The sequence below is a fragment of the Coenobita brevimanus genome, unplaced genomic scaffold, assembly GCF_032717465.1.
Source record: "Coenobita brevimanus isolate Jiangsu-jjx unplaced genomic scaffold, ASM3271746v2 jjx.HiC_scaffold_344, whole genome shotgun sequence".
NCBI lineage: Eukaryota > Metazoa > Arthropoda > Malacostraca > Decapoda > Coenobitidae > Coenobita > Coenobita brevimanus.
The window spans coordinates 101-72,189 of NW_027644466.1; the positions used below are offsets into that span (position 1 = coordinate 101).

General features: G+C 43.2%; 1 protein-coding gene across 1 annotated transcript; it reads right to left on the reverse strand.

Annotated features, from left to right (window-relative positions):
- Positions 1–7,854: 7,854 nt before the first annotated feature.
- LOC145390186 (uncharacterized) lies at positions 7,855–29,062 on the reverse strand (the record flags this gene model as incomplete). The annotated part of the gene is made up of 8 exons (XM_080265205.1): positions 29,047–29,062; positions 27,732–27,912; positions 25,238–25,391; positions 18,087–18,272; positions 13,095–13,331; positions 10,615–10,736; positions 8,687–8,826; positions 7,855–7,960 (listed from the first exon to the last, which is right to left on the reverse strand). Coding segments are annotated over exons 1-8 (1,137 nt in total), but the record flags the coding sequence as incomplete, so codon positions are not given.
- Between the last annotated feature and the right edge of the window lie 43,027 nt (positions 29,063–72,089).

Below are 72,089 nucleotides of genomic sequence, written 5' to 3' on the forward strand. Positions count from 1 at the left end.
AGGACTGGGATAGTTTTGGCAGGGTGGGGTAGGACTTGGATGTTTTTGAAGGGTGGGGTAGGGATGGGTCAGTCTTGGCAGGGTGGGGAAGGGACGGGTCGGTCTTGGCAGGATGGGGTAGGATTGGGTCGGATATGGCAGGGTAGGGTAAGATCGGGTCGGTTTTGGCAGGGTGGGAAAGGATTGGTCGGGTTTGGCAGGGTGGAGTAGGACTGGGTTGGTTTTGGCAGGGTGGGGTAGGATTGTGTCGGTCTTGACAGGGTGGGGTAAGGTTGGGTTGGTTTTGGCAGTATGGGGTAGGGATGGGTCGAGTTGCGTTTGGGAGGGTAGGATAGGGCTGGGTGGTGGTGGGCTGGGTGGTGGTGGGCTGGGTAGGGTAGGGCTGGGTAGGGTAGTGTAGGGCTGGGTAGGGTAGGGTAGGGTAGGCTGAATCAGGGTAGTGTAGGGTACAGAAGAGAGGTGGGTATAACTGCCGTTTAGTTCCGTCATATCCAACGCCTATTTCACTCAGTTATACTACACTGTCTCATCAAATTTGGGGCGATCTTCTCTACGATTTTTGTTCTTCTCCCCTTAGTTCAGTCCTTTAGTTCGTTCATGACCCTTGGCTTTCCTTGTCATTTTTTTTTCATGTGGTGGAGCGCAGGTGCACGAGGCTAGACCACCATTAGTCCAGAATATTTAAGGGTAGGCCACCAAGCTACACCCTGGTAACGTCTACACGTCAAAACATATGTCCACCTCTGGGACTTGAACCGCGGAGTGCTGGACACAGAGCTCTCGGTTTGCGGATGTCACTGTTACTCTTTGCTAGCTTCTGACGATATCCTACAGCTTCAGAAAACCCTCTTAGGATGACGGGACAGAATCATTTAATCTTTCAAGCCGAGAACAACTTATTTACATTGTCCTAGCTGACCGCATGATTTTTATTCAGCTTAGGAGATCCCCTGATAGAGATGGGGTTGATGATGGCAGTATTTAACCCTTCCAGTTCGAAATTTCTCTCTACTGTAGAGGTGAAGAAAATCATCCGAAGGTAGAGAGAAGACAACAGGAAAAGTAATGTAGTGGTGAAAGGGCTGTACAGGGGAGGGTAGGTTAAAGTAGGGTAGAGTTGGGTCGGCAATGGCAGGGTAGGGTAGGGTAGGGTAGGGTAGGCTAGTGTAGGGTTGAGAAGAGTAGGGTAGGGTAAATTGAACTGAATAAGTATATACAATAAAATCTGGCGATACAACAACCAGGGTCATATGCCGCCGGACGACAACGAGAATAAAAGCACTCGAAAAGATGAAATACACACACACACACACACACACACAAACAAACAAAATACAATTCATAATTAAAACAAGAAAAACACTAAAACACTAAGAACACTAAAACCACTGTATACTAAATTTTACACGGTAGTGCAGCTGCCTACACCAAGCAAAGGTTTCCCCCTCCACCACAACAAGCATCCTCTCCAAGTACCAACAGAAGACTACAATCCCTCTCCTGTCCGGTGCTCAGAGAGGTAACGATGGCGCAATTCCCCAACAGTGGACACCATCAGCAAAAGCCGAAGAGTCAGGGGGACGAAGCATTCCACACAGAAAGTAGGGGGAGAGTCCTCCATTAAAAATCAATGAGAGAACCAGGAAGGGCCCATTCGGAGCCAGCATAAAGCCGTCTCCCACCTGCATTCAGACCTCGGCAAATGAAGGGGCCCGTTTACCCACAAATATCACACATTTTGTTGGCCCTCACCGCATCCCACCTACTCTGCCAGTGGGAGCAAACAGTGAGTGGTTAGATGAATATCACTGAGCGAGGCAGGGGAGAGGTGAGGATGGGCGAGAGGCAGCAGCCTTTGCCAGAGCGTCAGCATGCTCATTGCCCACAATGGTACAAAACCACAAAGCAGTCCCTAGCAAGCACAGCCATTCTAAAACACTGTAGACAACAAAAGAGGATTGGACGGGAAAACACAAAATGGAGATCGGCAGAGTCGCTAAAAACTGTATAACAGGAGGGAAGCTAAATATCAATTTGACTGCGAGTAAAATAGCAGTCAGTTCTGCGATAAAAGTAGATACGATGGGGGGAAGACTCCTACCACGAATGAAATCGGTAAATATAACACCCAAGCCTGTCCCCTAACGGGATTTCAATCCATCAGTACATACGAGAATCGGGACACTGTGAGAGGAAGCATGTTCTAAAAAAATAGCAAAGAGCCGCCTGTGAGGAAAGAAAGGCCCCTCTCTCAGGAAAGTAAACACACGCTTGCACCCCTGAGAGGAGCCAGGGAGCCATCCTTGGTACACGCACAGGACAAACAAGAAAGGTTGGAACATCCACATCCCCCATGGCAGCCTGCACCCTGTACCCAAACGGATGTGGATAGCGAGGATACGGCGAGGCAGACACTCCCTCCGGAACAAAGCCAACAAAATCTTCCTGAACTTTAGCAAAGACGGTGACACTAAGGACACTAGTTTGAGGCACTCCCTCCTCTTGAGGATATGAGGGAAACAAGGTGGCACCAATACGGAAAAATTCCATAATCAGTAAAGGCAACCTACCACGCAAATCAAGATGGTGACCTGCAATACCTGGCTTGTGAAACGGTAGGACAACAGCCCCCGCCAAGAAGCAGGAGTGGACGAATCTCTCCAAATTCTATTTATAAGACTCAGGAGAAAGGACAATGCTTCATCATCCAGGTACCTCAACACTGCATGGGGAATATTATCGACTCCGGAGAAGTGTCATGACAGGGAAAGGGTAGACCAAAGTTTACAACAAGACAAAGGGATGTTGTAAGTCTCTCCGCCCCCAGAACGGATGTCCAACACCTTAATCTCCTCCACCTCCCTAAGCCTGGCAAAAACCGAAGAACGAGTATCCCTACAGGAGACCTCAGCGGTAGGATAGGGTAGGGAACGCTAGGGCAGGGTAGGCGGGGGTAGGGTAGTGTAGGGCAGAGAAAAGTAGGTTAGGATGGGTTGGTTTAGGCTAAAGTAGGACAGAATAGGAGAGGGGTAAAATGTGCCCAGTCCAGGAACGAAAAATATATCAGTTATCTATGTAACTAGCGTTTTCTATTTCGGTAGATTATTTTCTTGTCTGCCTAAAGTATCGTGATGTACGAACAATGAGATTAGATATCGAAACTGTAAGATGCGAATTAGTTACAAAGACGGTATTTTGTTTTGGCTAACGTTACATCGATACGTTCAGCTAAGAGCAACTCGGCAGAACTGAACAGTATATGACGTGCTAGATGAACGCTGTGACCGGAAAATAAATATATATGTATATATACTTCAGCATACAGTAAGCGATTTTATGTTAACTGAAGAGAAGCCACCACAGCTAATGGGTTAAGTTTACACACACACACACACACACACACACACGTTGCGAAAAGTTTCACTGACGAAGTGGGTGGTTACTGTCCCCCTGGAGCAAGGGGACTGGTGTGCGTGTGTCGTCACAGCCTTGCCCTTAGATCGGACTATATGAGCTCTCAGCTCCCTTCCGGGAGGGTAAAAGCTGACGATCACGACCATCAAGTGATCCTGACCGACCCGGTGAATTACACACACACATACGCACACAAGTTAACTGATACTTTAGACGTACTTTCCTTGCTGAGCTGCGATGCTGTGGGTAGGTGCCACTTTTAATCAGACTAATACAAAAATATCAGTTATTCTGATGTCAGATGTAAAGTTCAGTGCACAAGATACTGATAATTGAGCATTAAGTGCTCTCAGGTATCAGGCTAAATCAGGCAAATTTTGATAATTATGATGTCTTTTTCTGATACTATGCTGTGTGAACTTGTAATTCATTATTGAGGGTCTGCCTGTCTAGTAATAAGCACTCAACAGATGAAGAGGAGGGTGGAGCTGGAAAGAAGAGATATGCTTAGGTGGCGTTACTCTTCAAAAGAATAAATAATACCGCCAGTTTTAATAGATGACACCTGTAATAATATTCTGCTCGTATGTAGAGTGTGCAACCAATATTTAGCATATCGATGTTATTATGAACATCCTAATAACGCTATAATGAAAATTATTGTTTCAATGAAATAAAATACAATGCAAGCAGTAAACCTATTCCACGCCCCCGTGACTAAACGAAATTCCCATTTCAACCTTCATTTTGAGAACCACAGTTCTAAGAAAAACTGAAGCACTAAATATTAATCCCATAATTATCTCTGTTATACTTATTTTGACTTTAGGGATAGACTTGGTAGGATAAATCAGACAAGTTTAGGGGATAATTCCAAGTGACTACACACAAGGGAATGCGGTGGGTCTGTCAACGAGGGGTTAAGGGATTAGTAGGAAAGGGGTTCTCTCTCTCTCTCTCTCTCTCTCTCTCTCTGTATATATATATATATATATATATATATATGTGTGTGTGTGTGTGTGTGTATATGTATATATATATATATATATATATATATATATATGTGTGTGTGTGTGTGTGTGTGTGTATGTATATATATATATATATATATATATATATATATATATATATATGTGTGTGTGTGTGTGTGTGTGTGTGTGTGTGTGTGTTTAATTCATATATTTTCATATGAAGATTGGAGAAGGCGAAGAAGTTTCTGATCATGCCCCCCAAAAAAGGGGGGCAGGGTAAGCGATAAAATAAAAAAAGTAGGCAAGCTGGCAGCACGATATGACAACTTAGGATCACCGACTAAGCCTTTAATGACTGCCGACTGTTGTCTTGGGGAAACTCCGTGACTAATGTTTTGTGTATGTAAAGTTTTAGGGCGGGAGTTTCATATATGGCTGAGTTTTCGTCACTTGCTGAAAATATGCCACCCAGAACACAGCTACTGTAAAATCTTGTAGCTGCCATTTATTGTGGTTTAGTTATATAGTACTTTCGTCTGCAACAGGGAATGACGACTGTAGTACTGTAGTTAGATTTGTAGGGAAGGAGTGTGAATTCATGCCGAAAAATTTGCCACGGTATGTCTTGTTATATACGTATCGAGCCATATTTTCTGCTGGCAATGCATTGCGAACATACCTCGATAATTCTGTACCACATGTAGTGCGTATATCCAGATAACGACTCTGAAAACTGGGCGATATTATACTTTAGTGTACTGTCCCTGCTTGTGTGTCGGACGTGCACACGTCCAGCACGAGACAGCCCTTGTAAGAGGCGCGGGTTAGTGGCGTCAGTGTATCCCATCTATACTCGATTAAAAAAATTAAACAGACTTTATCATCCTCTAGCTTTCCAGCTTGAAACAATGAACGAGGTATAAATCTTTAAAACGTATTGAGGTAAAATTCTCTTGTTCTGTAAATGGCAGCTACTATCTAAAGAAATCTTGAAGAAGGAATTAAAAACAACATACCTATGCAATATCCGTTAAGAGATATTTAAGAAAAAACGTTACTACCAACATCGTTATACGTGGAAGCATCGATCAAGTTTTTCTTTAATTTTTTTCCGGGTGTGCCTTTGCAATGAAATATGCCAAAGGTTTTTCTAAATTCAAGATGAATAATGTAATCTATATCGATGTTTACCGCATTCTTGAACAATTATTTCAAAATTAGTCATAAAAGGGCAGCTCCAAATACTTATCACAAATGCTGTCATTCGTTGTGTCTTGATTTAATAATGCTGTGGATTATTTGAATGAACGAAAACTGTTTCTAGCTTCATAAAAACGCAGCTTCATTTGCGTAGGACTGCACTTTTCCGCTCTCATTCCGCAAAGAAGAACCAAGGAAGCTGATAATGTTCATTAAATTATTTTGACCTTAGAAATGCATGTAATAGGATGAATTAGATGAGATTGAGAGATATATCTAACTATACACAAGGAAATGAGGCGTGTGTGCCAGTGGGAGGTGAAGGGATTAATAGGTGGTACTCTCTCTCTCTCTCTCTGTATATATATATATATATAAATATATATATATATATATATGGAGAATGAAAGACTGACTAAGAGGGTGTATGTAGGTGTGGTGGTGGGTGGGAGTGGGTGGGGTAGACCGAGGATGAGGTGGAGGGATGGAGTTGAGAGGTATATGAGGGAGGGGGAGTTGGGGGAGTGGGAGTCAAATGGTGGGTGACAGAGTGACTTGGAGGCGTTTTGTCTGCGGCCACCCTTTGCGGGATTAGGGCGTCGGGCTATAGATATATATATATATATATATATATATATATATATATATATATATATGTGTGTGTGTGTCTATAGTGTGTGTGTGTGTGTGTCTATAGCGTGTGTGTGTGTGTGTGTGTGTGTGTGTGTCTATAGTGTGTGTGTGTGTGTGTGTGTGTGTGTGTGTGTGTGTGTGTGTGTGTGTGTGTGTGTGTGTGTGTGTGTGGAATATCAGGTCTATCTATACCCAGATGCCTTAATCCTATAAGGTGTGGTCAGAAGCAAATCGTTTCCCTGTCGCTTTGTTCTCTCCCTCTCTCCTCTTTCTCTTTTTATCTTTCACTTTTTCTCTCCTGTAAAATGTCCACGCCAGTTTTTCTATACGGCGTGGTGTTCTTTCTGACTTTTTCCTGCCGGCTTCGGCTGGAGGGTTTGGAGGGCGGGGGAGAGCCTTCTTCTTTGCTATCCTTATCTCATTCTAGTAGTTCAGTTACTCTTCTAGGAGCTGCCTAGCATGGGCCAACCGGCCTACTGCAGTTATCCTCTCTTCTTATGTTCATTACTTGCAACTGGCTGGCCTATCATACAGCCATATCCTATATTCATGAAGTACAACACATCTTACATTTATGTAGTATGCAAAAAAAAAAAAAATGGTTATATAATACAGAACTGGGAAATATGATGATGATGATGATGATGATGATGAGAGGGGAGTAAACAGGGTGAGATGAGGAGAATGAGAGAGATGGATGGACATAACAGTGAATGTATTATGTATATTAACATGACAAATGCCGAAGTAAGCTGGTAAGGGTGAGGTAATATGGAGCCTGACCCTACCGTGACACCATATAATTATTGATTTATCCACCGATAGATCTATCTATCTATCTATAGCCCGACGCCCTAATCCAGCAAAGAGTGGCCGCAGACAAAACGCCTCCAAGTCGCTCTGTCACCCACCATTTGACTACCCTCCCTCCAACTCACCCCCCCCCCATATACCTCTCAACTCCGTCCCTCCACCTCATCCTCGGTCTACCCCTCCCTCTCCCTCCCTCCACTTCACCTACATACACCCTCTTAGTCAGTCTTTCATTCTCCATTCTCTCCACATGTCCAAACCACCTCAGTGTATTTCTCCTAATCTTGTCAACCACATCCACATCCACCCCACAACGTTCCTTCACTTCTTCATTCGTCAACCTGTCCCTCCATGTCACTCCACATGCTCCTCTCAAGTAACTCATTTCCACTGCTCTCACTCTTGACTTGTTCCCCTCTTGCAAGGTCCACACCTCGCTTCCATACATCAGGGTAGGGATCACAATACTATCATGCAGTGACTTCTTAACTTCCATACTCACCTCCCTACTTCTCATCACTGCTTTCAGTGAACCAACAACCTTCCTTCCCTGCTGTACCCTTTCACGCACTTCATCCCCCAAAGTTCCATCCTTACTCATGACACTACCCAAGTACTTGAATATATACATATATATATATATATATATATATATACCTCTCCAGTCCTTCCTTCCATCTCATCCTCAGCCTCCCCCATCCCCTTCCACCTCACCTACACTCTGCTAGTCAGTGTCTCTTCTCCATTCCCTCCAAATGGCCAGACCTTCTCAAGGTATTTCTCATAATACTTTCCATCACATGATACATTGCATAATAATTACCTTAAGCCATGCAAAGGAAGGCATGTTGCCTCGTGTTGTGGCCCCGTGTAGATAGATTAGTATGTAGTCCTCTGCAATTAACTGGTCTAGTGTTGTCAGCACATACCTGTACAAGTAATATATAAGTTTCATATACCTTTGTGCCATTAATGTATTAGGTGGTCCATCTATTGTGCTCTCCAGTCTTGTCTGTTGCAGGAAGGACTGTCTACTAATGTGAGGAACAAAGTCATTTTGGCTGCCTCATGAAATTATTAATTAACTGTACAGTCAGTGAACATAATAGAATAAACAGTAAAAGGCATGAAAAAGGCTATGGGAAGTAGAAAATGATGCAGGGTATGCACTATACTATTTTTACTATAACATGGCTCAGATTTTTGTCCTTTAGTGACTTATTTCATGTTGCTAGTGGGAGAAAAAAGACAATACTACACCTGAACATCCTTTTCATAGCATATCTTTATAGGTGACATCATATTCTAGTGTTAATTTATTGTTACAACTCATCATTAATGATGTTGACATGGTAGTTTTAGGCCAAGTTAGAGTTAAAAGGATATAGTATTGCTGACTGAGCTGTCCCAGCAACACATGAACTTTGGTTGCATAATACATGGATCACCCTTGATAAGTTTCACTTATATATTTTATTAAGACTTTATACAAGTTTCATATACTGTACTTGTATTTCCATTGTGTAAGTTAGCAGTACCAGTCATATAAAAGTAGCTGATACTTTATTTATATTTCCATATAAATCACTGTTCCAGCATTAGGCCTACATTATTTTAAAATACAGTAATTTCATTCAAGCTGGAAGAAAACTTACATGAAGAGGTTGTCCATGACATAATCATAGTCTTTGCGTGACCTGTCAGGGAGGAAGCAGGCAGAAAAGACGATGATGGCCTCATTAGCCCCTGGATAGTAACCCCCGTGGCTCAACACTTTCTTGTACGGCTCAATCACCTGCAACATTATCATCACCAGCATCATCATCATCATCATCATCCCAACCTCTTTTCCCATACAAGGGTGGGGTGAGGTAGGGTTAAGAGAGCAATAAAAAACACTAATAAACTAGAGGGAGAACTATCTAATTTCTGCCTAGTTAACTAGGCTGCACTCTCATTCACTCACCATTCATGCTCCTGGGATTCTGACTCCACCTTGCAGTCACAATCCTTACAGAGAGAGTGATGGCCTTGGGAGAGGGGGGGAGAACCAACACATCATCCATTTTGGGATGAGATACTCTAGAAAATATGAGTATGAAACGTATTGAAGACGAGGAAAATTTATATAATTAATGCTGAACGTAAGAAAGCTAAAGATAGCGACATACAGTTAACAAATTAGAAAACTGCCAAATTTCGCAACATCAAAAGCAGTGTTTTGGTGATGAGACTTACGGCAGTGTCTGAGGGGCAGGACTCCCATCGGATGGCATGGATTTCTAATTTTGAGCATCCTGTAAGTTTTTTAAAATTTGCCTCCATTTGCTGTGACAGATAATGATGCATTCTAGAAGATGTGGCAGCACATACAAGAGAGTTTGCTGTATATGCACAATATATTGTATATATATATATATATATAGAGAGAGAGAGAGAGAGAGAGAGAGAGAGAGAGAGAGAGGGAGAGGGAGAGAGAGAGAGAGAGGAAGTGAGGAGTGTGTGCTGCAGCACAAGCTATTGATTTGTGATATGGTGTTTAAAGAACAAGTGATGAAAAAGAGGACTTATGTACCTAGGAGGAAAATATGGAAGCTGGAAAATCAAGTAGTAAGGGATGTCTTCTATAGCGAGATGAGGAGAGTGGTGGCTGAACAAGGAGTCGTAGACCGAGGCGTTAATGAACAGTACAGAGCCCTCAAGAACAATCTCTTGAGAGTTACTGATGTAATGTGTGGTTGGACAAGAGGACCACCAAGACATAAAGTAGCTTGGTGGTGGGATGAGGGTGTAGAAGCTGCAATTAAGATGAAAAGACTTTTCTGGGAATGGAAGAAGGATGGTAGCAAGGAGGAATACTTGGCTGCCAAGCATAGGGCTAGAAGAGAGGTATACAGGGTGAAGTCTGAGTCACAGAGACTTTTTCTTGATAACCTAAACCAAGGGTCTATCATTAATTTTAGTATTTGCCCCAAGTAACTGTACTCCTTGACTACTTCAAGAATTTCTTCTGGTATACTGATGATGCTCTTTGGTGTGTGAAGATTACACATTACAGTAGTTTTAGTCCAGTTCATCTTTAGCCCTACTTTGAGCCTTTCTCTGTTCGGGTCATTTAACGTTTCTTGCAATAAATGTACCATCATGCAATCCCATTTTGCCCATATAAAAAGGAGTCCTGAGGCCCAGGCATAGGCTACCCATTCCTAATATTTATAGGCAATGGTGACCAGCCCCACTTTCCCGTGAGTGGCATTGTGCAAGCAAAGAGCCCCCAACTTCCTCCTCAGATGAAACCCATAGAGGCTCCATCTGGTCACAGTGCCTTAACCCACTAAACCACCAAAAACCATTTGGTTATACAGATATACTGACTGAAAGTATCCAAGCAGATGTTGCTCATAAAGGTGTACAGTACGTACTATGGGTGGATGGGGTTTACTGCTCACACAATACCATTCTGGGACAATAGATTGGTCATTCTCACTTCAAAAATCAGGAATTAAGTAGACCAACCCAGGGTCCCTATGTTCCTGGTGGGGCAATAAAAGATTGGATGATGGATAAATGATGATGTACTGACCTTCATGTCAATCCTCCGTTCAATTCCAGATATGACAACTGATCGCCATGACCGTTCCTCACTGGTTTCCTGCACTGCTGTGTACTCAGGTAGTGGCTCTATCCTTGGCTGAGGACCCAGACCTGAATCAAGATAGAAGGGTCTTGTTATCTATTCTTTTTTCTTCTTTTTTTTTTTTTTTTTTTTTTTTTGGAGAAGGGATGTCTTCATGTTGTGTCACTGATATAACCAGGCAACTCCACTGCCTGATAATGCTAATGCCCCTGAACTCTCATCCTATCCCCTGAAAAGAGGTTGATGGACTGCAGGGGAAGGACAATGTACACCTGCAGTCCACTGGGTTCATGTTTCAGATGAGCATGATGGCACAACAACAGCAGTTTTTTTTTTTTTTTCCAAATAAAGCCACTGTAAGTTACAGAAAGATTGAGTGTTAAAGTTCTTTTGTCACCTGTAAAGCTCACTTGCCAATTTCCCTGTTTCGGTAGTAGATGGATGGCTATCATCAACTCGGGAGATACTACCATGAGAGTGGTATGTGATTACAAGCTCTGTAACAAGGCACATAATCATCACTCTCAGGCATGAAACTTTGACAAATTGTTAGAGTCCAGGTTGAGACATTTATATTGTTACAAAGCTTACCGAACATCTCTGATATCTTTTTTCAGCAGTTATCAGCAACTGTAGGAAAGTAATTAGCTAGTTTTGGCACTTAATTTAGTTGCCAGTTCATATAAAACATAAGTAATACCATGATCAACCCTGTATAGTATGACGATTCCACGAGAGGAAACATGGCATCATTTTGCTTGTGCATGTACCTTATATATCCTACTGGCTGCATGGAAAAAACTGTGATATTATGGAACTTATCACTGTAGTGCATTTATTTTAGGTGAATAACCAAGGGGACGCATTCCTGCCTAATAACTATAGATTCATGAAATTCATGCAAGGTCACATGCTATAAAACTGCTTCAAAGAAACTTGGATTTTCATACAAAATCCATAATGTCTACCCTAATGAGCAGTTAGCTGTAATTTGCAAGTCATGTGCAGTCTCAGCATAAATAATGCTTTCCCATGTGGAGTGGATGTGGAGATGTTCCACTAAAACAACTGGACAAAATTCAGAGCAAAGCTATAAGAATAATTAATAATCCTGCAATTATAAATTAACTACCTCTCTTACAAGTAAGACAAAGTATTGCCTCCCTTGAATTATTTTACAGATACTTTTATGGCAAATTCTCAGACAAAGTTGCATCCATTGTGCCACCTCTCCATACATTCCCCTGTGCTACATGGGCATCTGGTAGCACCATGACTTGACTGTCACACTGCCATATTGTAGAACTTCTGCATATCAGAATTCCTTTATTCTCCAAACTACTTCTCTCTGGAAGATTTCCCCAAAACTTCAGCCTTCAGCAGTTTAAGTCAAACTGTTGCAGAGTTTTTATGAATGGAGGATACCTGTAATTTGGTGTATGATATTTTGTTTTGTTTGGTTTTTCCTTCCTCTGTTTGTCTTTTGTTTAGAAAAAAAAAAAAAAAAGGACAAGAACCCAGTAAATTGCAGGTTGAAGTTGCCCTTGCATTCAATCATCCTCCTTTCAGGGGATAGGAAGACTGGGAGGGCTTGTATAACTGGGCAGTAGTATCACCCCATTACACTGGTGTCACCTTGTGAAGTCATCCCTATCCAGAACCATGCAACCTTTTGATACAGCCAGACCAATTGTCAGTCAGCAATACTCACACTCCATGATGGATTTCACCATGGGTGTCTGGAGAGGGGGGCAAGGGGGGGCAGTTGCCCCACCTTAGAATTCCAAAGTGTGTCTGGAACTTTTCCGGACGTCACGTATATTTTCGTTCCTTTGAGTTATAGCACATCAGCATATGAAGACTTTTCGCCTGCAATTTAAGTACATCTTGATACTATATTTTATAGTGAATTATATGTTCGGTCGGCACATATATGTATAATTTCTTTTATTTTGTCCCCCCTTACAAAAAATCCTGCAGATGCCCCTGGATTTCACAGTTCATCCAGTGTATCTGTGTCAACACGGGTGAGCACATTGGTGAACGCGCCACATGAAAGCATCTGTGTATCATCTTCATCATTGTCACATAGGTTCTTTTCATGTAACCTTTTGTTGTAACCAAACAGCTCTTAGCAATACTTACATTCCATAATGGATTCCTGCCGTACATCTAGTGTGTCTGCATCATCAATGAACTTGTCTTGTGAAAGCACCTGTGCGTGATTGTCATTATTTCATATAACCCTTTGATATATTCAGACCAGGTGATGACATAATTATGGAGGTATGCAAAATGTAGGAGGACTGCTTGATGTAACAGAATGGGTTAAGGTAAGCCTGTGCCCATGGTCAGACACGATGAAATGGCTGTTAATCCTTTGCCCAGAGTTAACACATAAAGAAAAAGAGAAAAAAAAAACTCACGCTCCATGATGGATTCCTCTAGTTCATCCGGTGTGTCTATGTCATCTGGCGTAAGCATATCAGTGAACTCATCATGTGAGAGCATCTGTGCGTCATCGTCGTCGTCGTCATCATCGTCATTGGTGTGTTGGCTGAGGGAGGAGAGGGAGTGTTGGTCGTCCTCCACCGCCACTGTCAGAAGCTCCTCTGTCACTGTCAAACGTTTCTTCCGGGTCACCTCCAAGCTTGACGGACGCTCTGTAGAAGAGATGCTCAAAAATAAGAAACTGGGAGTGAGATTCTTGAACATAACTGTATTTATGATCAAGGCCCTGTTGTAACTGTGATATGTATTCCCAGGAAGGACAAAGAAAGGACAGTACAGTGTCTTCCCATGTCTCTTGTTCTTCCCAGAAAAAGAAATCTTGGTTATGAGAGATATTATCGTAGGTTAATATATATATTTTTTGAGGGAAGAACAAGAAAAGGGCAGTACAGAATCTCTCATATCTCTGGTTCTTCCTGTAAAATACATATAAGTTATAACAGGGAATCGATTGCAAATGTGTTTGAGAATCCCACCTTGGGATTGGATTCATAAATACACATAGCCCCGTATTCTCTTTGGTTAAGTAGGCCCCCCTAGATTTTATCTGTGTGTCTGATATAATGTACCATTGTATCTCTGTTTCTAATATACTGTTGATATATACAGTTAACTTTTGTGGTAGATGGGGGGGACAATCATCCTGTCACTCAGTGTAGAGATGCCCTATGGTCTCTACACTGAGTGACAAGCCTAAAGGTTTCCCGTACCCTGGAAACCATTTACTACACTGGGTGGCAACCATGTAACTGGGGTTTCTGGCAAGGTTAAGTATACCCCAGATTCCCCTATCAAAAATCACTTAATCATGGCAAATGTTTTGGAGAGCCTCAGAGGACCCAATACCAGCCAAGGACCCCAACCAAATGGACAGGTTTCATGGCCATGTGGAATGTGAGAGGTGTGAATCAGGACAGCAAGAGGGCGGAAGTGGTGAATGTGTTCAAGAGTGCGAGATATGCCATGATGACACTGTGTGAAACAAAGATGAAAGGGTGTGCAGTGGAGGAGTGGGAGGGTGTAAAGTGTGTGAGGTCGGGCATGAATGGGTGAGGAAGATGCAAGGAAGGAGTTGCTTTGTTGATGAATGAGGTGTGGCAGAATGGAATGAGAGATTACAAATGTGTCACCTTGAGATGTATGTATGTCATGTTCAAGTTTGAGAAGGTGAAAGTGGCTGCCACTGTGATTCTAGCAAATGCACAGTGTGATGACAGGAGTGAGAGAAAGACAGGTTTTGGAATGAGCTGGATGAAGCAGTGGGAGAAATGCCTAGGAGCTAGAAAGTGATTGTAATGGGCAATATGAATGGAAGAGTAGGCACTGGTCCTGAGGATGACATAATGGGTTGTAATGGAGTACCAGGAGAAATTGATAACGGGAAGCAACTGAAGGATATATGTCAGGAAAGGAGGTCCTGCATTTGTAACTCGTATTTCAAACACAGAGATGCACATAAATATACATGGTATAGAGGGAATGGGGATCAAGTTGAAAGAAGCCTGATTGATTATGTGCTTGTGGAGGTCGATGCTGGGAATGGTTGCTGATACGAAGGCAGTAAGAGGACGATGTGGTCTGTCAGATCATATGATTGTGGTATGCAAGATCAAGCTGAAAGGAGTGAGGTAGACCAGGAGAGAGAGGAGCAGTCAGGGAGAAAGTCTGAAAGTCGAGAATCTGAGGATCAAAGAAATGGATGAATACAGGACCAAAGTAGGGGAGGAGTTAGAATCAGTATATCGGAGTGAAATGGATCTGGACAGCCTGTAGAATGCATATAGGGATTGCTTAGTTAGGAATGCTGAAGTGGTGTGTGGTGTGGCAAGAGTAACAACAAAGAAGAAAGGTACAGCATGGTGACGTGAAGAGATTAAGAGAGCCGTGAAGGAAAAGAGAACGAAGTGGCTGGAGTGGTTAAAGGACAGGGGTTCAATTGAAATAAGAACTGAATATATTGAGTGCAAGAAGCACGTAAAGAGACTAGTGAAGAGGAAAAGGAGATAAATGATGATCAAGGAAGAAAAATGAATGCAAATTCCTCTGAAAATAGAAAGTTATACTGGAAAGAGGTGCAGAAATGTAGAAGTGACAGTGGAAAGAAATGTGAAAGAGTGAAGGCCGTAAGTGGTAGATTTTTAACCCATGGGGATGAAGTAGGGACAAGAGGGAGAGAATATTTTGAAAGCTTGGTGAATAAATATAGAGAGAGCAGAGCCACTGTAAACATGATTGAGGATGCGCAGAGGAATGCAGTGATAGGAAACGTGACACTTGCACAGGTGAAGAATGCTGTGAAGTGGCTGAAACATGGGAAAGTAGTTGAGGTGTATGCAGAGATAATTAAGTGTAGTGGAGAGAGCAGAATGAAGTGCTTTTTGAGATATGTAAGAAGGCATGGATGAGTGAAACTGTGCCAGCAGATTGGAAAAAGGCTGTGACTGTACCGGTAGTTGAGCAAAGTGGGTACAAGGATTATTGTGGCATAAGTTTATTAAGTGTGGTAGGGAAGGTATTTGGAAGAATTATTATAGAGAAAGTAAGAAAGATATCAGAAGTCCTAGTGAGTGGTGAACAGGGTGGCTTTAGGAGTGCCAGAGAATGTGTGGATCAAATATTTGCTGTGAGACAAATAGTGGAGAAGGCTTGTGAGAAGGACTTTAAGGTGTTTATGGCATTCAAGGATCTGGAAAAAGCATACAGCAAAGTAGATAGAGAAGGATTGTGGAAGATTTTGCACATGTACGATGTAGTTGGGAAACTGCTAGGTGCCATCAAGAGTTTTTATGATAGCAAATGAAGCATGTGTAAGGGTAAATGGGCATCTAAGTGAATGGTTCATGATCGGTGTGGGTGTGTGACAAGGTTGTGTGATGTCCCCATGGTTGTTCAGTATATATATGGATGGGGTGATGAGAGAAGTAAAAACATGAGTAATGGAGAGAGGGATGGCATTGGTATTGAATGATGATGGATGGAATATCTCAAATTTGTTGTATGCTGATGATAGAGTACTACTTGCAAATACTGGACAAGAACTTAGTAGACTAGTGCAGAGTTTTGCAGATGTCTGTGACTGTCGTGCCTTGAAAGTAAATGTAGAAAAGAGTAAAGTGATGGTTATTGAGAAAGAAGGTGACTCCCAGTGTGATGTTACAGTGAATGGAGAAAGACTGCAATTGGTGAGAGAGTTCAAGTACCTGGGTACAGTGATAGAAAAGAGAGGAAAATGTGCAAAAAAAGTGGAAAGTCAAGTGACACAAGGAAGTAAAGAAGCTGGTGCTATTAAGACCTTGATAACAAACAGAGGCTTGAGTGTTGCAGCTGTGCGAGGCTAACATGAAGAAGTGTTCGTGCCAACTTTAACATATGGATGTGAGAGTATGGTGTGGCATGAAAATGAAAAGTCAAGAGTGAGAGCGGTAGAGATGGGACTGCTGAGGATTGTATGTGGAGTACAGAGAGTGGATAGGATACAAAATAATGATTCGTGAACAATGTGGAGTGAGGAAGTCTGTGGACACCAGAGTCAGAGAGAGTGCACTGAGATGGTATGGTCATATGGAGAGAATGGATAACAATAGAGTGGTGCAAAAGGTATATCTGAGCAAATTTGAAGAAGGGAGGAGGCGAGGTAGGCCAAGGAGAAGGTGGAGGGGTATGGTGGATGAGTGTGTGAGGAAGAAAGGTATGGAAGTCAGTGAGGCTAGGTAACTGACAGGAGATCAAGCTGGCTTGATGAATGTTGTGAGAAGAAGCTCATGATCAGGGATTTGGCACCCCTTTTTAACGTGACAGCATCCAGAGTGATTATATTGGATACGTTTATGTGAAACTACAGAGTGTGGTGAATGTTTTTAACGTATCAGATAGATCCAGGATTCTGGAGGCTTGAATGATGAGTGAATGGAAGCATGGACCATTGTACTGGGCAAATTTGGGCTGTCTAGACATTGCTGCTCCTCACCCTGCCCTAGGGTGGGAAAAGAGGTCCGGATGATACTGACTTTCAGTTATCTGCCATCACAATATACGGCTGAAGGCAGTATCTGGCGCTGCTGGCTCAGCTCTGTTAAAGCAATATCATTCATGGGAAAGTTTTTAGGATAGAGGGTCGACAGGGATAGTAACACAGTATCCTGCTCGACGCTGAATGTCGAGCCGATGGAGGGTATTATGCAATATCTGGTGTTTCACTTTATTTGGCATAGGGCTTGGCTGAATTATGCGGGATAATTGAAAGTTTACTGTACACATTTACAGTCACACTCTTCAGCCAGTCATCTGGAACAACACACTGATATATAATTGAGTTTTTCAAATCAGCAACTAAACCCACTCATATATATCTCCTGAGGCCTTCAGCTTTTCAGCAGTAAATCCAGAAACACCCACCACCTTCCCCAACTGCATATTGCCTATCGCTCTGCTCCCAGTATCAGCATCAATCAAAGTTCAAGGGCCAAACTTTGGATCTGCTGACTCTAAACTTTCCCTGTTCCAGTCAGACTCCTCATTCAGCAAACAGTTATAATGCTCTCTCCAGGGATCTTTAATATCTTCACTGTCTACCATTACCATTTTTTCATCATTCTTCATATACTGCTTACCTATGATATCCCTGTTTTCCTTTTTTGTCTAATTTTCTACCTTAAATACCACGTTCTTCCTTTTCAGATGAATAATGTTGGCAGTGATGATGATGATGATGATGATGATGATGATGATGATGATGATGGTCCTTTATGTATTATAAGTTGATGATGATGATGGTGGTGGTGGATCCTTGATGCTTCCTAAGTTTATAGTGATGATGATGACAATGAGAGTGATGATGTTGATGAAGATTCTTTACATATCCTAAGTTGATGATGAGAATAATGATGATGATGATGATGATCCTTTACCTTTCCTAAGGGTGACCTGGCCGGTTGGGGGTGAGACAACAGCGGTGTAGAGAGAATAATCGTCCTCTGTAGGGGTGACAGGTGGCTGTGAGGTTTCTTCCCTCTCTGCAAGTCGCACTCCCCCACACTCCTCACTGCCAGGCTCCACCAGGTATCGGAGGGTTGTCGGGGAGCTTGGGAAGTCCACTGGGGGTTGACAGGAAGGGAAATTGACAGATAGACTGATGCTTTAGTTTACTGGATGAATAAGTAGATTAGACAGATTGGTAGTTAGAATTATAGACTGTTTTTTACAATTGACTTATATGATCACATGCTTTTATGTCTGTAACATTTAGCACATTTTTTTCATTGGTGTTTTTCACTGCTACATTGCCCATTTTTCTCATTATACCTGTATGTTCATTTCCTCACTTATATGATTGCTAGAACACTAAATTCATTAAAAAATCATTTGTTATACAATCCATCCACCCATCCATCATCCAATCCTACATTGCCCCTTGAGGAGTGTAGGAGCCCGGGGCTAGGCAGTTGGTCCTGACATTTAAGATGAGAGTGACCAGCCTCACTCATCCCTGAATGGCACTACATGAGCAATCAACCCCAACCATCCCCTGGATATAAACCTTCACCGCTCAACCCCAATCACTCCTTGGATATAAACCTTCACCGGCTCAATCTGATTGGAGTGCAATAATTACCCACAAAACCACCAGGAGCCAAAATTTGGTTATATGGTTACCACCCAGTGTAGTAAATGATTTCCTGGTGTACAGGAAACCATCTGGCTTGTCACTCAGTGTAGAGTCACCCACAGGCAGAAGGAAGAGGAAAGAATGAAGGAAAGAAAGACAGAAGAAGGAGTGTAAAGTTACCCATAGGCAGAAAGACAAGGAAAGAATGAAGGAATGGAAGACAGAAGAGGATGGAAGGAAAGAAGGATGGAGGAGAGGAAAGGGCAGACACCCAACAGCAGCACTACACTGAGTGAGTGGATGGTGAGCATTCCCACCCACTTTCAAAAATGCATCCCATTCATATAATGATGGCATGCTGTTGATAAATAAGTAGACATTTTGTTGACCACAATAACATTCCTCTGTAGGCATAAATTTATAAAACTGCATTTTTCTTTTCTCCATCCAGTTGACACTACATCAAACTCAGTCTGTAACTTGCTTAACATCATACATGTACCATGTCCACTAACATTTACAGAATATATAGAAGAGTATGTATAATGCATGAATATTATAACCTCTTTCATGTTGTCTCTATATCAGAAAGGGTGTACTCAGGGTGTGTGTGAAGTTGAAGGGTGCATTATTATTATTTGTATTATTATTATTATTATTATAATTATTATTACTATTATTATTCTGTGGTAGGTGGGGGCACTCACCATCCACTCATTCAGTGTAATGCTGCTCGTGGGTGCCAGCCCTTTCCTCTCCTCCTTCCTTCTTTCCATCCTTCCTTTTCTGTCCTTCTTTCTTTCCTCTTCCTTCGGTCTGCGGGTGACTCTACATTGAGTGACAAGCCAAATGATTTCCTGTACACCAGGAAGCCAAATGCTGCACTTGGTGGTAACTATATAACCAGATTATGGCGCCTGTGGTTTAGTTGGTAATTAAGGCACTCCAATCGGATTGAGCCGATGGAAATTTATATCCAAGGGATGGTTGGGGTTTATTGCTCATGTAATGCCACTCAGGGATGAGTGCGACCAGTCACACTCATCATCAATGTCAGGACCAACCTGCCTTGCCCAGGGCTCCTACTCTCCTCGTGGGGCAACACAGGATTAGATGATGGATGGATGGATGGATTATTATTATTATTGTTATTATTACATGATTGGATGATGGATGGATGGATTATTATTATTATTATTATTATTATTATCATGATAGAGAAGTTAGAAGGAGAGTGGAAGATAAAAATGGTAGATTGATGGTGGAGAGGGGAGAAAAAGTGAGTAGACGGAGAGAACACTTTAAGGAACTGTTAAACATAGAGAATGAAAGTAATGTGAGTATAAGTGGCTTGGGAGTGGCTGGGAGCAGGAGGTAGGTGAGAAGGGAGGAAGAGATCGGTAGGATGGAAGTAGTGGAAGCAATGAAGTAAGTAAAAATGGGGAAAGCTCTAGGAATTGATGAGGTGTGTGGTGAAATGTTAAAGCATGGGGAAGAGATAGTAGTGAAATGGATATGGAAGATGTGAAGATTGGCTTGGTAGGAAGATAGAATCCTAGAGGATTGTAAGTCATGTATAATTTTTCCCCTGTACAAAGGAAAAGGTGAAAAAGAAGTGTGTATCAATCATAGGGGTATTTGTGTAATAGGAACAGTATATGGTAGGATGCTTACTGACAGAGTTAGAGAAATAACAGAGGAATAAGTTGGAGAAGAAGAGGGAGATTTTAGGAAGGGAAGAGGTTGTGTAAATCAGGTACTCATCCTTAGGTCTTTAGTGGAAAAGTTTCTAGAGAAGGGAAAGAAGTTGTATGCAGCCTTCATGGATTTGGAGAAGGTATATGACAGAATGGATAAACATAGCATGTGGAAAATATTAAAAATATACAGTAAAAGTCCTGTAATCTGAATGACAGGGGACTGAGGGTCTTTTGAACACCCTTTTTTTTTTTTTTTTTTTTTTTTTTTTTTTTTTTGAGAGGGACCTCAGAAAACATTAGAAATATGTACATGATCATTAAATAAACACTTAATATAATATGGGTCATTGTTTTACTCGCTGGAAATGCATAAAGGTGTAGCTGAATAGTTGCAGGCAGTTATTCCAAGTCCAAGAGCAAGTCCAAGCCAGATAAATCCTTTGATAAAGCCCAGACAAAGCCCAGAGAAAAAATCCACTTGATAACTTAGTTTTCACTCAGTTAACTAAACAGTAACTTACTGTAATTCACTTAATTTTCACTTAATACACTTATATTTATTACTGCATTTAAAATTATCTGCCAGCTCAAAAAATTTGGAGTATTGGGATATTCAGATTATTGGTGGTTGGATTGAAGGACTTTTACTTAATAGAGTAAATGGGAAGCTGCTGAATGCTGTGAAGAATATGTATGAGGGTGCTAAGGCTGCAGTGCGTGTGGATGGTGAACTGAGTGAATTTTTCTATCTGAATGTTGGATTCAAACAGGGATGTGTCATGACTCCATCATTGTTCAATCTGTATATGGATAGGATTATAAAAGAGATGCAAGGTAGGGCAGTGAATACTGGTGCAGCCCTAATGAGAGAGAGCAGCATTTGGAAACTTCCTGTTCTGTTGTTTGCAGATAATACCGGTACTGTATTGTTAAGAAAAGACAAAGGGGAACTGCAAGGCTTGGTGAAAGAGTTTGGGAAAGCGTATAAGAAATGGAATCTAAAGGTGAACATAGGGAAAAGTAAAGTTATGGTCTTGGAGAGAAATGAAGTCACTGAATGGTCTGTGAGGTTGGATGATGTGGAAATGGAAAATGTGAGTCTGTTTAAGTACAGTACTTGGGTAGTGTGATGAGTAACGGTGGAAGTTTGGAGGATGAAGTGCTTCAAAGGGTACAACAGGGAAGAAAGGTTGCTGGTGCTTTGAAAACGGTGATAAAAAATAGAGAAGTGAGCATGGAAGTAAAAAAGCCGCTCCATGAGAGTATTGTGAAACCTGCTGTAACATATGGAAGCAAAGCTTGTGCCTTGTTGGAAGGACACAAGTCAAGTGTGACAGCAGTGGAAATGAGTTATTTGAGAGGAGCATGTGGAGTTACATGGAGAGACAGACAAATGAGGAAGTGAAGAAGCATTGTGGTGTGGTACACTGGCCATGTGGAAACAATGGAGAGTGAGAGACTAATGAGGAGAGTGTATGTGAGTGAGGTGGAGGAGGGGAGAGGGAGGAGGAGGCCAAGAATGAGATGGAGGGATGGAATGGAGAGGTATGTGAGAGGGGTGTGTGAGCTGAGGGGAGGGCAGTGAAATGGCAAGGGACAGGGTGACGTGGAAGTGATTTGTTTGTGGCTACCCTTTACAGGATCAAGGCGACTGGGAGCTGATAGATAGGAAGATAGATAGTAGTAGTAGTATTAGTATTAGGATTAGTATCAGTATTGTTATTACTATTATTACAGTACAGTAAATGTCCTCTAATACGAATCACATGGAACTGAGGGTCTTTTGATTGTTTTTTTTAGGACTATTAAGAGGGGCCTTTGAAAACATTTCAAATATGTACATGATCTTTAAATAAACACATAAATGATATGAATTATTGTTTTACTCACTGGAAATGCATAGAAGTGTAGATGAATAGATGAAGGCACGTATATCCAAGTCCATGGGCAAGTCCAAACCAGATAAATCCTTAGATATAGCCCAGAAGAATTGGAAAAACACCAGAAAAAATAGAAAATTTTTGCCTTGGCAAATTCTGAATATTGGGATTTTCGGATTATTGGTGGTCAGATTGGAGGACTTTTACTGTATTATTAATATTACTATTTTATCTATCCATCTATCTATCTATTGCCAGATGGCTCAATCCCATAAGGGGTGACCACAAACAAATGGCCTCCATGTCGCCCAGTCCCCCGCCATTTCACTGCCCTCCTCCTAGCTCAAAACCTCCTCTCTCATATACCTCTCCACTCCATCCCTCCATCTCATCCTCAGCTGCCCCCTCCCTCTCTCCCTCTCCCCTTCACTCACATACACTCTCCTCATTAGTCTCTCACTCTCCATCCTCTCCACATGGCCAAACCACCCCAGTGTATTTCTCCTAACGCTCTCTATCACATCCACATCCACACCACAGTGCTCTTTTACTTTCTTATTTGTCAGACTGTCTCTCCATGTAACCTCACATGCTCCTCTCAAATAACTCATTTCCATTGCCATCACTCATGACTTGTGTCCTTCCAACAAGGTCCAAGCTTCACTTCCATATGTTAGAGTTGGCATCACAATACAGTACTATCATGCACGCACTTTTTTTTAATATCATGCTCAGTTCCCTATTTCTTATCGCTGCTTTCAAAGAACCAGCAACCTCTCTTCCTTGCTGCACCTTTTCAAGCACTTCATCCTCCAGACTCGCACCCTTACTCATCACACTACCCAAGTACTCGTGCTTAAATGCACTCACATTTTCCATTTCCTCGTCATCCTACCTCACTGTACATTCATTGACTTCATTCCTCTTGAAGACCAAAAATTTATTCTTTCCTACATTATTATTATGGAGAATGTGAGTACATTCAAGTACTTGGGTAGTGTGATGAGTAAGAATGGAACTTTGGGGGATGAAGTATGTGAAAGGGTACAGCAGGGAAGGAAGGTTGTTGGTTCACTGAAAGCAGTGATGAGAAATAGGAAGGTGAGTGTGTAAGTTAAGAAGTCACTGCATGATAGTATTGTGATCCCTACCCTGACGTATGGAAGTGAGGTGTGGACCTTGCAAGAGGGGAACAAGTCAAGAGTGGGAGCAGTGGAAATGAGTTACTTGAGAGGAGCATGTGGAGTGACATGGAGGGACAGATTGATGAATGAAGAAGAGAAGGAACATTGTGGGGTAGATGTGGATGTGGTTGAGAAGATTAGGGGAAATACACTGAGGTGGTTTGGACATGTGGAGAGAATGGAGAGTGAAAGACTAAGAGGGTGTATGTAGGTGAGGTGGAGGGAGGAAGAGGGAGGGTTAGACCGAGGATGAGGTGGAGGGATGAAGTTGAGAGGTACCGGTATATGAGGGAGGAAGGGGTGAGTTGGGGGGAGGGTAGTCAAATGATGGGTGACAGAACGACTTGGAGGCGTTTTGTCTGCGGCCACCCTTTGCGAAATTAGGGCGTCGGGCTATAGATAGATAGATAGATAGATGATATGGGAGGAAATATTGTACTGAACAGCAGAATCATTATGACTCCTATGCCCACAAACGTCAGCTGTGTTTACAGCCACAGCCCTTGCATCTACTTCTTCCCCATCTGACCACTGTCACTCCATCCCTCACTCACCACTCAGCTGTTTTGCAGAAAATAAAATAAATATGTAGGAATTGCAAGCACAGTAATTTTGTCTGGCAAAACAAACATTTATTCCTGTCAACTAGATTTCTCTTCTTTGCCAGAGCAAATGCAATGATGAGTGAGTGCCCTGGGACACCACTTATCCCCCAGCCTCAAAGAGACCCATGATGATGGCTCAACAGGACCTGGTACTCAATAAGGTTAGTTACACCTGTTTGGTTAGTGTGTTACATCTACTCAACCTCTGATCACTCTTTCAGTCATACTCATAGGTGATACGGTGATGGAAAGTAGTCAGCTAAGGCATTAAAGGAGGTCTAGGGATCAGCCTAAGGTTCTATCTATTTATCTATAGCCCGACGCCCAAATCCCGCAAAGGGTGGCCGCAGACAAAACGCCTCCAAGTCGCTCTGTCACCCACCATTTGACTACCTTCCCCCCAACTCACTCTCCCCTCCTTCATATACCTCTCAACTCCATCCCTCCACCTCATCCTTGGTCTACCCCTCCCTCTCCCTCCCTGCACCTCACCTACATACACCCTCTTAGTCAATCTTTCATTCTCCATTCTCTCCACATGTCTAAGGTTGCTGTTGTTACTTTTACAGAGGGGGAAGGGTGTGGGTTCCACTTGGCCTCAAACATAGCCTTATTAAACCCATGTTTTAATTGTCCCGGTATCCCATAAATCATTATCCGATCCACTTTCCATAATTTAACCCCATCGGATAATGGTGGTGTGCTGTACTGGCATTATTCTTAGGCATCAGAGTATTGAATCACCCTGTAGAAACTTGAAGCCTGCTTTTAAATGCAGAACTTGGGGAGGCAGGAGGGAGGGTTGTACCTTACCTGTCACTGGTTCACAGATCGCTGTCTCTGTCTGTCTGTACCTCATAAATGTTCATTTAAAAAAAAGATCAGTATTACTGTCAGGAACTGTGCATTACTTGTCTCTGGCCAACAGATTTCTCTGTTAGGCACGGTGTACTGCGGGTGTGTGATGCTGAGGATAGGAATGAGAATTGCAGATGGATGCTGCAGATGATAAGATGTAAAGTTTTGCAAATGGCTGTACACAACCTGTCTGGGAATACATTACCTGTCTCTAACTGTACCTTACCTGTCTCTGGCTCATAGATCTCTGTGTCAGGTAGGGTGTACTCTGGATGTGTGAGGTTGAGAGGTGTGCCCCTGTGTGCGATGGGGGCCTCCGCTCCACTGAGGGCAAACATCTCCTCCTCCTCCTCCATCGCAGCGCCCACCAGGCGCCCATTCTGCTTGAACACAGCATTAATGTCTGCAGTTCACTGAGATGGTTAACCATGTTGAAAATATGGAGAATGACAGACTGACCAGGAGAGGGAATGTCAGTGAGGCAGAGGGTAGGGGGAGTGGGAGACCATGCATGAGATGAAGGAATGGGGTGGAAAGGTATATGAGAGAGGGGATATGAGCTGGAGAGAGAGAGAGAGAGCAGTCTCTTGGCAGAGGACAGGGTGACATGGAGATGATTCATTTGTGATTATGTTTTCCATGATTAAGGTGTCTTGCTATAGGCAGATTGATGGTGAATTGTTTAGCAATGAAGATAGTATTAGCATTAGAATAGTTTAAAAGAAAGAAAAAACCAGTCTGACACTATACTGCTTTGTTGTACACAACAAGTTCATGTGTTGTATAAGAAACTTTAATTTCTTACTCCTTATTTTAATTTTTTACTCTTTATTTTGAATATTTACCAGGAGTAGACTGTAGCACCAGTTGAACAGGGCAGCACTTCCAAGGTGGAGGGCAAGCTTGTGCCAGGGAGAGCTGGAGCCCTCATTTCACCAGCCCTCAGGAATTGATCCTTACCATCCCCCTTTGCTGAACATTTTCAGTGCTTTCATTTGCACAGAGAGTAGGCCAGCATATTCTCTTAATACCAGTACCTTCAACTGTCTACACCACACTATATGCATGTAAAATATCACACCTCCTATTTCCATTCCCTTTACCAATGGCCGCTACATTAACATCAGCAAACGAGGTGATATCTCGGATTGCCACCACCGGCAAGGTATGGCTGGCAGCACAGGGTCCTCCTGGTTGCCATGAAGCGACTGTACCAGCAGCAACTGTTACAAATTCTGTTCTTGCTTGTCAGCGGAGAAGAGCAGGTGCAGCCTTATTCTTCGCCAGTGTCCGTGCTTTCGGTACCAATTAGAATTCAGTTCATTTTTTCCTACAGTCCATATCCTCTCTAGCCTTGTTCCTCACAGAACCCCAAATTTCTCCCTCTACTGAATTTCCCCATTTTGTTTTCCTGGTTACCATCTCCTCACAAACTTCTGTAACAAGGGCGGCACCTGTTGTTATACCAAATCTGAATATGCAGTTGACACTGTTTTAAACTTCACCTCAACTAATTTTGATTACTCACTGTGTAAACTAAATTATCTAAATAGTACCAAATGTGTCTGTGTAGTCTATCACTCCCCCAATGCTTCTTCAGAACCCAGTGTATTTGACTCCATATCCACACAGCTGAGTAACTTTAACTTTGTCCTTAGCACCAAGATTACCATTTTGGGTGATTTTAACGTACTTAATGTTGAATGGTTATTGCATTCTGCCAGGATTGACGATGCTGGTCTAGAGTGCGAGCCGTTTGCAGAATCATTTAATCTCACACAGTTGGTAAAGCAACTAACCAGAATACCAGATAATCCTGGCCATAATGCCCATCTCTTGGATCTGTTCCAGACAAATAATCCAGATCAATACAGGATAGAAGTACTGTCACCACTTGGATCCTCTGACCACAGTCTCATCAAAGCCTCATTAGTCAGCCCCCAGACCTCCCTATTCTGAACCTGTCAAGGTGACCCAATGGCACATTGATTATCTTGCTGACATTCCATGGCAGGCTATCTTCTCTAGTGATGTCAATTCTGTCCAGTCCCACATTAATGACTTAATACTGCCTGGTATAGATTTATTCATACCAGGTCAACAGTTAAGTAAAAGATCAAACTCTCCAAAATGGTTTGATAACAACTGTGCCAGAGCAATGGCCCAAAAGTCATTAGCATTTTTTTTTTTTTTTTTTTTTTTACGTGTCCGACTCTGAGCAGAGGTTCAGGGCCTATTTCTTGGGGGCAGTGGCCTATCTCAAGGCCCAGTAGTCCTCCTACACCTCCACATGTCACCACTTTGGCACTAACACCCACTGTCCATATTGAATACATGCTAGGGCTGTCTCATACAGGACTGGTGTACTGGTATTAGCGGGGGTACTTTTATGACATGTCGGCGGGTCATCTGGTAGATCAGGAAAGTCTGCTTTTTAGGAAATTCAAATCCTTAAACTGTTCCCTGCCCCAGCCGGGATTCAATCCTGGGTCCATCAGGACTGCAAGCCGCCTCTCTACCGATTCAGCCACCGCATATAACTCTTACGTGTACGAAAAGTGTTAAGGATATGTATGATAAAAATGGTTTAATATATGGGACAGTACAAGTTTGACTCATTCCTGTGAAGATACAATTAGGTAAGAACACACACACACACACACACACACAATGTATACATTATCATTACCTCAGTGCAGTCTGTATCACTAAAGTCTTACCTGCATGGGGAACCTGAGAGGGTCTCGAACAGACTGCTGGTAGGAGTAAATAGGAGGTGGGATGGATGTGTGATCTGAGAGGGGAGACTGGTTGGCAAGGGTACCACTGCTGCTGCTGCCACCTTCAGACAAGTCCATGCTCTCTTCACTGCCTGGCTCTCCTGCACCCTCACCCTCCCACCTGAAGAAACATGAAGCTGTAAGAGTTACTCCCCTCTTTGGAGTGTAGGGATTCAAGACCATGTTATCATAGTCCAAAACATTTAGAGATAGGAGAGAGTAAATGGTAATAGTCAATCCCATGTTGCCCCCTTTAGAATGTATGGGTCTGAGTCTTGGCTACCCTTTTGTATTGTATGATATTGATTATAAAGACATCGACATGCTTGCATTCATCGGCTTCGGTCGCCTAATGACAACTCTAGACACTACTTGATCTCATGCAGCCACTTTGTTGTATGCTTTTTCCAGATCCATGAAAGCCATAAACACCTTATGGTCCTTCTCACAAGTTTTCTTTGTTATCTGTCTCACTGCAAATATTTGATCCACACATCCTCTGCCACTCCTAAAGCCACCCTGTTTATCACTTACTAGGACTTCTGATTTCTCTCTTACTTTCTCTGTAATAATTCTTCCATACACCTTCCCTACCACACTCAGTGAACTTATGCCATGATAATTCATGCACTCACTTCACTCACTGTTATTTTTTTACAGGGGTACAATCACAGCCATTTTTCACTCTGCAGGCACAGTTTCACTCATCCATGCCTTCTTATATATCTCCAACAAGCATTTAATTCCTCTCTCACCACTACACTTAATCATCTCTGCATACACGTCATCAACCCCAGCTGCTTTCCCATTTTTCAGCCGCTTCACAGCAATCTTCACCTGTGCGAGTGTCACGTCTCCTGGCACTGCATGCCTTCTCTGCACACCCCTAAAACCAATCATGTTCACAGCCACTCTGCTCCCTCTATTCCCATTTATCAGGCTTTCAAAATATTCTTTCCATCTCGTCCTTGCTTCATCCCCATGGGTTAATAATCTACCACCTACATCCTTCACACCATCACATTGTCTTTCTTTTTTTCACTTCTACATTCCTGCATCGTTCCAGAAGGAGAGTTAATGAGACAAAAAGCCTTTGACTCCACCTTGTTGAGAAGAGTGTATGTGAGGAGCCTCCCCACACAAGAGAGTTATACTCTACACAGGGGCGAATAAAACATTGTGTGTGTGTGTGTGTGTGTGTGTGTGTGTGTGTGTGTGTGTGTGTGTAATACTCACACGTGTGGCCGCTACTCACGTGTCGTTCATCTTCACCTAGAAAGAAAAAAAAGAACAGGTTAGAGATAACTCTCTAAGTACAAACTCATTATGGGATCTGGCTATAGATAGATGGATAGACAATTTTTTGTTGTTTCCTTTTTGTCATTTTTTTGCTTACCTTTTGGGGTTCTCTTTTTATCAACTTTATTTTGCCATTTCCATTTTTCTTGTCTGTCTATTTTGTTTAATTTTCTCTATAAAGGCTCCAACATGCTTGCATGAGTCAGACTTAGTCACTTAATTACAGCTGTCTGTGCTGCTCAGTCCCTGGCAGCCTCCCTATTCAGTCCTTTATCCCAGAGGTCACACTCTATGACCTCATCCCAGGTCTTTTTGGTCTGCCTTTCACAACCCTACCCCCATCGTTCATACTTGTCACTTTCTACACCCAGTTGTCATCCCCCATCCTCTCCAGATACCCAGACCATCTCAGTATACCCCTCCTCACCACAACACCAATACACCTTTTATGTTTTCTCTTTATTTCGTATCATATATTTTTTCTCAATTTTCTTCATTTGTCTTATAATAATTTAGCATTGGTTAAGAAGAGGTACATGATTGGATAATAAGGTGAAAGTCTTAGTGTTTTCTTGGTGGTAGGTAGGGGCACCCATCATCCACTCACTCATTGCAGGGATGCCTTATGGTCTCTAAACTGAGTGACAAGCCAAATGGTTTCATGTTCCGAGGAAACCATTTACTGCACTGGGTGGTAACCATATAATCAGGATTTTTGGCCAGGTTAAATGTCCTTCAGATTCCCCTATCTAAAATCACTTAATCATGGCAAATGTTTCAGAGAGCCTTAGTGGGCCCAATACCTGCCCAGGACCCCAACCAAATGAGTAGATTCGCGTGGCCATGTGGAATGTGAGAGGTGTGAATGAGGAGAGCAAGAGGGTGGAAGTGGCGAATGTGTTCAGGAGTGCAAGATATTCCTTGATGGTACTGTGTGAAACAAAAATGAAAGGATGTGAGCTGGAGGAGTGGGAGGGTGTGAAATAAGTAAGATCGGGCATGAATGGGTAAGGAAGATGCAGGGAAGGAGTTGCTTTTTTGATGAATGAAATGTGGCAGAACTGAATAAGAGATTACAAATGTGTCAGCTGGAGATCTATGTATGTCAACTTCAAGTTTCAGTAGGTGAAAGTGGCAGTAATTGTAGCTTATGCACCGTGTGATGACGAGTGAGAGAGAGAAAGACAGGTTTTGGGATGAGCTGGATGAAGCAATGGGAGAAATGCCCAGGAGCTATAAAGTGATCGTAACGGGCGATATGAATAGATGGAACGGGGATCATGTTGAAAGGAGCATGATTGATTGCGTGCTCGTGGAGAGGTCGATGATGGGAATGGTTGATGATACGAGGGCAGCGAGAGGACGATGTGGAGTTTCTGTCAGATCATATGACAGTGGTGTGCAAGATCAAGCTGAAACAAGTGAGGTGGACCAGGTGAGAGAGGAGCAGTCAGGGAGAAAGACTGAATGTCGAGACGCTGAGGATCAAAGAAATGGCAGATGAATACAGGACCAAAGTAGGGGAGGAGTTAGAATAAGTGAATTGGAATGAAATGGATCTAGACAGCTTGTGGAATGCATATAGGGATTGCAATGTTAGGAATGCAAGGATCTAGACAGCTTGTGGAATGAATATAGGGATTGCATAGTTAGGAATGCAAAAGCAGTGTGTGGTGTGGCAAGGGTAACAAACAAACAAGAAAGGTATGGCGTGGTGGTTTGAAAAGGTTAAGAGAGCAGTGGAGGAAAAGAGGAAGAAGTGGCTAGAGAGGTTACAGAACAGGAGTCCAGTTGAAATAAGAACTGAATGTACTGAGAGAAGAAGCACATAAAGAGACTAGTGAAGAGGAAAAAGGAGAAGGTAAATGATGATCTAAGAAGAAAAATGAATGAAAATTACTCTGAAAATAGGAAGTTATTCTGGAAAGAGGTGCAGAAATGTAGAAGTGACAGCGGAAAGAAATGTGAAAGTGTGAAGGACGTAAGTGGTATATTATTGACCCACTGGGATGAAGTAAGGACCAGGAGGGAAGAGTATTTTGTAAGTCTGATGAATGTGAATGGAGAGAGCAAAGCGACAATTAACATGACTGGTTTTGGGGGTGTACAGAGAAGGAATGCAGTGCCAGGAAACGTGGCACTTGCAAAGGTGAAGAACGCTGTGAAGTGGCTGAAAAATGGGAAAGCAGTTGGAGTCGATGAGGTGTATACAGAGATGAAAAAGTGTAGTGAAGAGAGCAGAATGAAGTGCTTGTTGGGGATATGTAAGAAGGCATGGATGAGTGAAACTGTGCCAGCAGAGTGGAAAAAAGCAGTTATTGTACCCCTGTACAAAAGTGAAGGTGAGTGAAGTGAGTGCAAGAATTTTTGTGGCATAAGTTATTGAGTGTTGTAGGGGAGGTATATGGAAGAATTATTGTAGAGAAAGTAAGAGAGAGTTGTCAGAAGTCCTAGTGAGTGATGAACAGGGTGGCTTTAGGAGTGGCAGAGGATGTGTGGATCAAATATTTTCAGTGAGACAGATAGTGGAGAAGGCTTGTGAGAAGGACTATAAGGTGTTTATGGCATTTATGGATCTGGAAAAAGCATTCAACAAAGAAGACAGAGAAGGACTGTGGAAGGTTTTGCGCATGTGCGGTGTAGATGATAAGCTGCTAGGTGCCGTCACGAGTTTTAATGAAGGTAGTGAAGCATGTGTAAGGGTAAATGGGCATCGAAGTGGATGGTTCACAATCGGTGTGGGCATGCAACAAGGTTGTGTGATGTCCCCATGATTGTTAAATATATATATGGATGAGGTGATGAGAGAAATAAAAACACAAGTAATGGAAAGAGGGATTGTGGTGGTAGTGAATGGTGATGGATGAAATATCTCAAATTTGTTGTATGCTGATGATGCAGTGCTACTTCCAAACCCCGGACAAGAGCTTGGTAGTCTAATTCAGAATTGTGCTGATGTCTGTGAGTGTCGTGCCTTGAGGGTAAATGTAGAAAGGAGTAAAGTGATAGTCTCCCAGTGTGATGTTACAGTGAATGGAGAGAGACTGGAATTGGTGAGAGAGTTCAAATACAGTGATAGAAAAGAGAGGAAAATCTGCTGAATTGGAAAGTAGTGGGACACAAGGAAGGAAAGTAGCTGGTGCAATGAAGGCCTTGACGTGAAACAGAGGCTTGAGTGCTGCAGCTGAGTGATGCATACATGAAGGAGTGTTAGTGCCAACTTTAACATATGGATGTGAGAGTATGGTGTGGCATGAAAATGAAAAGTCAAGAGTGAGAGCAGTAGAGATGTGACTGCTGAGGAATGTATGTGGAGTACAGAGAGTGGACAGGATATGAAATAATGTGATTCGTGAAAGGTGCGGAGTGAGGAAGTCTGTGGACACCAGAATCGAAGAGAGTGTACCGAGATGGTATGGTCATCTGGAAAGAATGGATAACCACAGGGTGGTGAAAAAGATATATCTGAGCGAATTTGAAGAAAGGAGGAGACAAGGTAGGCCAAGGAGAAGGTGGAGGGATATGGTGGATGAGTGTGTGAGGAAGAGAGGTATGGAAGTCCATGAGGCTAGGGAACTGACAAGAGACTGAGCTGGCTAGATGAATGTTGTGAGAAGTGCATGATCAGGGATTTGGAACCCCTTTTTAATGTGACAGCGTCTGGATTGACTCTTTGGATACGTTTATGTGAAGCTACAGAATGTGTTGAATGGTTTTGGCGTGTCAGATAGAGCCAGAATTCCGAAGGCTTGAACAATGAGTGAATGGAAGCGTGGCCCGTTGGGTTGGGCAAATGAAGGTTCTCTGGACGTTGTTACTCCTCATCCTGCCCCAGGGTTGGAAAGGGGGTCCAAATGATGATGATGATGATGATGATGATGATAATGATGATGATGATTATGATGATGATCATGATGATGATGATGATTGTTATTATTGTTATTATAATATCCCTACGCGACGCCTCACCAACCACTCACTCAATGTAGTGCTGCTTTGGTGTCTGCACTTTCCTCTCTTCCTTCTTTCCTCTTCTTTCATTATTTCCTTCATTCTTTCCTCTTCCTTCTCCCTATAGGTGCCTCTGCACTGAGTGACAAGCCAAATGGTTTCCTTTACACCTGGAAACCATTTACTATGCTGGGTGGTAACCATATAACCAAATTATGGCACCTGGTGGTTTAGTGGGTAATTAAGGTGCTCCAATCAGATTGAGCCGGTGCATGTTTATATCCAAGGAATGATTAGGGTTTATTGTTGGGGTTTATTGCCACTCAAGGATGTGAGGCTGGTCACTCTCATCTTAAATGCCAGGACCAGCTTGCCTAGCCCCTGGCTCCTACATTTCTCGTGGGGTGACATTGGATTGGTTGATGGATGAATGGATGGACTGTTATTATAAAATTTAATTTTTGTTACTACTTCTGCCACTATTACTACTGCTATTTTTTTTTCACTTAAGATCGCCTCCATCCATATTTTATATTATAATGTGAAGATCAGTACCAATCTTCATAATACAAGGTCCCATTTGGAGTTGTAATGTGATGTACCGATACTACTGCTACTACTGCTGTTACTATTACTACTACTACTACTATACTACAATTGTTATTGGCACCATAACAATTTTCATACTACAGACGAATCTCATACATGATAATACCATACATTCGAGAGAGAGAGAGAGAGAGAGAGAGAGAGAGAGAGAGAGAGAGAGAGAGAGTTTAATATACACATCCCAGGCCTGTTATTTTCTTGAACTGAATAACTTTTCCAGGATGAAAGGCCTCATCAACTCTGCTTAATTTTTACAGTAAAATATTCACGGGTCCAGAAAGATGACGGTAATATTTGGAGAGAGAAAAAGGGGTTGTGGGGTGGTGGTGATTATGATGACGTTGATGATGGTAACAATTATTATAAAGCTGCTGCAGCTGCTGGTGATGATGATGATGATGATGATGATGATGGTAATGATGATAATGATCCTTCTGCCACTGCTGCTGCTGCTGCTGATGATGATGATGATGATGATGGTTGAACAGTAACATTAGGAGTGACACTAAAGAAAGGAACAAGGAATGATGAGGAACATGAAGAGAGACCTAGCAATGACCCGAAGAGACTGGAGGAGGGATTGGAGAGGGAAGAGAGGAGGGGAAGAAAGAACAGAGGAGGAGGGAAAAGGGAGGGGACTCGAGAAAGAAGAATAGGATGAATGATGAGAAATGTGAGGGGAGGAGAGACTAAAGGGAAGGAAGAGAGAAAGGGTAGAAAGAGAGGAGGGGGAGGAAGAGAGGAGTGACGGGAGGAAGAGAGGGAAAGGTAGATAAGAAGGGGAAAGAGAGAAAGGAAGCAAGTGAGAACAGGAAGAAAGAGAGGAGAGAAACAAGTGAGAAGAGGAAGAAAGAGAGGAGGGAAGCAAGAGAACAGGGGGAGGATGAGAGGATAGACGGGGAAGGAAGGGAGAGAGGAGAGGAGAGAGGAAGAAAGGATTGCGTGAGAGAGGAGGAAATGAAGAAGGAGAGGAAGAGAGAAAATAAGAAGAGTGTAGGAGAGGAAGATATGAGATGGATGAAAAAGAGAGAAACGAGAGGAAAAGAGTGGGAGAGGAAAAAAGAAGTGTGAGGAAGAAACTGGCAGAAGGGGAGAGGTGCGGAAGATGAGAGACTCAGGCTAGGAGGAATACAGAAGGGGGACGACGAAAGGAGAAAGAGAAGGGGTAGGGAGCGAGCTGAGGGAGGAAAAGGGTTAAGAAGGGAAAAGACGAGGAAATGAATGGATCAGAGGTAGAGGTGAGGAAGAGAAGAAAGAGGGGCGGCACGAAGAGATACGAGGGCAAGGGGGAAAGGAATGAATGGAAGAGATAGCGAAGGAAAATCGAAAGGAGGGGGATGGAGAGGTGACAGAGGGAGGGAGCGCACAGGAATGGAGGGAGGGAGGGAGAGAACAGGGAGGGAGGGAGGGAGGGAGAGAACAGGGATGGAGGGAGGGAGGGAGAGAACAGGGATGGAGGAGAGGAGAGGGGAAGATAAGAGAAATGGTGGGAAGAAAGAAGGGAGAGAACGGAACGGGGATATAAAGGGAGGACGGGAGAGAGGAGAGAAAATAAGAATGGAGAGAAGATAAGAAAACAGACAGAAGGAAAGGAGGGAAGACTAAAGGGGAGAGAGAGGAGAGGCAGGATAATGGTGGGAAAGTTGGAAACAGGAAACATGAAAAGGAGAGGAGATAGAAGGAAGTAGAGACAGAAACCGCAGAGAGAGAGAGAGAGAGAGAGAACTAAAGGACACGTATTGTTGACACCCAGACCCGGTACACAACACTGTACCCAGTCCGCGGTGCAACACACACACACACACACACACACACACACACACACTGTAAAAAACTGCATAAAAAGAGAGACGACAAAGACGTAAGGAAATTTAGTTTCCCAAATAGGGCAATTGATCAGTGGAATGCACTACCGAAGGAAATAGTGTGTGCCAACACAATTCATAAATTTAAGGATATGTACGATAAATATGGTTTAAGACACGGGACAGTACGAGCTTGACTCATTCCTGTAAAGATACAATTAGGTAAGAACAATTAGGTAAGAACAAACATATACTTGTACACAGAACAGGCGAAACTTGGAATGTGACATCCGTAGACAGTCAGGCAGCAAGATTTTCTCATAGCGAATTTATAGCCGATCGAAAGTTAGGTTAGGTCACTTTGGGCAGGGTTTGGTCTGATTAGGTAATTTTTGGTTGGGTTGGGTTCAGTTCGACTAGATATAGACGGATTAGGTTAGATTGCTTTAGAATAGGTCGGTTTTGATATTGGGGTGGGTTCTATTGGGTTGGGTTAGGCTGTGATAGGTTAGGTTGGATTAGGTCATTTGAGGCTTGACTGGGTTTCGTTAGGACGGGTATGGTATGGTTAAGTGAGACTGGGTAGGATTACGTAGGGTTAGATGCGGTTAGGCTGCGTCAGAAATAGTTAGCTTAGGTAGGGAGGTTACGTGAGATAGTGAGGTTAAATACAATTAGACTGGGTTAGGTGAGGTTAAGTTAGATTAGTTTGGGTTATTTTAGGTTGAATTAGGTCACTTGAGGTTAGGCCAGGTTCAGTTCCAGCAAATATGGATAGATTAGGCGAGACTGGCCTAAAATAAGATTCAGAAAACGTTATAAACACAACCCCCTCCTCCCATCTGGTTCTGTGACCTACGTCTTGGCTTCAGTCTTTCTCTCCCTATTTCACTCTGTCGTAAAAGTCTTGGTCCCTGTCGAAACGCCTAAATTTACTGCATTGTCAAAGTGGTTTATGCATTGCGGTCTTTTGTTGGTCGGTCCTTCCAAAGTCAAGTATCGCGGAGGTGGACGTGGTTTTGTGTGTGTGTGTGTGTGTGTGTGTGTGTGTGTGTGTGTGTGTGTGTGTGTGTGTGTGTGTGTGTGTGTGTGTGTGTGTGCGTGTGTGCGCGCGCGTGCGTGTAGTTGTGCGTGTGTGCTTCGTGTTCCATGTATTTTCTGTTTCTTGTGTTCCGATTTAAGTCTGTTTTATATATTTTGTTTGTGCTTTGTGTTACTGCAGATTTATGTGCTTGAATTGAGAGGTATATGAGGGAGGGGGGCGTGAGTTGGGGGGAGGGTAGTCAAATGGTGGGTGACAGAGCGACTTGGAGGCGTTTTGTCTGCGGCCACCATTTGCGGGATTAGGGCGTCGGGCTATAGACAGATAGATAGATAGATGTTTCGTGTGACTGAAGGTGAACTGCTTAAGCGTAGTACCTTTTATAGTAACGATTATTTCTTCCTGAATACAGCAAATGTTTTTAGTTTATTTCGCTCTCTGGACGATTGTATAAGACCTTCTTGGAAAGTACTAGAATTACAAAGATTGCAGTCGATACAGTCTTATGCGTGATGAGTGGTATGTGTGGTGTGGTGTAGTATGGTGTGTGGTATGGGTGTGGTATGGTGTGTGGTATGGGTGTGGTATGGTGTGGTGATGCGCAGTGTAGTGTGGTGTGACCAAGGTGAGAGGTATGGCGTGATGTGGGCGGGGTGAGCGGTGATATGTGATGCTGTTTGGTGCAATGTGTTGTGTTGTGTTGTGGTGTGTTGTTCTGTGTTGTGGTGTGGTACAATGACATGCGGTTTGGTGCAGTGTGGTGCGTTGCGGTGTGGTGTTTTGAGGTGTGACGTGGTTTGATTTGGTGTGGTTTGGTGTTTGGTGTGATGTGGTGTTGTACAGTGTGGTATGGTTCAGCGTGGTGTGGCGCAGTGTGGAGTGGTGTGGTGTGACGCGGTGCAGTGCAGTGTGGTGCGGTTCGGTGTGGTGTGGTGTGGTTTGTAGAGTATGATGTGATATGGCTTGGTGTGGTGTGGCTTGGTGCGTTATTGTATGGTGTTGAGCAGTGTTTTATGGTGTAGTCAGCCTGGTGTGATGTAGTGCACAGTGGCGTGTTGTAGTGTAGTGTGGTGTGGTGTGCTGTAACGGAGCGTGGTGTAGGTCAGTGTGTTGTACTGTGGTGTCGTGAGGTGGTGTGAGGTATTGTCAGGCGTGGTGAAGTGTGGTGTGGTGAGGAGTGGTGTGGGTTAGTTTGATGTGATGTCGCGTGATGTGGTGTGGTGCACTGTGGTACAATGGCGTGTGGTGTGGTGTGGTGTGGTGTGGTGTGATGAGTGTGGTGTGATGCGGGTGGTATGAGCGGTGTATTGTGGTAGGATGCTGTGTGGTGTGGTGAGGCGCTGGGGTGAGTTTAGTGATGTGGTACTGTGCTGAGGCGAGCTTATCCTAGTGGCGTGGTGCCGTGTGGTGTGAGGCAGTGTAGTGTGATGTTGTGTGACAGTCTGGTGTAGAGGTGTGATGTGTGGTGCAGTACGATGTGGTGTGGTGTGGTTTGCTGTGGTGTGGTGGGATGCTGTGGTGTGGAGGTGTGAGGGTGTGTGAGAGCCAGTAGGTGTCCACTGTGGCGCGGGACACCAACGGGTTCACCCCCACACTTTACGTTTAAAATAGTCCCCCACCCAGCCTTGGTCACGTTCAGGGTTCACACACCCCTGAATACAAATACCTTCCTCAAACTTCACAAATCAACATACATACCACACACACAAATACAATATCTACATTTAAACATAAGTAATCTAGCTATCTATATACCTAGGCTGCTTCCCCCACACAAAGGGAGGTAGCCGAGACAGGACGACACACTCCCAATTTACTCATCCAAACACACTCAATTATTCGTATCTTAGACCCAAGGGGGAGAAGGGACAGATCCTCACTGGATGAACATGTTTACATTTTTAAAGCTCTTAGTGATCTAAAATATCCTCCATATTTTATCCACAGAACTAGAAAGAGTGTCACTAAAATACACATGAGTAAATACAAAAAAGAAAAACCTGAGAAAAGAATAATAGTACTCACACCCTGTGTAGCGGACACTGTTTCTCCCTGTATGAATATGGCAGGAATACAGGTAGTCAGAGCAGGAAATACGACTGTGGGCAAGTTAGTCAGAAAACTAACAAATACGTAAAAAACAAAGCAGGTGTGTATAAAATTCCGTGCAAAGATTGCGAAAAGGTACCGTACATGTGGGAGAGACTTTTAGGGGGTTGATAAAAGGTTAAAGGAAAATAAATATGAGAGTTTTTAATCTCAACAATGCTACTGTACAACATGGATTTGATACCGAACATGGAACACTGGAATAAGGCAAAGTTTCTGCTACATGAGAGTAATATAACTAAACGTAATGTGTCGAGTCTGCCCATATTGCTGATAGAATAATTTTAATCAGAATAGAGGATTTTATTCACTTGCCAAACCTTAAGCCCACCATTTAACCAGCGGAAGAGCTAAAATAGGGGAGTTAGTTCTGGTTGTTCAAGAGCATCACGTCAGTATCTTGGAGCTATGAGGCTTGCTGAAGTCGCTGAATGTAAAAATTATATGCCAATCCTGAAGCTCGTCTTGGCGAAATCATAGCTCTCTGTACAGGTTAAGAACTAGACTCACGCTCTTATATCATTTATGACTCAAAATTAGTCCAAGCATAACTTGCTGATTTTTGGCACACTCTCCACGGGGTAGCCTGTACATGTGAGTGAGGGGAGAACCTATGAATATATGCATCTGGTGGAGAGAGGACATAGGGTATAGAACCATGTGAGAAATTCGGGGCGATAAATGTATTACGAAGAACGAGCTCCAACTTTTTACTTCTTTCGTTTCGCTACTGGCTTCACCGTCCAACTATTTTCTGTCACTGAACATGTGTGTCACGTTCTGGCAATTCTGACTAACTAGAATATCCTGCCTCGTTTTTTCCCTCCCTCCCTCTCTCTCTCTCTCCCTCTCACTCTCTCTTTCTCCTGGGAGTTGCCTGTATGTCTGTCCAACTACCTCTCTAAATGCTGCAGACCACTGCCGTCGTATTATAAGTTGTTTTAGTGATGTCGTAGCATATCTACTTTAGTGATTTACTCTGCACATCACACCTCAACTGCATTAACCCGTCACGTCCCGAGCCTTTCCGCACCTATGACATCCCCCAGTCCCGAGCCTTTTTGGAAAAAAATTTTTTCTTATGAAACTTCCGCTTAGGTCGAGAAACTATGGAAAATCTTGAAGAAAGTTGTCTCTGCAGTCTATAAGTGGTCTATACAGGTGCGGTTTCCCCCCGCAGGTATCGTATTCTGTAATGGGCTGGATATGCGTAAACGTTTTCTATGGTAAGGAGTAATGGGACAAACAACACACAACACCTCTACATTTATTGAATTTGTACTAATAAACAATAACAGTAACAATATAATGGATTTCAGACACATATATAGGAAAAATAAGCATTGTACCATCGCGCGAGCATAGCGAGTTAGGTCCGAGTCGTATCATGCTATCTGCTAATTTTCTGTTATGAGTCTACCGATCATTTTTTCTACTTGTATACTTCTGTTTCAATGACAATTTACTAATTACAACTGTTTGTAAGTGATTTCAGATGTTTTCATTCATTTTGATGACATGCAGCATAAGTTTAGCGCACATCAGCTTAGTAAGCGCACTCGCTATGTCTCGTATTTCAACATACCAAATTGTTTTATCACTTTCTAATTATTTTCCCATTTACATAGAACCTTTCCCCCACCACTGTGAAGGTTTTCAATTATTTTCATTCATTACGAGGGCATTTAGCGATATGCTAGCGCCTATTCATGTAGCAACCACGATCTCAAACACTCGTGTTTCATCATCTACTTTATTTATTCACTCCAATTATATTTTCCCACTTACATTACACACGTTTACACACCTCCAATGCACTGTACATACTTACTGCCATTATTTATTCAAGTGAGCGTGAGAATATCGCCTGAAAATACCCTCGCAAGGAATGTTACGTCATACATAATACTCACACACTTATATACTAATTCACGCACACACTTATATACTAATTATTCACTTTATCACTTGCTGACTTTTATTTTGACTAATACGTGCCTTATTCATTCGACTAGGCGTCAGGAAATCTTATCTTTATAGACACGCTATGAATATTTGACTTAGGAAATACATCATCATATCCAATAATTTGAACTTATATTATACCAGTAAGAATGTCACATAATAGAAAATATATAATAAGGGGCCGTATTTATTGCACTGAGCGACAGAATATCGCATCAAACAACCCTCTCTATGTAAGTTTCAACTTAGGGCAGATTTATATACTTACACCCAATGTTTGCACTTATGTTCTACCCGTAGGCACTTTATACTAATATTTGGCGATCCACATGACTGATTTTTTCACAGAGCGTCTGTCTGTCGCATTTACATCATAATTTCTGCGTCCTTTCGCAATCACACCATGCTAAAATTGCAGCAACGTGTGGTATTCACTAAAACATGGGTGAATACACAGACCCACGTCACACTGCACGCACTCATAGCGGGTGTCCTTCCTCTGTGTCGTGAGTCGCACCTGGGAATTACTGCACACGTGACACCTGCGCTGGGGCCTAGGTCTGTTGGGCTGGGGCGGGATAGGAGTGGGGAAATGGCGGGCGGATATTCTCTGGGGAGTGTGGGTAATAGGGGCAGTGCGGGGCGCTGTTGGGGCCTTTCAACCGCATATTTTGCAAAGATTTCTCGTGTGAGCTCCCTCACAAACCCTTCAAAGGTTTCCTGAACTCCTGTGGTCATGGCGTGAAGGTGGTGGCAATTCAGAGCAGTGATATCTAGCAAGTGAAAGAACAGTTTCTTATACCACTTCATCGTGGTCCTGGCACACTCTACCGTCGATATCATGGAGTCTGACTGGTCCACGAGGCGCATGTTTATATTATAGTCCATGACACATTCAGGTTTCCAAACACGACGCCTGCTCTCGCTATGGTAATCAACAGAATCAGTACGGTGCATCAAGGGGCGGTGAACCGTGGACAAGAGGCTTACTTCTCTGTTGTGGTTCCACATTGTTGCAAGGATGTTGTTTGCTTTGAAGAAGACAACCTCACTCCTTGCAAGTTTCCGCCCTACCTTGACCATGTGACGCCGGTTCACCTTTACAGTTCCACATACTCCCGTTTCATGTCTGTGAAGATAACGAGCGAGAAGAGGGCTAGTGTACCAGTTGTCGAGGTAGAGAACGTGACCACGATGAAGGTAGTCTTGTATCATCGTCTTTACCACTGCTCCAGAAAGTCCTATACTTCGATCTTCTATTATGTCTGTCTGTGCACCGGTGTACAAGACTATGTCTTGCACGTATCCAGTCCTACAGTCACACATAACAAAGATCTTGAACCCAAAACGGTGCCTTTTGCTGGGTATATACTGTCTGAATGAAATATTGCCTCTCCACAACACGAGACTCTCGTCTATGACGAGATCTCTATAGGGATAGAATGAGGATCGAAAGGTTTGCCTGAGGTGATCAAAGACCAGCCTAATTCGCCTCATTTTGTCCGTGTTGTTTGTATTTGCAGGGTCATTAGCATCATAAAAATGGAGGCGACTTAGAATTTGTTGAAACCGATTACGGCTCATCACTTGACCAAATATGGGGGTAAACATAACAGGGTCCCTAGTCCAGTAAGCAGGAATTCTATTTTTTCTTATTATACCCATCAAAAGGACAAGGGCAAAAAATAAGAACATTTCTGGAATGGAGACAGGGTAATCATAAATCATTGAATGCCTACTCCTTCTTCCCAATCTTTCACTTTCTAGCCGCTGGCCGCTTGCAAACAGGTTTGTTTGAAGCACGATCTGATCAACGAAGGCCTCACTGAAAAACAGGTGGAAAAAATCCAACCTGCTTGAATTACAGTGAATACCTGGTGCAATGCAGCCAGATCGCCCCTGCTCAGTGAAGGGGTGAATGAGGGGAGAGAAAATCACTCCCATCCTCCCAATCCCACGACACAAATCCCTCGTCCCCATCACCGCCTTCGTCTGGGTGGGGAGGAGATCCTGGTTGGGGAGGTTGGGGAGAAGGAGTACGGAGGGCTTCCCCACTGTCACTCCTCTTCCCTCTGCCTTTACCCTTTCCCTTTCCCTTACCCTTACGGCCTTGAGGAACATTAGGGGGCTGTGGGGATGAAATAGTTTGATATTGGGGAGCAGAAGACGTGCTGGGGAGTGGTTCCTCCCCACCTTCCCCCTCCATTACCACACCACGTGCTCTCTCACGCAACCTTGCTCGACCACGTGTTAGGGGATATTGGGGAGCATAAGACGTGCTTTGGAGTGGTTCCTCCCCACCTTCCCCCTCCCTCACAACCCCACGTGATAAGGAACGCACCCGCACTGGCCCACGTGATCCACTCTGCCGCCTCACACTGCGTAGGGAGAGCAATGACTCACCCACCTCACTCTCACTTTCCCTAATCCCAGGAATGTCCATTTCACTCCCCACTCCCTCCACTTCACTTCCTACCGCCCCAAACAGAATGCTTGGCCCATACCTGCTTAGACGACGTGGTGTGCGCTCTGGGCCACGATGCGTAATCACCTCCCGCCCATACCACGTGGCAGCACGTCCCACGTCTCCGTCCTCGTCCTCGTCCTCGTCCTCGACCTCGAATTCGGCTTCCAAGGCACGCTGGGGATAGGGATATGACATACCACGTGCCTTCTTTGCCTCCTGCCCCTCTCTAGCAGCACGGTAAGTCACGTACTGCCGTTTCCTTGGTGACGGAACTTCCTCGTCACTGCTGGTGGTTTCTTCCTCATCTGGCTGCACATAATCTTTGTCCATCTCCTCGTCATCCAGTGGGGAATCACTGTCGCCGGTAAAGGTGTCCAGGGCGACTTGAATTTCGCTCTCTGAGAGACCTCTCTTAGCCATGTCTGAGCAGGACCGTGGCTACCAGGTGAGTGGACGAGTGGCGGGCTAGCGCGGGTCGCGCGGGGTCGCCGAGTGTCCCCGCCTGGTGGCAGGTAGGGGAAGGTCAGGCGAGGGTACGTACCGCAAATCAAGCGCGAAATTTGAAAATTGTCGAAATTATGCACATTGCAATTGCACGACGTACTGGTACGTCGCCGGGACTGGCAAATGCAAATCGTGGTGACGTACCCATACGTCGTCGGGACGGGGCGGGTTAATATATACTACTAATGCAATTGTGTTGATATTAAAGCAACACAAATAACAAAGAAGATAATGTCATAGTGTAGCGGGCCAAACAGATCACCAAGAAACGTGTGCTACAAAGCTGGAGTGCCATTTAGAGTACGGTCTGTGTGTGTGTGTGTGTGTGTGTGTGTGTGTGTGTGTGTGTGTGTGTGTGTGTGTGTGTGTGTGTGTGTGTGAAACCCTTTCATGTCTAAAAGTCTCTTCAAAGCTGAAAGTCTCTTCAAAGCAATCATATGGAGACAGTAAGAGTGAAATCAAAGAAAAAATGTCATCTCACAGGAGAGGTAAAATCCCTTCAGGCCGGAGTGCTTAAAAAGGACGCGATAGCATCTCAAGGAAAGGTTGTGTCTGTCTGTCTCATTAACGTTTTGGGATGCGAGGTACTTCATTCCCGGCGACATGAGCGAGGCCACACCACACCATTCAAAGCCACTCTCTCTTACCACATGACGCCAAAGGCATAATCAATGGGTCTTGAAGCTCCAGCATCTATTATATTTGTATCCAGTTAATTTAGTTTTACTAACTCCAAACGATATGGTTCAGTTTGGGAGAGAGTTTTCAAGAGGGATTTAATACCCGTATAACCTTCATTAACACCTCCCCCAGAAAAAAAAAAAAAGTCCAACGGTATTCTCAGTTGGATAAAATCGTCTGCAAATAGAAAGAAATACCTAAAAAACTGTGAGTAGTCTGATGGAATTTATAATTACGAAATCTGTGTAAGTTGCGGCGATCTATCCTTTGAATGTTATGACTTGTCTCAGGTAAAAATAATCACCTGATGTTAATTTGAATACAATAGTTGTGTCCATACCAGCTTAAGGATAATCGAAAGTTACCAACGATTATACTGACAGACTTCTCAGAGCTGAATAACCTTGTATTAGCCTGACTAAAATACCCAGATGCATCCACGGCAGCGATGTGGTTAATATTCTTAGAGGCTGATCAGAATATAACAGATTTGATACTGTGCTGGAAATAACAGTCTACCTTTCAGCCTGACGATGTATTTAGCGTTTCTTTCTGTTGTTCAGGGAACTGTGAATATATAGAGGTTTTTGTCTGACACCTCATCCAGTGAAATGTAATCGGAACCAAAAAGCTCCTTCATCTCTGTCCCTATTCATCAACCATTCGTCCACCTCTCCGTCCTATACTACCCATCTGTTTTCATCATCCTTGATCTAGATTAACCTTTCTTCTCCTCGCAACTACTCCACTCTACATCTTCCCTTGTGTATTCCCTACATGTTCTATCCACGATCGTCTTGGCCTTCCTCTCTTCTTCCAACCATTACACTCTCATACATACTTCTCATTGTGCTGTACTATCTTACATTGTTTGTTCACCCAGTTCTTTGCCAACTTTTCATTCATCTTTCTTCACTCACATGCTCTCTCCTTCATGTACTCCTTGGCTTTTCTTTCCATCCACGTTGTTATTGGCCTACCTATTTTTTGTCCTTTATACTTCATCACTCATATGCACCTTCCCTCACGGATTTTTTGTCTGTCCACCACCTCATTATTTATAATCTGTCTCTCCTCCCAACTATCTATCCCACAGCAGAACATCTATTCCACCAAAGTCAATGGAGGGTAATGTTATCACTGGTGTCCGTCCGTAGAGTTGGGACGCTTGGGCGGGCGCAGAGATTTAGTTTCTGGAGCAAATCTCAGAAAGTATTAAATGCAGTCATGAACTTTCATTATCGAACACTGTCACTTCAGTTTGTTCTTTGCCTCCGTCCCCTTTCTCTCTGTTAACCCACTTTCATATATATTTCTTATGTACTCCCTCACTTCTATCCTTCCACCTTGCTCTTGGTCCACCTCTCTTTCCACGCCAATCTCTTACTCCCCATTACCTTCCTATGACCAAACCACATCAGTGTTGCTGAAAGTAAAGAAAGAAAAACTGAACTGCTCAAGCCAGATTGTGTGTGCGCGGGGAAGGATACCTGTGTGTGTGTGTGTGTGTGTGTGTGTGTGTGTGTGTGTGTGTGTGTGTGTGTGTGTGTGTGTGTGTGTGTGTGTGCGCGTGCGCGCTTCGTGCTCCATGTGTTTTCTGTAACTGTTGCTCCGTTTTTCGTCTGTTTTACATATTTTGTTTGTACTTTGTGTTACTGCAGCTTTATATGCTTGTATGTCCCGTGTTTCGTGTGACTAAAGGTGAACTGCTTAAGAACAGTTCCTTTTATAGATACGATTGCTTCTTCATGAATACAGCAAATGTTTTCAGTTCATTTCGCTCTGTGGACGATTATATAAGAGCGTCGTGGAAAATACTGGAATTAGAAAAACTGCAGTAGATACAGCCTTGTTTACCAGATATCCTGCCCAAGTTTCATTAGCAGATACGTTGTCCAAGTTGAATAAAATCGTCTGAAGTAAGAATAAGCTTGAAGATACGTTGCTGTACTGAAAGTCATTGGATATGCCTTGTTTTATGTCTTTTCGTATGTGGCTGCGAGATAACAGACTCAGGTTCAGTCTTTTAAGGCAAGCGTTAACAGATATCTCAGTGCTTTCTTTAATATGGATGTTAATATATCACTGGAATGTTTCTAAAGCTTTCCGCCTCCTCTCAAGTAAAGATGTTTACTGTGTATTACACTCTCCCAATTGGTAACATCACTGGTGTGTTTACAGATCCCCATCTCTCAGACAAGGGTGTTTACTCGTCTCTGTTACATGGGTGTCTATTACACACGTCCTATTGGTATTCTGTTGATGGTATGTTTTTCAAAGCCTCCCACCTGTCTCTCGTGCAACGGTGTTTATTATCTATTACACTCCTCTTATTAGTGATGTGTCAAGAGCATGTTTTTAGATTCCGACCACCCTCGTGCAAGGCTTTTTACTGATGATTACACGGAAGTGAAGCTTGGACATTGTTGGAAGGACACAAGTCAAGAGTGAGAGCAGTGGAAATGAGTTATTTAAGAGGAGCCTGTGGAGTCACGTGGAGAGACAGGCTGACGAATGAAGATATAAAGGAGCGTTGTGGTCTTGATGTGGATGTGATAGGAAGCGTTATCAGGAACACACTGAGGTGGTTTGGCCATGTGGAGAGGATGGAGGGTGAAAGACTGACGAAGAGAGTGTATGTGAGTGAGGTGGAGGGGGGAAGAGGGAGAGGGAGGCCGAGGATGAGATGGAGTGATGGGGTGGAGAGGTATATGAGAGAGGGGGGGTGTGAGTTGGGAGCAGGGCAGTGAAATGGCGGGGGACAGGGCGACTTAGAGGCGATTTGTTTGTGGCCACCCCAAACGGGATTGAGGCGTCTGGCAATAGATAGATAGATAGACATACACCATATTGGGAGTCGTACACGTCCTCTCTGATTATACGATGACAACTCTCTCAAATCATGCATGGTCTTCTCATAGCCTTCATCAGCCTCTGAACCACGTAGTCTCGTCTGCTTATACTTGCACTCCTCATAGTCCTAATCAGACCTCAGAGCTACCTATCCAAGCCGTATATTACTGTTATCCTGTGTTCTTTTTACGTTCTTCTTTTTTTCCACTTTTTCTGGCCCCATTCATGCCTTTCTGCGTTTTGTTTCAATCTTTTGCTCTCTTTATCTCATACTCTGTTTTTTTTGGTTTGACTCTCTGCTCTTTTTCTCTTATCCCACCTCTTTATCTCTCGTACTCCTGCCACGGTTCGCCAATTAAATATTTCACGGTTTATGATGCAGATACGAGGCTGCAAGTAATAACCAGGCAAGATGATATATTAAAGCCGCTGCGAATCAAACAGACATATATGGTAAAAGGTCAGACACAGACTTACATATGCACTTCTAAACTGAACTGGAGTAAAGATATATATATATAGAGAGAGAGAGAGAGAGAGAGAGAGAGAGAGAGAGAGAGAAAGACAAACAGACAGAGTATAAATTTTTCTTTACAGAACACAACTCACACACCGTAAACACACACAGACACAGACACAGACACACACACACACACACACACACACACCATCTTCTACTTGTACACAGAACCGGCGAAACTTGGACTGTTACACCCGTAGACTTTCAGAGAGCATAATTTCTTATATAGCGATTTTATGGGCGACCGAAAGTTAGGTTAGGTCACTTTGGGCAGGGTTTGGTCTGATTAGATAATTTTTGGTTGGGTTGGGTTCAGATCGACTAGATATAGACGGATTAGGTTAGATTGCTTTAGAATAGCTCGGTTTTGATATATTTTGGGTCGGGTTCTATTGGGTTGGGTTAGGCTGGGTTAGGTTCGGTTGGGATTTGGTCATTTGAGGCTTGAGTGGGTTTCGTTAGGTCGGGTATGGTATGGTTAAGTGAGACTGGGTAGGATTAGGCAGGGTTAATGCCGTTAGGCTGCATCAGAATTAGTTAGTTTAGGTATGGGGAGGTTACGTGAGATAGTGAGGTTAAATACAATTAGACTGGGTTAGATGAGGTTAAGTTAGATTAGTTTGGGTTATTTTAGGTTGAATTAGGTCACTCGAGGTTAGGCCAGGTTCAGTTCCAGCAAATATGGATAGGTTAGGCGAGACTGGCCTAAAATAAGATTCAGAAAACGTTATAAACACAACCCCCTCCTCCCATCTGATTCTGTGACCTACGTCTTGGCTTCAGTCTTTCTCTCCCTATTTCACTCTCTCGTAAAAGTCTTGGTCCCTGTCGAAACGCCTAAATTTACTGCATTGTCAAAGTGGTTTATGCATTGCGGTCTTTTGTTGGTCGGTCCTTCCAAAGTCAAGTATCGCACGAGGTGGACGTGGTTTTGCGTGTGTGTGTGTGTGTGTGTGTGTGTGTGTGTGTGTGTGTGTTCGTGTGCGTTTGCGCTTGAAGCTGTGTGTACTTGAGTAATGCCCACATGCACACACAAAGGCCAGGACAGTAGTGTGTGTGTGTGTGTGTGTGTGTGTGTGTGTGTGTGTGTGTGCAAACGTGTGTACTTGGCTGATATCCACATGCATACACACAAAGGCCAGGACACACAGAGTAGTTGTTTATGTGTGTGGGTTTATGAATAGACTACACTTACACTCAGGCCAGGACAGACATAGGGTAGTGTGTGTGTGCGAATGTGTTTGTATTTGTTAACAGAATACACATACAGAGTACCATGTGTGTGAACAGAATATGTAGAGTAGCATGTGTGTGTGTACGTGTGAATAGAATACACATGTAGACGTGTGTGCTACCCACACTGACACCCTCTAATTCTTTCAGCCAGGATTGGAGACGTAGCGTGTATATGTCAGGACTCCATATTATAATTACAAATCATAATACATAGCATGATGGATAGATAGAAAGACAGATAGACAGACAGATAGAAGCAGCAAGTACGTGTGGACATTCAAGTGCATATACATACATACCAGTTCTCACAAACCACTTACTAAAGTCAGTCAATAATATCTTTACAAACACTCCCGACGCAGTGCCAAGCGACATAGGTTTCATAGCACCCTTTTTTTTTTTTTTTTAGGGATTTATGTGTATTAAACCTTAAAGATTCTTTAGTATGTTGCGTTTATTGTTTTGATATAGACACAATTTCCATCAGTAACCTTCAGAATGACACCAAGGTGTAATGTACAAAATAATTCGCTATGGAAAACGTGTTAGGAAATCTCAAGAGTCACATATAATATGGGCCAAAACCTTATGACATCTAACCTTCAATCCGATGACCTAACAGTAATGAGGGGGAAGTGAAGACTAAAGCTCACCCTTTCAATTAGGAAAGTCTGCTTCCTAAATGAATAAAATTGCTTGTCGGTATCCACACTATAATGAACCCCTTCAATACGATGTCTACTAGATTTAATTATTGCAACTACCACGAGATTTTATTCAACTTATGACATCTCAAAACTCTTCACCTTAAGTGGAACTGCCGAGACAGACGGAAGCAGAGACTAACAGAGAGACAGAGGCACAGGCAGAGGAAGATTTAGAGAGAGAGAGATTGGATCAGTTACGAGGACAGGGAAAACTGAGGAGAGGAAATCAGGTAAGGAGAAGGGTAGAAAGACCGAGAGAGAGACTGAGACAGAGAGAAGGAGGCAGAGACAGATAACATGATGCAGAGGTGAGTGCATGCAACTGAATGAGGTAAACGTGAGAGGATGCTGGGTTTGGAAGTGGAGGAAATGGAACGATTCTTTCAGTCCAAAATGGAAGAGGCTGAAAGAGTGCGCACATATTCATTCACGCAAACACTGATACAAGCACTGATCAGCGCATGCACGCACAGTAATACACGCAGGCACTGATACACGCAGGCACTAATAGGCACTGATACACTATCTATCTATCCATCTATATACCTAGGCTGCTTCCCCCAAGGTGTATGGTCTCAATTAATTATGGTTTATTAGAGCCAGGACAATAAAGTAATTAACTCAGTATTCAATATGTATTCGTATATAGTTATTCAATAAATCGCTCCTCAGCTACCCTAAGGTATTCTTCCATACAACAATATAAACAAATAATTCAATCCCTCTAATATTATGCTACATATAAAAAAATTCAGGAGAGAAAATTAATCTGCTTATGACTGTACAATGAATGTGAATATGATCATTTGTATTAAGGTATGTGTATCATCAATGCAAGTATGCATTTGTGTGTGTGTGCATGTGTGTGTGCATGCATGTATTGTGAATACAGGCATGCGTGCATGCAAGTGTACGTGTGTGCATATATTGTGAATGTACAGTGAGCAACAGTAGTAGTGTTGCGGTTTTGTCCGAAGATTAAATGTAACTCGTGAAACATTATGAACCGTCTGTATGACAGACGGCCGAATGTATCAGACGCTTAGCCCGTTAGCTTATGTTTTCACCAAATTTCACGACACGATTATTTTTGCTTACTGTAGGTGTGAATGTTTGTTTTGGTGAGTGTTCTTGCCTATATACTTATTTGTGTTAGGTTTCCTTGTCTTTTTTATTTATTAAATACTTTTGAAATAGCCAAAAGAGAGAGCAGCAACCCAAGAGTGTTGCAAATCAGGTGCCTTTTACGAGAGTTTTTCCCTCAAAAGGCTCAGCCAATGAAATATTCACGTTTTTTATTGTTCTTAATTTATACATGTTTTTGGCTAAATAAAACATTTTCAGTTTCAGTGAGCAGATACAGGAAGGTGGTTCGAAACAGCTCTTAAAAACATCCACACACAGCTGGGCCAGGCTGTTTCCTGCAGTCTCATATTTATAAACTCGTTCACAGAATGCTACGCATGGTACTAATAAATGAATATTAAAGATTCTGAATATTACATATGAATATAAGCATTGTGTATCGGCCACACGTAACAAACCATATTGAAGGGGTTCACCTGAAACAGTGGCGGCAACAACACAAACAAAATAAGCTGAACGTCATCGTACCGAAAGGATTTAATGTCAGGGAAATGTAATAATGCACTTAGAATATTAGGACTACGCGTCACAATATATCCTCAATCAAGTGGATTACACATGGAATACTAACACACAATACCGTCAAAGGCCTTAATCCCGTCACTACGATGATCTCTATTCATTTTATGCTGGCTAACTCCGGCTAATTTTATTCAGAAGAGTTCTCATATTCAGGGTGTTGTATTCTACCTCAATTACCCCATTACCTACGATGGCAATATATACATCAGCCTCTAATGGAGGTGACGTCTCGTGTTTATCTTACCTACGCTACTGACTGATATTCTTCGGCTTAGGGGAGGCAGTTTCCATAACCTCTTCCCAATGATGACGTCCTTCATATTTTACTTGTTATTCACACATGATTATACTTTAGGTTTGGGCAGCTCTCACGTAGAAAAGGTGTTAAATTCGGTCTGGCTTTCTCCTGTCGACTTTATTCGGCTTGCTAAGAACTAGTTGATTCCAAGAACTTAACCGCACTCCCTGCTCCTCAAGTGCTCCTTCCTCTCCTCAGCAAACTCCTTGGCATCACTTCTTCCCTTCCCTCAGTTCACCTCCCATTCCTCCTAACTCCCCTTTCCTCTCTCCACTAGCTCTTCTTTCCTCCTTCCACTCAAACCATTTCCCTTCCTCCTCCTACCATCACCAAAGACGACTGTGAAGCCAACCAAAAGGGCCCAAGTAAGTTAATAAAGGGGAGTGAGTGTTAACTGACAGAATTACCATCATATTAGGCTAGCTCTCTTGCCTAAATACATGGGACGGGAAGGATCCAGAGACAGGAACAGGATAGTAAAAGTTAGGAAATCTATCAACAGAGTCCCTTCAAAATCTGCCTATTTTCAGAAAACATTTCGTTTTGTATTTTTCTTTCGATGGGGAGTGAAATGGATGAGGATGAGGAGGAGGAGGAGGAAAACAGAAACGAAAATAAAGAAGATGAAAGAAAACAAACAAGGGCAAAAAAGGAGAAGAAATTAGAACGAAGAAAGAGCAAAGGCGAAGAAAAAGAGGAAATGAGACATAAGGAAAACAAAGGAAAAGGAAGAAAGACGAAAGAAAAAGAATGAAGAATATAAGAGAAAGATGAACGAAGAAATGAGAGAAGAAAGGAGAAAAGAATGAAGAATGGAGAGAAAAGAGAAGAAAGAGAAGGTAAGGAAGATGAATGAAGGAAAAGGAAGAAAGGACGACGAAAGGAGAGAAAAAAGAAGAAAGGAGGGAAGAAAGGAGAGAAGGAAGACTGGAGGGAAAAAGAATGGAAAGAGAAGAGAAGAGAGAATAAGAGAAACTGGAGCAAGGGAGAAAAAGGAATGAACATGAAAGGAGAGAGAAGAAAGGAGAGAAGAAATAAATGAGAGAAGGAGACAACGGAAGGAAGAAGAGAAGAAAAAAATGGAGGAGAGACGAAAGGAGAAAGAGTGGAGAAGAAAAAGGGAGCCAAAGAGAAAGAGGAAAGAAGAGGAGAAGAAAGTAGGAGGAAATAAAAGGAAATGAGATGAATGACAAAGAGAAAGGAAAAAAAAAAGAAATAAAAGACGGAAGGAGAGGAAGAGAAGGAAGGTCAGGAAGAGGAGGAAGATTAGGAAGAGGATGAGGAAGAACAGGAGGAAGAAGAGGAGGAAGGAGAGGAGGAAGGAGAGGCAGAAGGAGGAAGAAAAGAAGGAAGAGGTGTAAGATGAGGAAGAGTAGCAGGAAGACGTGGAGGAAGAGGAGGAAAAGGAACAGGATGAAGGAGAACAAGAGGAAGAGGTAAAAGCAGAGGAGGAAGGAAAGGAAGAGGAGGAAGAGGATGACGAGAAACGAGAAGAGGACGAGAAAAAAAAATGGAAGAAGAGGAAGAGAAAGAGGAGGAGGAAGGACGAAATGAAGGAAGAGAAAAGGGAGAGGAAAAGGTAGAGGAAGAACAAGAGGAAGAGGAACAGGAAGACGAACAAATGGAAAGGGAAGAGAAAGATGGGGTAGAGGAAATGAAAGAGGAAGAGGAAAGGGAAGAGGAAGGAGAAAGAGGAAGAGGAACAGAAAGACCAAGGAAAAAATGGAAGCAGAAGAGGATGAGACAGAGGGAGAAGGGGAAGAGGGAGAAGAAAGATGAAGAGGAGGAAGAACAGGTAGAGGAAGAAGAGGAAGAGGGAGAAGAGGAAGAGGAAGAAGAGGGAGAAGGGGAAGAGGGGGAACAGAAAGAGGAGAAGAGGAAGAAACAGGAAGAGATGGAAGAGGAAGATGAGGAAGAGGAAGACGAAGAAGAAGAGGAAGAAAGTGAATAAAGGGAGGGGGAAGAAAATATATAAAATCCAGCTAATCATTTCTAAATTGTCATTATCACATTTAGAAAATAACACAACACAAGCCGGCAGGTAGGTAAGCGTTAACTATCGTAATTGATGATTTAACTGTACATCAATAATAATAATAATAATACCTCCCCTACTCCATAGAACATCCAGATAATAACGACATGATGAATGCAATCAGTTTAAACCGGTAAGGAAGTTACAGTAAGAGGTAATTATCAAGAAGCCTGCGCTTACAAAATGTAGGACGATCAAAATGGCTGACCTTGCCGGTGGTGTCGGGGTGGCGGCCGGGCAGTTCACCTTAGAGTCTTCAGGACCTCAGTCAGGCCCCGTCTCTTCACACCAGAGCGAGGCCATCAGGTCCACAGTCACTCTTGTTCTCGAAGTTCACGACAAGACGCATATCACACACAAAGAATACTTTCTTCTGCAACGCCACCTGCGGGAAGAGACGGGAACAAGTTTTTTGGTTGGAGCAGGGTAGGTGGCACGTGGTGGGCAACGCAGGTGTGCCAACCGTCTCGTGTCACAAGTCAGTAACCTCACCTGCCACAATCCAACGTGCTACGTAATCCACAAGCATCAAACACAACCACACAGGCTACTGACTAATCTATCTGCATTTCGGGATTAATACAAAGTGGTTCTGAGAGTTTCACAAGCCTAGACAACTAATATTAGAAAATAAAATTAAATATCACCTCTCAATCACTGAGTGCATCTGAAGCATTGGTACACTTGATGCTACAGACATGCGCGATGCACAAGCTCAACTGAAGTTGCTACCGATCAGATTTACAGCAAGACTAATAACAGTCAATAAGCCACTTTTTACCGTTCAGTTATGTATAGTTTTTAGCTATATTTAATTATAACACGATGAGTTTGTTAAGAAAAGATGATAAGAATTACTGGAATACAATATTTAATCGCACTAAGCAACAGCACTTGTTCATTCCGCCTTTGAAAGAATAGACATGAGGGGGGGAAGGGGCTGGGGGGAGGTGGGGGCTGTTGCAGGGGAGAGAGGTTGGGGATGTCTTCGTCTTGTTTCACTATTCATAGTACAAAAGATACACCCTTAGTTATCGGGGATGTGAATGATAGAAACAGCCTCAGGACAATATGATGGAAATGAATGACAAAGAGGAAGGCGAGCTGCAGAGGTGAACGATCAGTGTGCAGATCCGAACACTGTTTAGGATAAAGAACGTCTAATTTCTATCCCGTGTGTTATTTTCCATTACGGTTCGCACTCGGTGGAACTAGGTTTGAAAATAATGCGGTTATGGTTTACACCAATTTAACAAGACATTAATGTGTTCAAGTGATACATCGATTAATGTGTGTGTGTGTGTGTGTGTGTGTGAGGAGATGGAGGGAATATGAAGGAAGGAGGGATGACGGAGAGAGGGAGAGATGCCGGTGACAGCCCCTGGCCCCATCCCCTCCCCCTCTCCTACCAGTCCCCCTCCCCCTCAATCGTGTTCTCCGGTAATGTACAGAACATACTGACCCTCCTCCTCCTTTCCTCCCCTTCCCCACTTTTATTCCTCCAAGTTCTACAAACTCTCCCCCCCAACCCCTTCGCCCCCTCTATGTTTCCTCTCTTTTTGCCCCCACTTTCCAGTCTACCCTTCTCCTTTCCTTCCTTCAAAAATTTTTTCTTTTCAGGTTACACTATGATAGTCTCTATTCTCCTTTCACACTTTACTGTAAAATGTCCACGCCAGTTTTTCTATACGGCGTGGTGTTCTTTCTGACTTTTTCCTGCCGGCTTCGGCTGGAGGGTTTGGAGGGCGGGGGAGAGCCTTCTACTTTGCTATGCTTATCTCATTCTAGTAGTTCAGTTACTCTTCTAGGAGCTGCCTAGCATGGGCCAACCGGCCTACTGCAGTTATCCTCTCTTCTTATGTTCTTATGTTCTTCTGTTCTCTTCTTCCTACCTTTCACCCCACCTTCCTTCCCCAACCCCACTCCACAAACCGTCTCCCCAACCCCAAACCTTCCCCTCTCCCCCCGCCCCGACAGGTTCATCTACATATACGCTCGATTGTCTCTGGCTGGGGTCGGGGTGGTCGTGAGTGAGTCGGGAGTTTTATGGAGATAGAGAGAGAGAGAGAGAGAGAGAGAGGTCCACACAAGTTATCGTACGTAGTTACACGGATACACCGAACACACAGACTTTACTACCCCTTTTTTTTTTTTTCACATAACTTGGCCTTAAATGAACAACTTACTTTTCAATTTAAGCTTAAGAATGCGAGAGAAAAGCAGATGAAAGGAGGAAAATGGAGCAAGGAGACGAGAAGAGAGAAGGGAAGAAGACAGGACAAAACATGAAAAGAAGAGGGAAAGACATGAAGGAAAAGAAGAGGAAGAGGGAGACTGAGGACTAGAAGAGAGACAGGAAGAAGAGAGGACAACAGAAGAAAGATGGAATGACAAAGAGGAAAAGAAAAGGAGGGAGAGAGAAGAGAAACAGAGAAATAGCAAGGAGATAGGACAAAGGAAGAAGGAGAAGGCAGTAGAAAGGAAGAGGAAGAAGAAGAGGGGACAAGGAGCAAGCAGAGGTGAGAGAGGACATGGCCAGTTCAAGTAGTTTATGGCGCAGTGAGGAGAGAGGAAGGACGAGGAAGTGGCAAAGAAGTGGATAAAAGGTGAAGGAAGAGAGAAAGAAAGAAGGACAAGAATTATGAAAGACGAAATAAGAGAGACAGAGAGAGAGAAGAAGATGAAAGATGAAGGAAGGGATGAGGATAAGACAGAAGAAGAGGAGGGAAAGTGAAGGAAAAGAGACAAAGGGAGTGAAATGAAGAGGATGAAAGGTGAGGGAAGGGTTGATGATAAAGGAGAGTAAGAGGACGGACGATGAAGGAAGATATGAGGATAAAGGAGATGAGGGGAGGATAATGGGCGATACACTGTCTTGCATATCCAGCTCGAAATTACAAGAATCTCTCTCTCTCTCTCTCTCTCTCTCTCTCTCTCTCTCTCACACACACACACACACACACACATACAATTTATATACTATTCTCGGCATAAAAGTTGCATATATCCTTCAGTATTTAATCAGTCAGCATTTCACAACACACATAACTTGGTGAATCAGGTATATAATGTTTGAGATGCACTTTTCCCAACCCTGTCCATTGCCAACACAATTAACATTATTAGGTGTCAGAGCTGCACATGTAATTGCACATTTTACACAGGTCGCATTACACCAACAACCATGCCCTTGAAAAACTTGTGATATTTGGGGGATCACACACACACACACACACACACACACCGCTCGCTGGTGCAGTGGTAACGCTCTCGCTTGCCAACTGGTGGACGGGAGTTCGCGCCTCGCTCAGGTTGCGAAAAGTTTCACTAACGAAGTGGGTGGTTACTGTCCCCCTTGAGCAAGGGGACGGGTGTGTGGGTGTGTGAAGGTCACAGCCTTGCCCTTAGATCGGACTATATGAGCTCTCAGCTCCCTTCCGGGAGGGTAAAAGCTGACGATCACGACCATCAAGTGATCCTGACCGACCCGGTGAATTACACACAGAATACTACTGCTTTAATGTATATCTTCAGTATTTCCTTTTCCCTCATCCTTCCACCCTTTATGCATTGTTTCCAGCTACTTTACCACTATTTTCTCCTTCATTCTTGTTGCCTACGGACGATTTTATTTATCTTCCATGACTCTTTTCTGTCTGGCTGGGTTTGATACAGCCTTCATTAACCTCTTCACTACCAAAGGCCTCTCATGTACTGAATATAATCGTGTGAAGGCAGCGAGAATACACCCAAACAACACGGCATTGTAGTGAATGGGTTGGGTGTATTCATTATCTGTACTACTGTATTTAACCTTTCATTCTTCCCTACACTTTGTCGTTCTTTTATTCTTCCCTGCATTTTGTCCTTCTTCCATTCTTCCCTTCACTTTGACGTTCTTTCATCCTTCCCTTCATTTTCATTTTTTCATTCTTCCCTCCAGTCTTTTATTTTTCCATTCATTTTGTCAATACATTCTCCCCTTCATTCATTTTCCCCTTTATCCTTTCACTCTTCCCTTCAGTACATGTCAGGGTCTCTCCCAGTAACATTCTAAGGGTTCTAACACTCACTCTTACTGAATAAAATCCCGTGAAGTCAGCTGGAGTGAAACACCGGAAATGCCCCACGTTGTTATGTTTACATCATCTCGTTTCTTAACACATACTAAATTCCTTAAATTCTACCAGATTATATTCCACCATATAAGTTCAGCAGTAAAAATATTAATTCATGTTGATCAAAGGTCCAGAGGGATAACAATGATTAGTATTCATTTTCTGCTAAAAAATATTGTTAAGAAATTCTTTCGGCAGAGGTCGATTCCTTTTCACCATAATACAAGCTTTGATAATCTGGTTCACTGGGAGGGAATATCTGATGTCGTTATTTATCACAACACTTTTAAAAATATCTTGAAACAGAAATGTGGTGTAATGTGTGAAAATTCACTTGATCTAATGGAAAAAATATATATAAACATCAACACAAGGAAGCCATCCGAACACTGTCCATAAATCACAGAGTTGTTCGTCGGGAAGAATGTGTTTATGTGCCCTCTGAAAATTACCACAAAAACCTCTAGGAATAAGCTATTTTCACCATTAAAAGTGTACGCTATAACGAAACATTAGTATCTAGAGTACCCGAACGAAGACTGATAAGGAAATAAGTGTATAAACACTGATTTAGAAGTTTGTTTACGTTCTCATTCGTCAACCTTCTCCTTTAAATGCCTCATCATAACATGTGAGTAAAGGACTGCAGCTGCTAGTGACTTAACTCTGGCCGTGTCCACCTCTTCACCAAGTTATCTACCATCCATGACTGAACTGCTACACATTCTTGTGGCTGGGACTCTCGGCAGTACACATTAACATGCCACAGTGGAATCAAGGTTGGTACTGCTGTTTTTTTTTTTTTTTTTTAGTACACATTAAACTTAAGCCATAGTGGAATCAGGGTTGGTATTGCTGTGGTTTTTCATCAATTCATTACCAAACACGCGCGGCCTTTTCATATTTTCCATCGAAATGAGTCTTTCACAGGTTATTTGTTATTTTTCCTGGAGTACCGTGCCATAGCTACTGGGCATTTTTATACAGACAATGAATGCTGAGGATTTAGAATGAATAATTATTCCACTGACGTCTACCAGTAGCTGGCCATATCTTGCGTCCCCAACACTTGCTTTTAAAATTGAGAGATTGCTGTCATAGGTTGGATTAGGTTTGGTGGTAGGTGGTGGCGACCGTCATTCGCTCACTTGATCTTTCCTCTCACTTTTCATTACTCATTCCATTTTAGGCGACTTTACATTGTCAGCCTAATGGTTTCCTGTAAGCCAGGAAACCATTTACAGCGCTGGGTGGTAACCATATAACCAGCCTTTATGTGTTCCCTATGTGTTAACAGGTGGGTTGGCGTAGGATTAGTGTTCCTCCTCGTAAAACCACTAACTCAGAGACAAACGGCTACCCTTTACGGAATTATGGCGTCTGGCTATAGATAAACAGATTAACTCTGCTAATATCAATCAGTATTTAAATATGCACTAATACGTACTAATTCTGCCCTTACTGTATCATGTCACGCCTTTATTTACCCAATTTAGTGCAATTATGTTGTATGTATATATAAAGCAGTGAATTAGTGACGATTACCGTAGATTTAAAAAATCTCTCTCTCTCTCTCTCTCTCTCTCTCTCTCTCTCTCTCTCTCTCTCTCATCAGTAATTCCTTGTAATCTTGTGAATCCATCTAAATTCTTTCTTCCCTCCTTCCTCCTCTGTTCCTCCTCATATTCCTCATTCCCTTGTCTGCAGTGTCCCTTCCCTTCCCTGTATCTTTCACTTTCGTCCTGATTTCATTCTCTCTCTCTCTCTCTCTCTCTCTCTCTCTCTCTCTCTCTCTCTCTCTCTCTCTCTCTTCCACTTAACTTGTCTTGATAGGGAAGATAGGCTTTGATCTCTTCTTCAGATGAGATCCAGATTATTGATAATGGAAGAGGATAAGGGTGAACTGTCCCCCCCATCTCTCTCTCTCTCTCTCTCTCTCTCTGTCTTATCCCAAGCTCATTAAAACGGCCAGAGAATTCATAAAGGCCTAAGAGTGCAAGCGAATGAGAAGGTACTCGTGCGTAGGTGGGAGGCGTAGAAGGGTACCTGGCGTATGACACTGTAGAGGAGGAGGAGGAGGAGGAAGAGAAGTAGAAGAAGAAGGAGAAGGAGGAGGAGGGGATGAAGAAGGAGGAAGAGGAGGGAATTCGTTAGCTAATGATGAAAGGAAATGATGATAATGATGATGATTATGATGATGATGGGAGGGGGAGAAAATCCAAAAGAGGTTCAGGAAGAGGAGGTGGGAGGAAATACTGAAGAGTGGAAAGGTATGAGTGGGAGGAGGAGGAGCGGGGGAAAATAAGTAAGTAAGAGCAGAGAAGGGTGGAATAAGTACGTACGAGGAGGAAAGGTATAAAAGTACTCATGATACGTAGATCACCTGAGCGTAAATGAGAAGCGTAGGAGAAAGACGAAGAGGAGGATGCCTAAAGGGTGAAAATGAATGAGGCACTGCTTGTGATGGAGAGACGGCAACTTTACGCCTAGCTGAAGTGAACAGGGTGTTGTGTTGGTTAAGGGTAAAGACAGGGATGATATCAGGTAACCGCTATTGTGTAAAGTGTAGGGAAGTGTAGTGTGGTGTTGTGAGGCGGACAGGGAGACGCATACATCCACTTGAGGCTCCTATGACTCACTATCATCTCCATATTATCGTCTGACATTACACGTAGCTAGAATGTAATGCCAGAGGAGACGCGGCCATGTGAGGGTCTGAGGTAGAATATCAGGCAACTGGTGTGGTGTAAAGTGTAGTGTGGTGTTGTGAGGCGGGCAGGGAGACGCATGTTGTGGTGTAAAGTGTAGTGTGGTGGTGTGATGCGGGCAGGGAGACGCATGGTGTGGTGTAAAGTGTAGTGTGGTGGTGTGAGGCGGGCAGGGAGACGCATACGTCAACCTCAGGACGCACGCTAAGACGCACACCATAAATCCTCGTACAGTCATGGACAGAGAAACCTGGACAGGTGAGGCGAGGTAAATGTCATATTTTCTCTATTCCCCCCGGCTTGTCCGTCACTCTTCGTTCACGACTCCTTTCCCCCATCCCCCCCACCCCCCATCCAGTTTACCCTCTCTTCATAGCACCTTCCAGGCTACACTCCCCATACCCCTTTCCCTGCCCCCATACACACCAGTTCGCTAATCCGCCGACCTTGAACCGTGTGTGTGTGTGTGTGTGTGTGTGTGTGTGTGTGTGTGTGTGTGTGTGTGTGTGTGTGTGCATCCTTGACACAAGCAACTCCCTACATTTTTTTATCACAACCCATCCCTCCCTCTTCCCTACGGCTACTCTGCTATCACACACACACACACACACACACACACACACACACACACACACACACACACACACGAGAAGCTCGTCTTCATTCTTCGTATACGCAGCTGCTCTCTCTCTCTCTCTCTCTCTCTCTCTCTCTCTTTCAAGATTCTGTAGGAGTGAATAGTAATGTCAGTGCAAAGTATGCCTTTATTATTGTGATATAAGTATTGCAAAATAAAACTTAAGAATATATTTAAAAAAAATAACTGCAATAGGCTGGTTGGCCCATGAGAGGCATCTCCTCCTGATTTTTGATCTGCATACGAGAGAGAGAGAGAGAGAGAGATGTGAGGAGTGACCACTTGTCCCTCTCTCTCTCTCTCTCTCTCTCTCTCTCTCAATAATCTGTAGCAGTGAATAATAATGTCAATGCAAAGCATGCCTTTACCGTGATATAAGCAATACAAATTAAAACACTGGAACATATTTAGTGGAAACAACTGCAGGAGATCCTCTCGAGACGTCAGCATATGGAACTGTCATTATTTCCCTGCGGGCCAATTAACGTCCACCTTCATACTTGCCTACTCCCTTCTGCCACCATTTTCGCCAATTCTCCTCATCTTTACTTTCCAATTCAGATCATGCCATTTGTTATGATAATAATTGCACACACACACACACACACACACACACACACACATATATATATATATATATATATATATATATATATATATATATATATAAGACAGACAGAGACAGAGATGGTAGATGGGGGGGAAGGAGGGGGAGAAGAAAGGATGGAAGCAAGTGTTTAGTTTGAGAGAGAGAGAGAGAGAGAGAGAACATAAGAACATAAGAAGAGAGGATAACTGCAGTACGCCGGTTAGCCCATGCTATATAGGCAGCTCCTAGAAGAGAGAGAGATGCCGCCATTTTCGCCAAAGACTCCACTATATTTCTCCTCATCTTTACTTTCCGATTCAGATCATGCCAATAGTCATGAAAGTCATGATAATAATTGCACACACACACACAGATATATATATATATATATATATATATATATATATATATATATATATATATATATATATATATATATATATATATATATATATATATATATATATATATATATATATATATAGCAGGGGTTGAGAGAGAGAGAGAGAGAGAGAGAGAGGTGAGAAGTGTCCACGTCTCCCCTGGGAATGGCCAGCCTTCCCGGGTCATATGGGTAGGACTGAGAGGAGGTGAGGGAAGGAAGGGGATGGGGGGGTACGGTTCATATGGACGAAGATTTAGTGGAAAAATCGAAAAGGAAAAAGAAAGTATCAGCTCAGCCCCTGAGTGTCCAGGTTTCTCTGTCCATGACTGTACCAGGTGAAGAGCAGGGAAGGGGGGTGGGGGAAGGGGAGAGGAAGACAAAGGGATAGGAAGCTGAAGAAGATTGAGAGAGAGAGAGAGAGAGAGAGAGAGAGAGAGAGAGAGAGAGAGAGAGAAGGGGGAGTAGTGTTGGAGGGCGAAAAAGTGTGAAATTATACAGTACAAACAAGAAGAGAGGCAGACCTATAACAAGGTGGGGAGATAAGCTGCCAGAATGTGTACGAGTAAGGCGGGGTGGTAGTGCGTTGTGAGAAGAGTCGTTACTGAGTAGGGACACAAACGCCAGGGCAACTATTTATATAGGATTATGGGCAGGTTTCTCCATAACCAAAGTATATTACAGTTCACTTTTGTCTGATTTAACATTTTTCATATTTTCCACTTAAATATTCAGCCAGGTTTGGTTGCTGTTTGGTAGATGGAAGGCGGATGATGCAACTAAACAAGCAGTCTTATGCATTACTTCTCTATCTATCTATTGCCAGACGCCTCAATCCCGTTTGAGGTGGCGGGCCACAAACAAATCGCCTCCAAGTCGCCCTGTCCCCCGCCATTTCACTGCCCTGCTCCCAACTCACACCCCCCCTCTCTCATATACCTCTCCACCCCATCCCTCCATCTCATCCTTGGCCTCCCCCTCCCTCTTCCCCCCTCCACCTCACTCAGGAGGGGAAGGAGGGAAGAGGGGGAGGGAGGGAGGGAGAGTTACAGCAGTTGCAAGAGTCTCCACAAAGATGAATCAGATCGCCTGGTGGTAGAAAGAATAAAAGAAGCAAGCCAACACTAACATGCCAACACCATCATGCTGAAGCGATTAATTCAGATTTGAGGGACGAATCTTACACGTTACTCTTGGTATTTGCAGACGATTTTTACTCAGCCGTGGCAGGAAAGGAACGAGGTAAAGAATGGCCCCTGAACGTGAGATAAATTAATTCAGATGTGAGGGACGAATCTTACACGTTATTCATGGTATTTGCAGACGATTTTTACTCAGCCGTGGCAGGAAAACGACAAAGTAAAGAATGACCCCTGAACGTGAGATAAATTAATTCGGGGACGGGAATGGATTTCTTCTTGAGGTTATCCATGTTAACTACAAACGGTTTTATTCAGCTTAGGAAGGACTGATGGTACTGACAGGATCGAACACTGTTTATTGCATTACGGTAGTCTCTTATTATACCTGTATATTATAGGATCGAACACTGTTTATCCCATTACTGTAGTCTCTTATTTTACCTGTATATTATAGGATCGAACACTGTTTATTGCATTACGGTAGTCTCTTATTTTACCTGTATATTATAGAATCGAACACTGTTTATCCCATTACTGTAGTCTCTTATTTTACCTGTTTATTATTCTGGCTACCTGCAGACGGTTTTATTCTGCTATAGAAGGAGTTGACGTAAACACCTCAGCTTACTCCAGTACTCTTGCATGTACTTCGTATTATTCTTATTATCTACAGAAAGATTTACTCAACTCGCCAACAAAAGAACCGGGAGGGTAAAGAATGATCCCCGAACGTGAGATAAATTAATTCAGGTACGGGGCCGGGTTTTTGTGGACGCAGCAGCAGCCGCCAAGAGAGGCCAAGACAGCCACACGGAAAAAGGCCCCTCGCCCTGCCCAGGAAATGGCGGGTAAAGGACATCCTGAATTCTGGACGGGTGGCCGCGAATTTGGCGATAAGGAGTCTGCGAAAAGAAATCAAGGGGCTGAGATAGAGGTTAAGAGGTTGAGACAGGAGTTGTTAGGGGTTGAGAGAGGGGTTACTGGGAGTTGAAGGGTTGTGAGAGCGGGGCTGTTGGCGGAAAAGTAGGTGGAGCAACGGGCAGGGGATTTGTGTGTTAAGGGTGAGAAAAATGTGTTGAGAGAGAAAACGAATGAGAAAAAGGCTGGGACTGGGAGAGTAGTTATGGGGGTTAGAAAGCGTTATTAGGGGATGGAGTGAAGGGTTATTAAAAAAAAAATGAAAAAGAGGTTACAAGATTAAGGAGGTTGAAAGAGGGGCTGAGGAGGAGAGAAAGAGACTGAGAGATAAAGGAAGTGCTGAAATCTGGACGGGTGAGTTGAAATTTGGCCGAAAGGAGATTGAGAGATTGGTCATTAGGGGATTGAGAGAGGAGTTATTTTGGGGATTTTAGAGAGAGAGAGAGAGGGGGGGGTATACGTCTTGATGGTGAGTGTGTATCAAGTAAGCAGATTGCATACCGTGGGAGTGGCATCCTTCTCGAAGTGTATGGCACCACCAACACAAAAATGCCGACCAGATTTCAATAACCTAAGTGCTCGGGCTGGGGGGAGAGGGGGGAGGATATAATAGGGAGAGGGAGAGAGAACGGAGTGTGGGGAGGGGAGAGGGATGTGGGAGGTTGTGATGGTGATGCGAGGGGGTGTAAGGGTAGGCGAGAGGATAGGGCAAGGAGACGAGGAAGACTGAGGGATTAAAAAGAATGTGAGGTGGGGGAATGACGAGGAAGGAAGGAGAAGCAGGATGAGGATGAGAGAGGAAAGAGAGAGGGGAGGCTGTGGGGGAGCAAAAAAGGGAAAGGGGTGTGGGGGAAGGGGTCGAGATGGGAAAGGGAGGAGGAAGCTGAGGGAGCGATAGGAGGGAGAGAAGGAATAGGGAAGAGAGGGGAGTGGGGAAGTTAGAAAAGTTGAGAGAGGATGAAGAAGGAAGAGGGAGGAGAGGTGGAGAGAGGGAGATGAGTATAGGGGAAGGGAGAGGGGGAGAGGAGGGGGACAAAGACAGGTGATACAGAGATAGAGGAAATTAGTTGACATGGCAAAATAAAAACAGGGGTGAGAAAATAAAAATATGCAGATGAGATGGATTGTCATTACGTGGAGTGACTACTGGTGGAGAGAGAGGCGAAGTACAAGAGGAGGGATGGAGGGCAGGAAGGAAAGGAGGAGAGGAAAAGTGCAGGAGGAAGAAAGAAGGGTGGGAGTCTTTACGTGGGAATTTTGTAAGAAGGTAGGCAGGGGAAAATACTGCTGGTTGATGGGCCTGTGAAAAGTAGGTAGTTAGGTTGGCCAGTAGGTAAGTAGGCTGGTAGGTAAAGAATCACTATGTATATGCATGAAGGAAGGTAGGTAAGTAGTAGACAGAAAGGCAAGTAATCTAGTAGACAGGTAGATGGTTAAATCGATATAAACAAAAGTGTGAGAGACAAAGGGAGACGTGGGAGGTCAAGGCCTTCTAAAATTAGAAGGCCTCTCCGATCCTCTTGTGACGTCAGCCGCGTAGGTCAGGGGCAAGGTGCGTGGTCAGGAAGCGGTCTCTTTGTTGTGTGTGTGTGTGTGTGTGTGTGTGTGTGTGTGTGTGTGTGTGTGTGTGTTGTTTAAATGATATTATATATTAATAGACTTATTGGTACTCAATAATTTTATTCACGTGAAAAATTTACAATGGTAAAAGAAGAGTTACTACAAAAGAAACGTATGTAGTGACATCTGAAATCTGGCATAATTTATTATATATATATATATATATATATATATATATATATATATAAATCATATACGTATTGGGGCTGTTATATTGGTGGTATATTGGGGCTGTTATATTGGTGGTATATTGGGGCTGTTATATTGGTGGTATATTGTGATGTTATATTGGTGGTATATTGGGGTGCTATATTGCTGGTATTACATTGGGGTGTTATATTGGTGGTATATTGGGGTGTTACATTGGTGGTATATTGGGGCTGTAATATTGGTAGTATATTGGGGTGTTATACTTAGAATCTTACTGTGTATTGGGGTGTTATATTGATGGTATACTGGAGGTAATATATTGGGCCTCTTATATACGGGGTGAACAAGGTAATGCAGATTTCGTTTGAATTCGATTCAGTTTCTTTATAGAGGAAAGCTGTGGAGATATGTAGGAAAAATGAAGGGTTATATATTCCTCTCTTATCCAGCTCCAGCCACGTCTGTGTAATGGCTTTGGTCCTACACCCTAGCATGGCTAAGGCCTCATTTTTCTTATATTCAGTACAACTACGATGACTTAAAGCTTCTCACTGTACTCTCTACACTTTTCTGATAATAATGAACAGAAAATAATGTTGTACTTACCCTGCTGTTCCGATTTGGAGTGAACTGGTCGCGCTTAATGGCACGTAGCCACGTGGAGGCAAGTTCTTTATCTTGCGGGAAGGAAAATACACTTTTGGTCCATTTTTATAATTTCCCTTACATCTGGGAACACAACACATGTAAGGCATTATTACCTTAATAAAACATACAAATAATGTAAATATCAATATATAATACAATGTTTTTCCGTCCTTATTGTTATTGAACACACAGCGTGACCTCTCCCGACCATAGCTGACCCAACACTACCAAGACCGTCCTACCCTATCACGCTTACCGTCCCCCCCACCGACGAGGCCTTCTAATTTTAGAAGGCCTGGGGGGGGCTGGTCATTCCCAGGGGACAAGTGGTCACTCCTCACCTCTCTCTCTCTCTCTAGCATGCAGACCTACCTCCCCTGAACTCAAAACATCGTCCTTCCTGCCTTCCTATCCATCCCCATCCCCTCTCTTCACCTAGCTTTTTGCACACACACACACACACACACACACACACACACACACACACACACGTTTTTTTTTAATAACTGACGACCTACCAAAAAATCTATCATTCTATCAGAATATATATATATATATATATATATATATATATATATATATACAACTTGGAACTATAAAACTTATATGTAAACTTCAGGAAACTGGCAAATGGGGACCCCCCCTTAGAAAATTCCTTGGTGCGCCCCTGTTGGGCACTGATAGATAAATAGAGACTTCACATTGTTTTATTACTTAAGCGTCGTGTGTGTGTGTGTGTGTGTGTGTGTGTGTGTGTGTGTGTGTGTGTGCGCGCGCGCGTGCGTGTGTGTGTGTGTGTGTGTGTGTGTGTGTGTGTGTGTGTGTGTGTGTGTGTGTGTTTTCGTAGTGATAGCCGAGTAGCCTAGGGAAGAGGAGGGATCGGATTACTGGGATGGGGGGAGGGGGATTCCACCAGTGAAGAAGAAGGTTTAGATGAGGGAGACATGAATATCGAGTGACTGAGAGAGAGAGAGAGAGAGAGAGAGAGATTGTAATTTCAATGTAAATTTTAGAATATAATGAATATTTATAAAGGAAATGCTACTGTTGATCCTTCGATCAGTAATACTATTGTAAATCAGTTTATGTTTTTTCATAAAGAATAGTAATAAAACAATAAAATAAAATAAAATAATTTTTCTTCATCTTTCATGGCTATTTCATTGCTTCCTTACCCAACCCCTCCCCACATTCCGACCCGGGCCACTCCCATCCTCCATCCCTCCTCATATGGACCGATATCAGGACACTGACAGATAAATAGAGGCTACACATTGTTTTATTATTTAAGCGTCGTGTGTGTGTGTGTGTGTGTGTGTGTGTGTGTAGAGGAAAGAAAATGGAAGAGGGAAGGAGGAAGGTCCAGAATCCCGAGGGGCCCTCTTAATCCTTCACACGGTCACTCGTGTTCCGAATTTGGCAAAGGCTTTGTAAAATTCTCTCCATGTTTCCTGAGAAAGGGTATAGTGTTCTCGCTTGCTTGCTCTCTACGCTTGCTCGGTTGAACAATAAATCACTGAAGAAAAGTGGTATAAAGCCCCCTAAGCCGCCGTAGTATTACACCCTCGGTATGCAGTTCGTTCCCTGTGGCCTTGTAACTTTGTGTACCCGAAGCTCTTACAAAATAACTTGAAATAATTTTCCTTTCGTAACTAGACTCGTTTCACTTTAACTTGGCCTGAGTTGTTGTTGTTGTTCTTGTTACATCTTAGGCTCCTCTGGATGTGAACCCTGTGTTATATTGAAGGATTGTCTGTGTTGTGGTGGTGTGGTGCAGGAAGTGAGTGGGTGTGCTGTGGTGTGGGGGTGCCACTTTGCAGTATGAGCACAGGGGATTGTATGTGTGTTATATTTTGTGTTAGTATTGTAGCAGGGAAGGTTGGTGTACTCGTGTCTCTGGGTTCGGTAGTGTCTGAAGGGTGTATGTCTGGTGGTGGTACAGTCATGGACAAAGAAACCTGGACACTCAGGAGCTGAGCTGATAGTTTCTTTTTCCTTTTCGATTTTTCCACTAAATCTTCGTCCATATGAACCGTACCCCCCCCCCCATCCCCTTCCTTCCCTCACCTCCTCCCTGTCCTAGCCATATGACCCGGGAAAGCTGGTCATTCCCAGAGGACAAGTAGACACCTCTCACCTCTCTCTCTCTCTCTCTCTCTCTCTCTCTCTCTCTCTCACTCTCTCAACCCCAGATATATATATATATATATATATATATATATATATATATATATCTGTGTGTGTGTGTGTGTGTGCAATTATTATCATGACTTTCATGATTATTGGCATGGTCTGAATCGCAAAGTAAAGATGAGGAGAAATATAGTGGAGTCTTTGGCGAAAATGGTGGCATCTCTCTCTCTCTCTCTCTCTCTCTCTCTCTCAAACTAAACACTTGCTTCCATCCTTTCTTCTCCCCCTCCTTCCTCCCCCATCTACCATCTCTCTGTCTCTGTCTGTCTTATATATATATATGTGTGTGTGTGTGTGTGTGTGTGTGTGTGTGTTTGTGCAATTATTATCATAACAAATGACATGCTCTGAATTGGAAAGTAAAGATGAGGAGAATTGGCGAAAATGGTGGCAGAAGGGAGTAGGCAAGTATGAAGGTGGAGGTTAATTGGCCCGCAGGGAAATAATGACAGTTCCATATGCTGACGTCTCGAGAGGATTTCCTGCAGTTGTTTCCACTAAATATGTTCCAGTGTTTTAATTTGTAATGCTTATATCACAGTAAAGGCATGCTTTGCACTGACATTATTATTCACTCCTACAGATTATTGAGAGAGAGAGAGAGAGAGAGAGAGAGAGGGACAAGTGGTCACTCCTCACTTCTCTCTCTCTCTATCTATCTCTATCTCTCTCGTATGCAGATCCAAAATCAGGAGATGGCTCTCATGGGCCGACCAGCCTACTGCAGTTGTTTTCTTTAAATATATTCCTAAGTTTTATTTTATAATACTTATATCACAATAATAAAGGCATACTTTGCACTGACATTACTATTCACTCCTACAGAATCTTGAAAAAGAGAGAGAGAGAGAGAGAGAGAGAGAGAGAGAGAGAGCAGCTGCGTATACGAAGAATGAAGATTAGCTTCTCGTGTGTGTGTGTGTGTGTGTGTGTGTGTGTGTGTGTGTTTGTGTTAGCAGAGTAGCCGTAGGGAAGAGGGAGGGATGGGTTGTGATCGGAAAAATGTAGGGAGTTGCTTGTGTCAAGGATGCACACACACACATACACACACACACACACACACACACACACACACACACACACACACACACACACACACACACATACACACACACGGTTCAAGGTAGGCGGATTAGCGAACTGGCGTGTATGGGGGCAGGGAAGGGGGGATGGGGAGGGCAGCCTGGCAGGTGCTAATGAAGAGAGGGTAAACGGGATGGGGGGTGGGGGGATGGGGGAAAGGAGTCGTGAACGATGAGTGACGGACAAGCCGGGGGAAAAGAGAAAATATGACATTTGCCTCGCCTCACCTGTTTGGTAGAAAGTTTTGGCTGGCTGGGGTGTCTGTGTGTTTATGTATGTGTTTGGTATAGAAAGTTTTGGCTGGCCGGGGTGTCTGTGTGTTTATGTATGTGTTTGGTATAGAAAGTTTTGGCTGGCCGGGGTGTCTGTGTGTTTATGTATGTGTTTGGTATAGAAAGTTTTGGCTGGCTGGGGTGTGTGTGTGTTTATGTATGTGTTTGGTATAGAAAGTTTTGGCTGGCTGGGGTGTCTGTGTGTTTATGTATTTGTTTGGCAGAAAGTTTTGGCTGGCTGGGGTGTTTGTGAGTTTGTGAATGTGTCTGGGAAGTGTAGAGTCGGGTGGAGGAGGGGACATGTTGCAAAGATACTCTGTGTAGTGTTGGGCGGTTGTTCGATTTTGTTTGTGGAGAGGATGATGCAACATAAGGTTACAAGGGTGGGACGGATCTTGAGCTGAAGTGATGAACTGTGTGCCTCTCATATTCACTTGGTCTCTGACTGAAATTAGTTATGTTTCTTGGTGTAGGCTGTCAGTACTTGTGGTCTTAGTGTCTTCTGCTATCAAGGTATTGTTTTCTGTTCTTTAAAGCTCCTTCGTGTTTGTGTTGGATATGATTACGGCTCAGCTTGTGCGGCAGTAATTCACGGTTGTTTTAATGTATTACTTATAAGTGGAGGATGGAGTTGGGATGTATATGAGAGAGGGTGTGAATTAGGGGGAGTGATGCATAATGACGGGGGACTGGGTGGCATAGAGGCGACTTGTTTGTGGCCACCTCTTACGGGATTAAGTCGTCTGGCTATAGATAGATGGATAGACAGATAGCTTATAGTTTCCATACGGTTTGCCGAGTAGTAGCGATAGTTATCACCAGAATTTGATGGTAGTCACGAATGTGTGCCGTGGAAAGGATGTTGGGCTGTAGTATTGGCTGTTTCTGCTACTGATCTGCGTGACATTCTCATATACTTTAAATGAAACTCTGTGTCAAGTTAAAGTGAAAGGCGTGTATGTTTGTGTAGGAGGAACAAGAGACAAGGAGGTATTCTGTGGCCTGTTTTCTTTGTGCTTCCTACAAGACACAGTAATAGTTATGACGGGGCATTGATGGCAAGTTTGTGGGTCAGCACACACTTACGGCCTCTCATTATACAAGGTGGTCCATATATTACGCCACCCAGTTCTTGTGTGTTGCGGGCACGGCTTAGTGAACATTAGCAGTGTCTACCCTGCATCATTATCTGCTTCCCACAACCCTCTTCAGGCTTAGTTTTATAATATAGGCTTTAATTTAGGTCCATTGATTGCATGGTGGAGAATTCCCATAACCTTTTTTATGCTTAGCTGTATATCATTGTATTGTATAATCTTTTATGTCCACTGATCACACGGCTGAGTAGTAATTTGGTGAAGCGATCAGAATGTCTTAGCTCATCAAAAAAGCCGTCCCCACAACACGCAAGACTGCAGAGCGCAATATACTTATCACCTATATTAAGTCAAAGCCACAGTTAAAAAGGTAATGAAACAAGACAGAAAATTTAAGTTTTCATTATTAATACTTCAGTACAAAATACATTAACAGAGACAGCAATATAAAATATGCATTCAAAAGTAGCATTTGTCCACAGAACATCCTGGACTTGCAAGGCAGATCACACCATCACCACCAGGCTTCTCTCGGCAGGTCAGGGCAGATCACCAGCAGCAGCAGCAAGTAATCTCACGGCTGGGGAAGACACGACACCCTGTCGCCGCCGCCGCCGCCGCCGCCGCCACCACCACCACACCACCAGGCATCTCAGAGTAGGGGAAGACACCACACCACCGTCAGGCTTCTCACAGCAGGGCAGACCAAACTTCAGCAGGGTATGACCAGTGTGGCAAGGAAGCAGCGTCAAGGCAGCAGACTCCAGCATGACCTGTGGACAAGATGTGTATTAGTTCAAATCAGTGTTAGCTTTAGTTATTTAATCTTCTATCTATCTCTATCTATTGCCAGACGCCTCAATCCCGTTTGGGGTGGCCACAAACAAATCGCCTCCAAGTCGCCCTGTCCCCCGCCATTTCACTGCCCTGCTCCCAACTCACATCCCCCTCTCTCATATACCTCTCCACCCCATCCCTCCATCTCATCCTCG